Genomic DNA, 72,089 nt, shown 5'->3' on the forward strand with positions numbered 1-72,089 from the left:
AACCTTTGATTCGCAACACAAAGCCCTGCTAATGGCCTTCTCTGATGAAGATCCAGAGAAAGACAATACTCCTTTCCGACTCCTCAAAATTTAAAACAAAAGGAGGAGATGTTGCGATATATGTGCAGGCATATAGAACAGAAGTAATGATTAACCATATGATTGGATCAGTAAGACCAACTGTTTAACCCTTAACACTAAATAGATCAGCAATCACAGACTCTTAATTATAAGCGTTGATTAAATCAGGGGTACAACTAATTAACTCTCAAACATTAATTAAGGATTGGAAGTTTACATGGCGATAAAAGGTTTATTGACTATGAGTATTCTTTAGGTCTACATGGAAGTAAATGAGTTACCATATACTGTAAACTTGCACAATCATGATTGGTCCCCATTGGCTATGTAAATCCACCCCTCCCTTGTGTATGCTCAATAAAAAAGGACCCCCGGACTCTGTTCTGGGTCGGTTCGTCCCGAAGGAAATTCATGTCCGAGTATTTCTTCCACATTGGCTTCATGAACGACCCGCGGAGAAATCGCATTTTTCCCCATTAATTTCAGACAGCTCACTATACAAAAGAAGTTAGGCAGGGAGTGTTCTAAATCTTAAATGTACATACATTTAAATAATATTTGCCATTTGTTTGGCATTTGATGCAATTGTGCGAAGAGGAAACATGCTAAAAGTTTGGGGAGAGGCATCAAGCTGGCCACGCAGATCCAGTCACCCACATCCAGTCCCCCCCCCCCAAGGTCAACCATAGACCTGATGCGACCTTTAATGAAATTGAGTTTGACACCCCTACCCTAACCCAAGATCATTTATTAGTAAAGGTATTGGCTCAAAAGCACCTTTTTCGGTGCACAATTGTCTATTACTACCATTTCCAACATTACTAACACTAAGAATAGCATTAGATACGAATAGGAATGGCATAATGAAAGTTTAATACTTTTATTATATTTAACATGATGCTCATCCAGTTATCAAGAAGGATCATTTTATTATATTGGTATATTGTTTAATAAGGGTGATCAGAAAATATCCACCAAAATGATGTTCCTTTCTTAAATTGTTTTATTACATTATTATAAAATGAAAGTTATATTTTATATTATTTAGGTATAGTGTTGTTTATAGCAGAGATTTTTAACAGAAACTTTAAACCTTGAAAGATAAAAAGTTTGTATGATATTAGGTATCATTCCTACAATTAAATGTTAAAGAAAGTGAATTTGATATGCAAAGCTAATGTAGCATTAATAAAACAATTGCAAAATATTTCAGACTATTTGTTATACAATAAAGGTTTCTGTTTTAAGCTTAATGCTGTACCTATTATTTATAACAAGGAACTTTTTTCATCTAAATGTGACTTAACCATATAAAGCTTTGGGAGACACTAAATACTTCTGCAGATATTTTTTTCTAACCTCATCTAACTTATGTGGATCCAGACCATATCCATGAAAGCCTGTATGATAACACTTGTATTAGATTTTATAACAAATAGTATATCATATTTATCCTAAGGATAGAAGTTAAGACAGGTGGTTATTCCTGCCTTTTGCTATTTATGCATGGGTGAAAACTTTATGAGAAAGATAACTGTGGTCAGATAAAGTACTTAAGGACAGAAAGCTCTGTCCCAAACCAGGTGATAATTACTATAAGGCTAGTCCCAAAATTGCTTTTCCAAAAGGCAAGTGGACTTTCTTTGTTTCTTTCAGTTTTGAATAAGAGAACTGAAGAAGCTTCTTGAAGGAGAAGCGAAAGGTTTTCAAGGGAGAGTGTCAAGAAAGCCCAGTTGTCTTTTGGAAAAGCACCTTTGGGACACTCACGATTGAGAATCTCCATGGATATTTGCCATAATACTATAGTACTATAGTACTTGAGTACAAGAGGCTGGAAGCATTGGAGTTTTCTTTCTGACCCAGGAAAGAAGTCCAAAATTCAAGGAAATATCTAAGTCAGCCATCTTCTGGCGCAGGGCGGTTGGAAGGAAGAAAGAAACCGGCAAGCCTGCTTCTCTGTTCTTTTGACGCTGTTCAACATCCACAGTTCCGCCTCACCACACGGGGTTACACGTGAGAACGGCTTGTTCTTTCTAACCTCCCCTCGGCTTCCCGAGAAAAAAGGAACTGTGTCACTAGGTGAAAGACGCCCAAGCGACAACGCAGAGCGAATGAAGCGCAGGTAGAGGAAGGGACGGAAGGATGGCAGTGCAGAAGCACGTGGGTCAGCGCCGTACTCCCGCTGACTCTTCTTGCCCTGGTGTCAAGGAGAGGAGGGGGGGAGCCGCAGCAGCCCTGACAGGGAGTCAACTCAGCAAGAAACTTCCTCAGGAAGGCTCGGCGGCGGCTTCTGCGGCCACTCTTTCGTCTCCTCCTGCCTAACAGCGCACGAGGCAGCTCCACGCACAGGGCAGGAGGGTGCACCTCCCATGAGCACAGTTGCTACAGTGGTTCTTTTTGCCTCCGCACGCAGGTCGGAGGCATAGAAAAGAGACCCAGAAAGAGGCACCCTCCTGCACCGCGCGCTCCGGCAGCCCATTCGAAGCTGACACCAGAGACGCACCGGGGTGGGCTTCTTAAGCCGGTGGCTCAGGAGGCTTCCTCAAGGGCCAGCCGCAGTCCGTCCCGCTTCCTTTTCCTTAAAAACCACGGCCCTCGGCAACAGGTTCTTGTTAGAGAAGAAAGGCAGGCATGGAATTGAGTGTCGGTAAGTGGATTCTTTATTGGGACGGAACTCCGCAACCCTAAGTGCGGGAAGGCACAGGGTTTGCCCCAGGGGATAATTACAGCAAGAGAATTTGGGCAGATGGAGTTTTGTATTTTGTATTTAAGCAGCTGCTTTTATTAAGGATGGTCGTTTCGGCCAATGTCTTGGTTCTAAATGATTCGAAAGTCGCCTTATTAGTTTATTCTCGCGTTTTTGTTCCAAAAGCAAAGCGATACAGAGTAACCCCTGTGGCTTCTACACCTCTGAAGCAGGGATGATTCGAAACCGGCTCGTGAGATTTGTGCTGACTGAAAGGGCAGATCCCGGCGCAGGAATGAGAGGTTACATACTAGTGGTGTCTAGTTTGGCTATCAGTCCATTCATGAAAAAAACAAGTAATGCGGCATGGGAAAGGTGTTGGCGAGAAAAAAAAACCCTTTCTTGGACCTTGATACGAATCCAACTCTTTCTTTGGGATCGCAAGGCTACTATATTTTAGAGAGATCATTCTTGGACATTTGCTCTTGCGGGCAGGTTTGGGCTTGCTGCCGCTCCTTCTTCCTCATAGTTGCTGCCCCTGTTTCCTACTGATTGCTTCCTTTCCATCGCCTCACATGGACTGGCCAGCTGAGCCATGTGTGCCATTTTGTTTACGTTCTGTGCCAGGCGCGCCCTCATTGGCTCTGGCTTGCTGAGATGCCCAGATTGCATAATTGCGCTGGGCGGTCTTGCTGGGAGACCGTGTGGACTGACACGTGTAAGCAGCTGGAGTCCGTTGTTTTGGTGACCTACATCCAGGCGCGGCGGACAAGGGACACGTGGGGGCGGAGGCAGTGGAGACTATTCATTCAGCCACGCCCGTTGTCTCTTCTCACTCCGCCGCAAATTGGTGATTTGTACTTGGTGAATAGAAGGAGTTGCCCTGCAGACAAAGGATCCGGAGGCGACCGTTTCCGCTTGGAATTGGGAGGCATCGTGCAGCGGAATGCTTGACCGGACATCCTCAACTGCTGGACAGAGTTTAATCACTTTTGGTCTCGAAGTGATGGAGGATAGGTAGTTTTCGCTTGGTTAACTGTACATTCGCTAAGTAAATTTCATCAGTATCGTGATCAGTTGAATTTAGAAAACCATAAGCAAGGATAGGATCAGAGGGAAATATAAGATAAGTGCTGATGATGTTACCTAGTGTGGTAATGAAAGGTCTGCGAGCAAACAAACAAGCTCAGGAAGCAACAATGGAATTTTTCCATTCTTTTCTATTTTCTTTCTTCTAAATGAGCCTGTGTTATACTATATACTTATTTATATGTAGAATTTGGCAATAAGAGCTGGCACAGTGGTTAGAATGCAGTATTGCGGGCTACTTCTGCTGGATGCCAGCTACCTGCAGTTAGTAAAGATCGAATCTCATCAAACTCAAGGTTGACTCATCCTTCCATCCTTCCAAGGTCAGTAAAATGAGGATCCAGATTGTTGGGAGCAATATGCTGATTCTATAAACCACTTAGAAAGGGCTGTAAAGCACTGTGAAGCAGTAAGTGCTATTACTATATAATTAATTAGATAGGTTGTATTGGTCTACAACTCCTGTAATTTGTAGACTACAGTGAAGGAAGTTTAAATCAAGAAGTTTCTGTAACATCTGATTCTATAACTTTTGGATTGTATATTAAATTGCTACAACTTTATATATAGTGATATATAAAGTTGTAGCAATTCTATATATAATCATAAAGTTACAGAATAGCAGAATTAGAAGATACCTTGGAAGTTTTCTTATCCAACACCCCCCCCCCCCCACTTAAGCAGGAGACCATATATCATTCCAGATAAATGGCTGGCCAGTCTCTTCTTAAAACTTCTAGTAATGGAGCACCCACAACTTCTGGAGGCAGGCTGTTCCATTGATTAATTGTTCTTTCAGGAAATTTTTGCTTATTTCTAGGTTGTTCTCTCTTTGTTGATTTTCCATTCCTTGCCTTGCCCTTAGGTCCTATGGATAATAGATTGATTCCTCCGCTCCTTCTCTGTGAGAGAACCTTATATATTAAAAGATTGTTATGTTAAGTTCAGTGGCCTGTTTTCAGAGAAAACAAATGTAGATTAAAAACGGCTAAATATTTTCCTAGTTCTGGAAAAAAAAGATGGGAGATGAAGTGAACTATTTTTATTTGAAAAACAAGAAGAGTTATCAGAAATTTAAAGGAGAAAGAACATATGGGAAGCTTGATATGTCGCTGAATTTTCCTGAAAAAACTAATGCAGTTATTTCCCAACTTACCTTCATTCATTCAGTCATTCATTCACTAATTTACAGTACATATATGGGCCTCCTATGTCATAATGATTCCAGAAATTTCACAACAATCTATAAAACATGGTTAAAAACAAAAGTACCCTCTCCCCCTAGTTGCCAAATCAAACATCCTCCTAGCTCAACCCCTTCTTTAGTCTAATGCTTAGGAAAGAACCAGGTCTGCACAACCCTCGGAAGGCCAAAAGGAAGCAATATGTCATTGAGTTTACTCTTACTATAGATCTGTTTGAGCAGACATGTACAGTTACATTTTATTGAAGTGCAGTTGATGCTAAAGATACTGTCTTGAAACTTACTCAGGCTGTGTTCATGGTTTCTACTCACATTTACTCTCATGTAAATGTGTTTACCAATTTTTTGTATTTACAGTCATCCGCTTGAGAATTAGACTTATTTGAAAGCATTTTCAGTAGTTTTGGAATATCACAATTTTGCTTATATCTCCTTCTAGGACAGAAAGCATTTTCAGTTATTTGCAGTTTTTTCTTATGTGTGTCTGCCCATGTGATAGGAATCCAGTCATCACAGAGACTTCACTCTCACATGGACTATGAACTGTAGCATAACAGTAATGTAACAGTTTGGAGGAAGGTTGCAGAACAATTTTCTCTGATGACTGAGCTTACGCAATAGATAAAGTCAAGTGGTATAACATGTATAGACTCCAGAGGATTGCATAACTGAATTAGGCAGTTTGCTTAAGACTGAGAGAATTGGAATGCTTTTTTTATTTATTTATGAAAGACTGGATAGTGGAGGGAATGGTTCTCTCCCTCCCAATTCAGTAACTGTAGAAAGTACAGGTGAGTAGTGGCTGTATATAATTGCCCCAAATGTCTTGTCCCAAGTGCCTATTGTACAAGTTGATAAAATTGCAAACATAATGGAATTTTAATAGAAAAAATATATATAAGGATAAACAGTATATCTTGGAGAAATAAAATAAAGTTGAACTGAAAGGTGATATTTAGATGAGTAAAAAAGGTTTTTTAATCATATAAAAGGTAAATAGAATGTCAGTAGCAATTGTTTCTTTTGGATCTGTTTAATATGTAGTTACAAAAATGAAATACAAAGGTATAAGAAAAAGAATGTAAAAAGATTGGTGGATCAGATGGTGTCTTGTTTTGCTTCTTGTAAGGTAAATTCTTTTTGGTTAGGAAGGAATATAGTGCTGAGAAGCTCACTCTCATTCTAGTAGACTTAAAGGCAACTTATAACTCATAGAATAATCCAGAATATAGCTTCTTTATTTATTAGTTGGCAGGATTTTTCTTTATGAATTTGACTAACCATCTTGTTATTTATGCATTAAGTCTGAGTAACATATACAATACAATACAATAGCAGAATTGGACTTCCTGTGGGAGGGGCTTGTCGCCGAGGAGCTCAACGGAGCCCCTCTTAAAGTTCTGGTCTGTATATCTAATTAAGATCAATAGATATCATCCCTTTCTGGCAGAAAGGGACAGGCAGAAGCTCAGGTGTTAGGATTTATTCGTAGTTCACAGCCCTCTTCTTTTTTTTTTGGGCTGCAAACAGAGAATGGTTCCAGCGTAACTGAGCTCTTATCTCCAGCCAGTTCTTCGCAGCTGCCTTTTTGCAGCCCTAGACAGCCGACTCCCGCACTCAGGACAATGATAAATTGTTTTTAAGATAATACGAGCGGGTCGCACTTCTGTGATGTGTTTTTTTTTTTAACTATCTAAACACCAGCCTTGTTTTTCCTTTGAACTTCTCTGCGCAATTGGGATACAAAATGGCGTTTTTACTGTGTTGGTGATTGATGATGTAATTAACTGGCTTTATTTCCCCGGAGACCGCTACTTATTAATGAGCAAAATCTACAAATAATTTATTGAGAACTGGCCAGCTGAAGACACTGTTTATCTGTCTATTCTCAGATTTTATCTATAATGTCTCCCAGGTCTAAACAGGCAAAAAAATCCTCCCCCCTCGTGCTTAAAGAACTTGCTACCAAATCGCTGCCTTTGTCTCCTACGCCATCTACTGGAGATTTCTTGACACAGGAGCTTCTCTTTCAAATAATTAATGACTTTAGAAAAGAAATTCAAGAATTTGTGTTGGATTTATGCGATAAAATACATACCAAAATTGCCCAGATAAATGCGAATATGTTTGAAGTCACGTCTACTTTAACAGATTATGTTGAAGAAATGGAGACGAAATTGGAAACTTTGGAGAGGGCTAATTCTAATTTGACTTCTAATATTCAAGCTTTACAACAAGAGATTATTAATAATCAAACACAACTTACAATGATAAATTATAATACAAAGGCGTTTGCAATAAGAGTCAGAGGACTGCCTGAAAAGAAAGGAGAAAATTTGAAACAGACTTTTGTAGAAGCTTTCAGCCAAGTGGTGGGAGGCCCAGGACTTAATTTTGATTGGAATATTCGAAAAATCTATCGCCAAAATTCGCATGTAGCAGAGCAACGACAGCTTCCAAGAGACATAATTATATATTTTTTCACAAGAGAATCCAGAAATGCGATCTCACAAAAGCTTTATAATAGCAGGCTTCGAATCGATGGCCACGATTTGTTCGTCTTTAAAGATATCCCGCTTCAGATGCTGCAAGCAAGGAGAAGTTATACTTTTTTAACCCAAGAACTTAGAAATCGTCAAATAAAGTATAAATGGGAAGCTCCAGTTGGAATCACAGTTACATTTGAAAATCAAAGATTTCGTATTAATTCTGTTTCGGAAGCTCGGGACTTTTATTATAAAACTCTGAAGGCGGGGCTTCTTGACTCACTCGGAAACGCGGAAGGACAAGGTGAAGGAAAGACAAGCAGCAAGTCACTTGGCTACAAGAAGGAGGGAGCTGTTCTCCCCCTACTGGAGAGGCAGAAGAGCGGAAACTGAGGATTCAGTTATATTTTCAAAGCAGCGGGACACGTGGTTATAAGGCAGAGGGTTGCCTTTTCTTTCCGGAAGGACAGAAGAGTAAAGAATATAGACCCAGCGACGTCTTTAAAATACTTTCTAAGCTTTTGGACTGATTAAAACTTTAGGATTTCTGTTTGGTATGAAATGGTAAAGTTGTGTACTGCTACGGGACTTTTACAAGACTTATTTGAATTTCAATCCAAACTGCGCATGAAGTGTTTTCTGTGAGGAAAGCGGGGACTAAGATTTATTTGAATTGCGGTTTGGGATGAATGGAGTGTGGGGCAGAAAGGAAGGTGGAGCGGGATATTGATGAAGGGATCTTGGGATTGAACGAACTGGTATGAATTTTGGGCATATATTTTACGAATTTACATGTTTGAAGTATAATATAAAAAGCTCAGGATTTTAAAGTGAAGAGCGAGATCCTAATCTTATGCAATTTGGGCTTGGGAGGAATGGAGACGTGAAACGAAGGATAGGAAGATGAGTAGCGAAAGTATGAAGATAAATTGATTTTTGTATAAACTAATATTTGAATATAAGGTTAAGAAAGGCTATCTGGAGATTCTACAGGAAGATGGGGGTAAATATCAAAGAAGTAAGGGACGAGGACAAAATATAAATGGAATGATTTACACTGTTTGAATTTTAAGAATGATGGGAGGCTGAGCATAATGCAAAAGAGTTTTCAATTTTTTTTTATTTACTTTTTTGTTTTTGTTTTCTTTTTCGGAGTGTTCTTTTTATTTTATTTTCATTATTATTGTTAATAAGATATTTTGAAGGTGAATGGTACTGAACTGTGCCGGGTGTGTGACCTGGGAAGTCGGAGGGGGTTAGGGAAGGGGGTTCATTGGGGGTGGGTGGGTGGGTGGAGATATAGCTTCAATATATAGAACAAGAAGAATACACTTGTATACTGTTGTTCCTTATCTTTTCTTTTTATTTTTCTCTTTTTTTTTTCTTATTGCTTTTTTCTTTCCTTTTTTTTTTTGGGTGTAAGGAATAGAGAAATGCACCATAGTGAGAAGTAGAGGAAAAGAAGAGGGAGAAGTAAGGAGGGAGGAAGAGGGGAATGTAAGGAGGATGAGAGGGGAAGGAGGGTGAGGAAGGCGAGAAAGGAAGATAGGAGGGGAAAGGGAAGTAGGAGGGGTGATCGTTGGAGGGAGAAAGGAAAGTTGGAGGGGGAGAAGAAGGGGTGTGTGAAAGTGATAGGTTGGGTTTATGAGTTGTGTTTAGGTTGGGGTTTTTTTTTTTCTTACGATTATATTATTATTATTGCAAATATCCAGTATATAAGTGAATGTACAAAATTGAAAATGAAAAAATGAATAAAACATTTAATTAGCAATACAATAGCAGAATTGGAAGAGACCTTGGAGGTCTTTTAGTCCAACCCCCTGCCTAGGCAGGAAACCCTATACCATTCAGACAAATGTCTATCCAACACCTTCTTAAAGACTTACATTGTAGGGGCATTCACAACTTCTGGAGGCAAGCTGTTCCACTGATTAATTGTTCTAACTGTCAGAAAATTTCTCCTCAGTTCTAAGTTGCTTCTCTCCTTGATTAGTTTCCACCCATTGCTTCTTGTTCTACCCTGAGGTGCCTTGGAGAATAGTTTGACTCCCTCTTCTTTGTGGCAACCCTTGAGATATTGGAACACTGCTATCATGTCTCTGCTAGTCCTTTCCCCCCCCCATTAAATTAGACATATCCATTTCCTGCAACCATTCTTCATATGTTTTAGTCTCCAGTCCCCTAATCATCTTTGTTGCTCTTCTCTGCACTCGTTCTAGAGTCTCCACATCTTTTCTACATCGTGGCGACCAAAACTGAATGCAGTATTCCAAGTGTGGCCTTACCAAGGCATTATAAAGTGATATTAACACTTCACATGATCTTGATTCCATCCCTCTGTTTATGTAGCCTAGAACTCTGTTGACTTTTTTGGCCGCTGCTGCACACTGCTGGCTCATATTTAAATGGTTGTCCACTAGGACTCCAAGATCCCTCTCACATTTACTACTATTGAAGAAGGTACTGTACCTGTGCAGAACATGAAACAATTTAGAACATAACAATACAGACTACAGATAATGCTCAACTTATGACCAGAATTGAGACCAGAATTTTCATTGCTAAACAAAGCAAGTGAGCTGCTTCTGATTTTATTACCTTTATTTGCTATGTTTATTAAGCAAATCACTGCAGTTGTTAAAGGAATCATGTGGTTATTAAGAAAATCCAACTTCCAAAGTATTGACTTTGCTTATCAGAAGCTGGTTGGCAATGTTTGCAAGTGGCAATCATTCCAATAGATGCTGCCACCATCATAAATAGCTGTTGCGAAGCACCCAAAATTTGATCACCTAATTGGGATTGTGCTGCAAATGGTCAAAAATATGACCGATTCTAAGTCACTTTTTTCAGTGCCATTATAACTTCAAATGATCACCAAATGAATGCAAGTTGAGGACTACTATATGGAAAACACACATCTGGAGGAAAATCATTAACACCACCAAAACAGATGTCCTACAAGGAGTCCTTTAACTATTTTGCTCAAGGTTGGGGTGGGGGTGGGAATCTAATTTGAAAACACTTTGTCTTGCTTTTTTCTTGAATTAATTATGTTTCTCCTTGTAAGGCTATTTAATCACTTCAGTTTTCTGAACATCACTGTGATAATAATTTAAAAAGAATTGCACCATATGGGGTGCAAAGACTCAGTGGTTAAAGACACTGAACTTGTCATCTGGAAAGCTGATAGCCTGGGTTCCAGACCAGAGTACTGTGCAATGGCATGAGCTCCCAATACTTGCCCCATTCCTTCTCATCTAACAATTCAAAAGCATGCAAATGCAAGTAGATAAATAGGTACCATTTTGGTGGGAAGGTATGTGCTTTGATACATAATCATGCTGGCCACATAACCATAGAGATATCTTTAGATAATGCTGGCTCCCTTGGCTAAGAAACAGAGAGGATCACTTAGCCCTAAAGTAAGACATAACTTCATCTTTACCTTTTACTTTATGTTATCTACAAAATATGTGTGTACTTATTTTTATGTGCCATCCATATAAACTAATACTTTACAATAGAAAAGAATAGCAGAGGATGGATTATTCTGGCCATTTTATTTGTGTTTCTTCTTCTATAATATTTTCTAAAGTGAAATTTGTCATGTTGCTACAAACAGAACTATTAAACCATTATCATTAAACTGAAGAATTTGTAAATACGTAAATAATCTTGGAGTTTTTTCTTTCCATTGTATTTCATAGGTGAATAAGCAAGGTTATTTCTAGTTGCCATTTTTCCTCACTATCTAATTACGATAATTTGATGTCAGCATTATTGCTTATGAATATCAAATAGCAGTTCTTTCACAGTTGATGTGCATTTACTATGAAAATGTTTACTACTTTTCCTCAATGCTCTTTTTTATTTACTTATGTATTAAGCAAAGATTGCTGAGCCTCTTGAGATTCCAAGTTATTTATAGGTTTTAACAAGTTGACATTGGAGTACATTACAATGATTTTCTGTGAAGAGATGGCTTATAGCCATCAGTAAGTAGGCTCTAAATCATAATAATTATATTCCTCTATATTCTTATCTTCTAGTCCAATTTTTAAGGGTACTTTAAGTAGTACTTACATATGATTAATTATGCTAAGTGAACATGGTTTTACATGTCCAAAGTTGGCATATTATTGAAATTCTGAAATATGATTAGATGAGAATTGTGTTAAAGAAATGTGACAGATTTTTTTAAAAGAATACTAGATTGAGAATAAATAAGAGTCAGGTAAATATTAGAATTAAAATGGCAATACAATTTACTCAAAATTAAAGCCATTTTTTCTAAAAAGATCTGATACATTTGTTTTATTTCTCATTTTATATGATAAACCATGTACATAGATTTGCACGTACACATAAGCTACTAGAAAATTGGTAGAAAATTCTGGAAATACATAATGGTATATGCAACTTTATTTTGTATATAAAAACAGCATAAAATGTTAAGTGCATTGGTATCAGAATTCTGTTTCAGGTTAAATGAAAAACTTGTTTTTGTAAAATAGAGTGCATGTTTACTATTTGATAGCGTATCCTTGATTTTTTTTTTTTTTTTCAATGGAATGGAAATAATATTCCTCTTTAAAAATGTATATTGCTTGGCACAAAACACTAATAATAGATGCCTCACCAATGTACCATATTATCATTCCCTGGTTTTGTAATTTCATTCTCAAAACCTGTTATTCAGATGTAATTGTTATTGTAGTCTGATGATGTATGAAATCAGCACACATCTGGTAAGCACAAAGGTTAAGACACTGTTCTGCAAATTTAGAAATCATTCTTTGTGTATGGTTCTTATTAATATTATTTGAAATGATTCTCCCTCTGAGGATCTTTTGTGAAGGGTATTTGAAATAGAGTATCAGTGGGAGACTTATTGAGGCTGGGGTCTTATTCATGGTTCTGTCTTACTAAACCTTTAAAAGTGCTCTGGAATTATTATTATTTTTTATTTTACTTTTATACATAAATAACCGTGTTGTAAGACTAAAACTGCAAAAACATTTATAGTATCACTTATATTTAATTCTTGATTCTTACTTCTAGTTAAACTATATTTAATGTTCTGCAGGGGGCAGGGGAATTTTGGGTTCTTATTGTTTTAAGATGACACTACCTGACACATTGCACTATTCCATTATGCAACTCCATTTCTCTATTTTATTTGTAATGCAATAAAAGTAACCCATTTTTCCCTTCCTAATGCTTTTCATATTAATGCCATTGTTTGGTGCTATTAAAGTCTGAGTTAAGTAATTTCATAAAGAGTATAAAAACATCATAGATCACCAGAGACATCAAGACAAGTTAATCTGTTAAATGAAAACTCAATTGGATCCAATCTGCATGATAAATTGTAGTTTAATGATAGTCACTATGTGATGATTATGGCATTATGGAGTGCTTTAAAAAAAACTACCTACAATTGTGTTTATGGACTTAAATGCATGTCTTCCTTATTTTCCTATTTTATGCTGACTATTAGAGAGCACACAAATCAAATCATTGAAAGTCATTTAATATTGGGTCACATCTAAGAGAGAATGTTAATCTGTATTTTTCCTGCAAAACGCTATTAATGTAAATTCTTAAATTGCACTTTCCAAATTCTTCTCATTATGAACTGTGATAATTTGGCTCATTTCCAGAGCATACTTAAAGTAATTATCCTATAGTTTTTGGACACCCTACTAAATCCTTTTTTTTAAAATACGGAAATAGTAATATCATACATCTGATCAATCATTTATAGATGCAATTCTAATGCCCATGTTAAACAATTGCATTGGTGACTTGCATTTCATGTTTGTCTTGAACACAACAGCATTTGTTTCAATATCACTCTTATACATGTCACTGTCTTTCCCATATAAATATCTAAAATATTTCTTTTAGCATTCCTTAATTCAATTTAATCTCACATCACTTTAATTACTTTTATTTTTAATTTCATTCACTGAAGGATCCTTTGGCCTTTTTCACCTCCTTCCAAAGTAATTTCTTATTTCTACCAAGGCCAGGTGCAATATTTGGACTGTTGTAAATTTGTATCATTCAACATGTATAAATTTTTTTAATACATTCTAGGAATTACTCTTCCAGTCGTCGTATAACTTGGAAAACTTGCAAAATGATTCTCTAGGCTATTTTTTTAATGTTCATTGCTGCTGAAAGCTATTCTGTAAATTTATAAAGTTTATTGACTTTGTGTCTTAATATCTTACTATGCTTGCTATCTAATAGATATGAAAATCAAATTTGCAATATTTTGGATTCACCACTGACTGTATTCTTGTGTCTTTAAAAACAAAAGCAACTTAAACGCCATTTGTTTTTCTCTGAGCACATTCTCTTGGTTAGGGCAATATAATTAAATTTGAATCTTGGGCTTCAGATGATGAAGTAGATACTGTTTTCTGAAAATCAAAAGGAATTTCGAATAATGTTATAAGAAGAGGGGATGCTGACCTCTGACTAGAGATAATGGTTGTACTTCTATGTTCTTTTCCAGGAAGTGTAATTGCTTATATAAGCTCTTCAAGCTCTGCATCTAGCCCAGCTTCCTGTCACAGTGAAGGCTCAGACAACAGTTTTCAGTCCTCTTCTTCCCCTGTGCCACCATCACCAAACAGTTCCTCCTCTGAAGGAAGCTGCAGTAGCAAGAGTAAAGAGCACATTGATGGAAGACCAAACAGTGAACAGTTTGAGAATCACACTAAGGGAAATCAATTGAGTGGTGCCTCAGCAGCAAAAAGTCATAATGGATTTGCAAGTAAGTGCTATTAGTCTTTTTACAAAACACTCATTTTTGACATTATGTTTCTTGGTGCCTTTCATTTTTTTCTATAATTCTCAGAATTTCCTTTTTTCTTCCCATGGTTAGCTGTTACGATTAAAGTGGTATTCACTTGTTGGATAATTGAAGCTTTGTAAATGCTGTCTATATCCTGGCTTCCAGGTGCTGTCTGGATGAACAAAATTGTTAGACACACCCATGTAACATTGTAATAGCAAATGAGATTAACCAAAGGAGGAACTTGTGATATCTGATTTGATCCTTAGATTATTTACTTTTAGGTACAAGATACATTTATCTGAAGCTTGGCAGTAATGGCTTGTAGCCTGAAGTATTAAATCTTCATCACTTAATCTCTGGCTTCCATTATTCTAGTTAAACTGGAGTTCTGATGCTCAAACTGCCATACTGGCATATTACTGTTTCATAGTCAGATTGGGCCCAACAGACTATGTTGTCCCAAGGTCCATAATTGAGAAATTGAGAAATGTTTACTAAGAAATCCCAGTCAGGAAACATCCCTATTTAAAATGCATAAAGCACAGCATTTTAGAATTGAGATTTTGGAATTCTCGGATTTGCTACTGAAAAAATACACATTCAAATTGAGAAGTATGCTTTCTAGCAGACCTGATTATATATTTGTAATATCTTATTTGCTTGTCTGCAGATTCTTAAACTCTCAGTAACTGGTGACTCCTACACTGTACTGTAAGCTAAGTAGTACTGTAATTTCTGTACTACTTAGCTCGGAGATACCTGGCTTTGAATCTGGAACTTCTTAGGATTGCAGCACATTTGTTCTGAAATAGCACATTTGCTTCTGCTGGCTTCCACCCTAATAAAACTTTTATTAGATACAGTTATTTCTTATTTACACATTGCTTTGTATGGTGACCATTTGAAATTAAGAGTTAAAAAATAGCTTTGCAACCAATCCCCACACTTATGCCATCACATCTGTCTGTGGTCTCATGATCACCATTCAGGCACTTTGCATCTGCCACACAATTACAACCATTATAGCTGTTGCAGTCATGTGATTGCCATTTGCAAACTTCACAATCGGTTTCCAATAAGCAGAAGTGCTGATTTTTCACTTTGAGTTGTTGCCAGTCCAGTTGTGATTGGTAAGGCAAGACTACCTGAAAGTACTAAGAACATGCCACAGAACTCAACAATGATACTTCAGTACAATATTTTTATGACTATTTTGTTTCCACTTTTGAAATGTTAAAATATGTGTTATATTTTATTATTTATTTATTTAAAATATTTATTGGCTTAGGACCTGGATACCTACGGGACCGCCTCCTGCCACATACCTCCCAACGACCTATAAGATCACACAGATTGGGCCTCCTCTGGGTACCGTCGACCGGGCAATGCCGGTTGGCGACTACTCGGGGGAGGTCTTTCTCTGTAGCTGCTCCGGCCCTGTGGAATGATCTCCCCGCAGAGATCCGGACCCTTCCCACCCTCTCGGCCTTCCGTAAGGCCATTAAAACCTGGCTGTTCCAGCAGGCCTGGGGCTGTTGACCCCAAAATATGGTCCAGCCCCACTTGGAATGGAGTACATGGTGTGTTTTTAAATCTATCTTTTCTTTCTTCTATTCTTTTTGATTTATTGTATTGTTAGCCGCCCGGAGTCCTTCGGGATTGGGCGGCATACAAATGCTATTAAACTTTGAAACTTTGAAACTTATTTAGCTGCCAATCCTATAACCAATTCATTATTAGTGGTGTCAGGAATATTAGTGAAAGCACTGAATTTTCCTTTCTGAAGAGTACCTGAATACCCATTGTAAAAAAAAATCATTTAAATGAACATCTCTTTTTCTGATTATTCAAGTTTTGCCAACTTTAATAATAACTTATTAATTTATTACTTTTTGCAGGGTTCCTAATAATTCAATCTCAGAAAACAACTTTACCTGGTTTATTACCCAAATAATTAAATTCAATGATCAAAAGTGGAATTGTTGATTCCCTAAACCTTTGTTACTTGGAACCTCTTGCAACATATTAATAAGTGATGATATTTTATCAATTCATAAATCAGCATCAGATAGCCTTTAATTTTTTTTTGTTTCAATCCATCACTTGCTGAAACATTTGTGTTTATTTGATAAACTATTGCCTTGTTTCTGAACAAAGAAATTTTCAGATGGCATTCAAATCTAATACATCTGTGCCAATGGTGAAATTCATTTTTTTTTACTATGGGTTCTGGTGGCATGGCTTAGTGGGCATGGCAGGGGAAGGATAGTGCAAAATCTCCATTCTCACCCCACTTCAGGGGAAGGATACTGCAAAATCCTCATTCTGTCCCCACTCCAGAGGAAGGATATTGCAAAATCTCCATTCCCACCACACTCTGGGGCCAGCCAGAGGTAGTGTTTGCCAGTTCGCTGAATTACTCAAAATTTCCACTACAGAACCTGTCAGAAGCCGCTGAATTTTATCCCTGATCTATGCTATTATTGTACTCACAATTTACCTGATATGGAGTAACATAGAGCAGTTACATAGAGCATATGCATCAGTTTTTATTTGTCCTAAACAAGTTTTTATTCACTGAGTATTAGTTAATAATTTACACAGTAAATTGTGTAAGTTGTGTATTTTAATATTGTTTGTATTGTCTTATTTATCCCCTCCCCTGTTTTATTGTGAGCTGCCCGGAGTCCTTCGGGAGTGGGCGGCATACAAAACCAATGAACGAACGAACGAACGAACAACAGATTTAACAGCAAGATACATTTCACCTTAAAATTTTGGATGCAATTTGGAGGGCATGTTTGGCAATAAGTTCAAACTCATCAGCAGTTTCAATGAAATGGGGCATAGGAGTTTTTCAAAGGGACTCTGCACAGATTTCTTAGGAGTGTTTTTTTCCCTAGAATGACACATTAAATTTAAAAACTATACAGCTTAATTTTTTCCTGACTTCTTTACTAAAATATTTTTATTGTTCTTTGAGATGTGTATAATAATGATCTGAGAAGGCAGGTGCACAGCATTATATTCCTTTACATTACATTACATAACAATAAATCTATCCGTACTTCATTTGCCATGTTACTACTGAGCTTTCATACTGTTGCATTTTTAGAATTTAATGGCATGGTCTTGCTGTGTAAAGTCTGTGGAGATGTTGCTTCAGGATTTCACTATGGGGTCCATGCCTGTGAAGGCTGCAAGGTAATTTTTCTAATATAAATGGCTTAAGGTAGCAATGAATGGATATGAATTTAGGAATGAGTATAATTATTGCTGACTGTCTGAAATATAGTGTATGTTTTATTTGCAAAATTGCCAAATTTAAAATATTTTCATTTTCTACTAAATAAGTACCTTCAGCAAAGCTAGAGGTAATATTCTTTAAAGTTTAAGAAGAATATTCTGTGTGTGTTTTGTTCCATGGTTTTTAATCACAACAAAAATTCATAAATCTTATTTTCAAGATTAAACATCCAAGATTGTATTCATATGATATAATTGGAAGCTTCTTCACACAAAAAAAAACAACAACCCTAAAATAGTTGCTTATTTTTTCAGGGTTTCTTTAGGAGAAGCATTCAGCAAAATATTCAATATAAGAAGTGCCTGAAGAATAACAACTGCTCTATAATGAGAATGAATAGAAACAGGTGTCAGCAGTGCCGATTCAAAAAATGCTTGTCAGTAGGAATGTCAAGAGATGGTATGTTTCTATATTGAGCAGTGACCTTCAAAAGGTGAATTATTGTACGTTTTGTGTTTAATTCAAATGGACATTTTATAAAAATGGTAATGAAGTAGAGGTTAACATTGTGCTCTGCTTCCAATCACACTGTAACCATAAAGTCACAAGTATGGAAATGATGCTAGAACATGAAATATGTTCCTACAAGACTTTGTAATCTCAGTGAGCATTTGTGAATACAGATAGTCCTCTATTTACAGCAGTTTGTTTAATGACTATTCAAAGTTACAGCAACACTGAAAAAAGTAACTTACAACTATTGTGATGTCCATATGGTCACATGATCAAAATTCAGATGCTTGGCAACTGATTCAGATTTATGATGGTTAAACAATGCAGGGATCATATGAGCTTACATTCACAACATAAGCGGTATCCACAATGGAGGGAATAAGTAGCCCTATTCACAAAGTGCTCTAAACCATGTTTGTGAGGAGGATGTTTACATCTTCAACTATACAAGGCAGAATGGGCTGTCAGGACCCCTTATATGTTTACATGTTAAATACACTATATTGCCAAAAGTATTCGCTCACCGATCCAAATAATCAGAATCAGGTGTTCCAATCACTTCCATGGCCACAGGTGTATAAAATCAAGTACCTAGGCATGCAGACTATTTTTACAAGCATTTGTGAAAAAATGGGTCGCTCTCAGGAGCTCAGTGAATTCCAGCATGGAACTGTGATAGGATGCCACCTGTTCAACAAATCCAATCGAAAAATTTCCTCGCTCATAAAATTTCCACAGTCAACTGTCAGCTATATTATAAGAACGTGGAAACTCGTCCAACATCAGTGTGTGACCTCACAAATGCCCTTCTGGAAGAATGGTCAAAAATTCCCATAAACACACTCCTAAACATTGTGTACAAGCCTTCCCAGAAGAGTTGAAGCTGCTATAGCTGCAAAGGGTGGACCGAGGTCATATTGAACCCTATGGATTAGGAGTGGGATGTCACTTACAGTAAGTTCATATGAGAATAAAGGCAGGTGAGTGAATACTTTTGGCAATATAGTGTATGTAGCAATCCATTTGTATGATTTAAAATAATGAAAAAAAATGTATCCAACTCATAAATCTATGACTGTGTTGCATCTCCAGACATAACTCAGCTTTTTTATATATATTGTACCTTAATATGGTGTGGTGTACAATAAAGCCACTTCCAATGCTATGTAAAATGGCTTAAGAAATTTCAATGTGGTATATTGATTAACGAAAAGAGAAAATAAAAGTTACTAATATTTACAGTCTTTACTTAGTTAAGTTATCAGAAAACTTATAAGGGATCTTAATCATTGAGAAAAAACATAAAAGACTCTTTTAGACTATCACAGGATCTTGACTTTGCTATTTGTTAATCACTGGAAACAACGCAAATTTCCAAACAGGATTTTCTAAGAGGATAATTTTCAAGGAAGAAAATTCAAACTGACTAGTAATTTGGCTAATTTATTAGATGCTATTCCTGGAAATATATATATATTTTCTATATTGGAGGTGTGTGTGTGTGTGTGTGTATATATATATATATATATATATATATATATATATATATATATATATATATATATATATATATATATATATATATATATATATATATATATATATATATATATATATATATATATATATATATATACACACATACATACATACATACATACATACATACATACATACATACATATATATATATATACCTATATACATATATACATATATATATACACACCTCCAATATAGAAAATCAGTCTGGGATCCCATAAATTCGTTTGCCTATCCTAGAGCTGCCTTTTTTCTTTTTTCGAGCAATGTTGTTCAAATATGGTTACTTTAAGATATGTGAACTTCAGCTCTCATAATTTCCTAGCTAGCCAATTTTGGCACTTGAATTTTATACATCTTAAAGTTGCCAAGTTTGAGTACTGATTTTGAGGAATGATGTAGTAAATGGGAAGTTTCACACCATTATTAATTAATCATGGCCTGGTAACTTGATTAATTGAATTTGCAAAGGACACACTACTCTAAACAAACCACAAATATCCTGTGCAAGACCAGCAAAGTAAGGAACTAAAAAAATAATTACAGGGCAAGTATATTTACAATCTTATAGTTAGTCTAATAGTGCTTCTAATGTTACTTTGCCCATGTCTGCCTTTTTTGAATATCTACATTGCAGACAAATTGGTTTTCATTTTTCTCAAGCCAAAGTATCTCAATATAGCCAGTCTGCCATCTTTGGATATAACCACAATACAGGGGTGGGTGCCTGCCAGTTGTTCCACAAATCTACTGTGCCATTTAGAACCGGTTCCAGCTCCCTCCACCCACCCATCTGCACCCCGCTTACCCTGCCCGCTGCTCACTGATTGGCTGGCTCACCAATCACCCCGCCCACCTCTAAGAGTCCTATCTAAACCTTAAAGTCTTAAAGCTGTCAAGTTTGAACACCCCTGGGGTTTTTTTCTAAAAGGTTAGGGGTGCAAGGGTCTTGTAACTTGACAGCTTTAAGACTTGCGTGCTTCAAATGCCAGAGTTTTTGAGCCAACATTTTGGTTGGTAAACAAGAGTTAAGTGAGTTTCACCACATTTTACAAGTTGGCCATGCCCACCCAGTCACATGACTACCAAGCCACTCCCACCCAGTCACATGGCAGGCAAGCCACTCCCACAAAGCAGGCCACATCTATAGAAGAGCTTCTAAAAATTTTTGAAACCCAGCACTGCCACAATAACTCCCAAACTCTGAGGTGCCCTGGTTACTAAATTTTTGCTATTTTCATTCCAAGTTGTATATTTCAAGTTTTACTGTTTACTGTTTTACTGTTTAAGTTTATTTATAGGCCGCCCTTTTCCCTGAGGGGACTCAGGGTGGCTTACAACTTATGTAGGAGGGGGATACATACAATGACATATAGGACAATACATAATTAAAAGAATAAAGCAACATTCATCATTCGGGCGGGGATGGATTATAATCTTTAACCCCAGGCCTGACGGGATAGCCAGGTCTTGAGGGCTGTGCGGAAGGTCTGGAGGGTGGTGAGGGTACGAATCTCCATGGGGAGATCGTTCCAAAGGGTCGGAGCTGCTACTGAAAAGGCTCCCCTCCGCGTGGTTGCCAGTCGACACTGACTGGCAGATGGAACTTGGAGGAGGCCCAATCTATGCGATCTGATGGGTCGGGAGGAGGTAATTGGCAGGAGGCGGTCTCTCAAGTACCCAGATCCACTACCATGAAGGGCTTTGTGGGTGGTAAGTAGCACCTTGAAACGCACCCGGAGATCAACAGGTAGCCAGCGCAGCTCGCGGAGGATAGGTGTTATGTGGGCGAACCGAGGTGCACCCACAATCACTCGCGCGGCCGCATTCTGGACTAGCTGAAGTCGCCGGATGCTCTTCAAGGGCAGCCCCATGTAGAGCACATTGCAGTATTCCAGCCTAGAGGTCACAAGGGCACGAGTGACTGTTGTGAGAGCCTCCTGGTTCAGGTAGGGTCGCAACTGGCGCACCAGGCGAACCTGGGCAAACGCCCCCCTGGTCACAGCCGACAGATGGTAGTCAAAGGTCAGCTGTGGATCCAGAAGGACTCCCAAGTTGCGAACCCTGTCTGAGGGGTGTAATATTTGACCCCCCAGCCTGAGTGATGGAACACTGGCCAAATTATTGGGAGGAAAACACAACAGCCACTCGGTCTTTTCCGGGTTGAGTACAAGCTTGTTAGCCCTCATCCAGTCCCTAACGGCTTCGAGACCCCGGTTCATCACGTCCACCGCTTCATTGAGTTGGCATGGGGCGGACAGATACAACTGCGTATCGTCCACGTATTGGTGGTATCTTATCCCATGCCTCCGAATGATCTCGCCCAGCGGTTTCATGTAGATGTTAAATAGTAGGGGGGACAGGACCGACCCCTGCGGCACCCCATAAGTTACGGGCCTAGGGGTCGATCTCTGCCCCCCAACCAACATCGACTGCGACCTGTCCGAGAGGTAGGAGGAGAACCACTGCAGGACAGTGCCTCCCACTCCCACCTCCCGCAGTCGTCGCAGAAGGATACCATGGTATCGAAAGCCGCTGAGAGGTCAAGGAGAACCAAGATGGAGGCATGGCCTCCATCCCTGGCTCTCCAGAGATCATCGGTCAATGCGACCAAAGCGGTTTCTGTGCTGTAACCAGGCCTGAAGCCGGACTGGAATGGGTCTAGGTAACTGGCTTCCCCAAGGACCGCTGAAGCTGGGAGGCCACCACCTTCTCAACAACCTTCCCAACAAAGGGGAGGTTGGAGACTGGACGGTAGTTGTTAAGGACGGCTGGATCCAGAGATGGTTTCTTCAGGAGGGGTCTCACCACCGCCGCTTTAAGTGCGGCGGGGAAGTGCCCCTCCCGAAGGGAGGCGGTAATAACCGCCTGGATCCAGCCCCGTGTCACCTCTCCGCTGTTGGCAACCAGCCAGGAGGGACACGGGTCCAGTACACAAGTGGAGGCACTCACAGCTCTCATGGCCTTGTCCACGTCCCCTGGGGCAACATCCTGAAACTCAACCCAGTGATGGTCTGCCAAATTATCCACCTGTGCCTCGGCTGGATCTGCAAAAGTGGAGTCCAAATCCGACCAAAACCGAGCAACTTTGTCCGCTAACAACTGGACATAGTCTTCAGCCCTACCCTGCAAGGGGTCCCCCGTATCCCTCCTATTTAGGAGGGAACGGGTTATCCTAAACAGGGCGGCCGGACGGGACTCAGCAGACGCAACCAAGGTGGCAATATAAGATCTTTTTGCTGCCCTAAGTGCCCTGATGTATTTCTTGGTGCAGGTTGTTAAGAGTGCTCGGTTCAAATCGGATTTATCGGACCTCCATAGGTGCTCTAGGCGTCTCCTCCGGCGCTTCCTCTCCCGGAGCTCCTCGGTGAACCAAGGGGGCCTCCGGGATCCGCCACCTCGGAGTGGCCATAGTGGCGCAATCCGGTCAAGGGACTCCGATGCTGCCGAGTGCCAGGCAGCAACCAGAGTCTCCACCGGACTGTGGGCGAGAGTATCAGGAATAACCCCAAGCTCCGTCTGGAACCTCACGGGGTCCATCAGTCGCTTGGGGCGGAACCACCTGGTCGGTTCCTCCTCCCTACAGTGGGGGTTTGGTCTCCGGAAGTCAAGCCTCAGTAGGCAGTGGTCTGACCACGACAGGGGTATGATTTCGTTACCCCTCAGACCAAGATCACAAGTCCACTGCTCCGAGAGGAGCAGTTTTGTCTCTCTGTTCTTTTTCCCTTGATCATGAAAATAATGTTTGCATTCCTGCCTGCATTGTTGAGAAGAAAAATGCTTATTTTTATTTTACAGGTTATTTCATTGCTTTATTAATAACACAGTTTTCTGGACAACTCCTAAGTTATATTAAGAAAAGGAAATAAAGTACAATAAAGTACCAAGCAGTACAAGACAATCAAGTCCAAAAAAGAATAGAGGCAAAGGAAAGAGAGAATACTTATAAAAGTCAACTTCCTTTTCAACAGCCGTTTCTGTCCAGAAGCAGCATAAATGTGCAATTGGTTTTTTGAGGGAAAAAGAACTTTAAAAACTTACCTCATTTTTTACAATTGAAAACACTGCTTGGGTTGTGTATGAATTCTCTTCTATTCCATGTGGTATCTCACATTTGAGAAAAATGCATCTTTAGAATTTCAGGTCCAAGAATCAGTAGGGTAGTTTTTTGGTCCTTATTCACAATTTTGCTGTCAAATAAATTCAGTGTTTAATCAATGATGTGAATTCTTAAGGAAGAATGCAATGGGTTCTTATTAAAATTGGATATAATGTAAAACTAAAGTCTCTCTCGTCTTCCTTATAGCTGTTCGATTTGGCCGAATTCCTAAACGAGAAAAGCAGAGGATGATAATTGAAATGCAAAGTGCGATGAAAACCATGATGAATACGCAGTTCAGTGATCACTTGCCCAGTGAAACATTAAAAGATAGCCAGGAAGCACTGCTCTTAGTGCCTCAGGAACAGCTGAACTCCAAACTAAAGCAAGAAGTAACTGCCAAAAGGCCCTCTTCTTCTCCCCTTCCTCCTCCACTATGTCCTGCTTTACCTCTGCCCTCTGACATTGCCAAGGAAGAAGTGATTGGCATGGTGACTAGTGCCCACAAAGATACGTTTATGTACAATCAGGAACAACCAGAAGATCGTACCACTGTTTTGCAGCTTCCAAATGGGGAAAAAAATCTTAAATACCTGGATCAATACAATTCTGGTGGTGAAGCTGATCATGGTAGCATAAGCAGTGTGCTTCAAAATGGGAATGTTAAACATTTCAATGGACAGTATAAAGGGCAAAACAATATGCACCATCCAAGTGGGTATAATCTTTGCTTCCATTCTATGAACTTCACCAATGGCTTTACCACAAAAGGGTATAATAAAATGCTCAAAAATGGCTTTTCTTCCATTGAATCTCTGAATGCGTATTCCTGCAGCACTGGAGGCAGAATGCATCTGGTATTACAACTATTAAATACTTAAGTTGTCATAAGCTTAAATTAATCACATAGTCCTGTTAACAATAATGCAGTAGAGTATACCGGTAATCCTCTAGATATGACAATTCACTTAGCAACCGTTTGAAATTACAACATCTCCCACAATCATTTGCCTTTATGACTGACCACAGGTACACTGCAGTACTGACCCCCTCCACTCTTCCCATCAGGCCTTGGGTCTACTTCCCACCCAATATCTGCCACTGATTGCACCACTCTCCTCCTTTGTGTCCTTAAACCACTTGGCTTTACCATAGAAGCAGACATTATTTTCTCAGCAGCTATAATAAAACAGTCACCTAAGCACCCCTGCCAGTGGCTTCCCTCCCACAGTTGTCTTTCCCTACTGTGGCAGCAGTTGCCATAGATTTTGCCTTGCCTCCTAACTATTTAGCCTCCTGCCTGCACCACTCAGCACCAGGTCCTACCTATCTGCAGTAGCCAAGAATTTCACCCTACTATCCAAAGGACTACCAGTTCAAAAGAAAGATAATAATCTGCCAGAGTTTATATAGAGTGGGAAGAACTTTAAGGAAAGAAACACAGAAGATACATTCGCATAGACAAACTTCAAATATTCCTTCACATGTGTGTGTGTGTGTGTCTGCTGCCCCCTAAAGAAGCTTTGATACTGTCCTTCCATTGTTTAAAGAAGGAGACAAGAGTTCCAAAGAGAAAGGCAAGGAAAGCTCTAAATGCCTGGGAGACTCCAAGGATGAGAAGAAGGTGGCTGCTTCTGAACATCTGGAAAACTTCAACCCAGCCCCATATCAACTGACCTTTGCTATTTTCTTTTTCTCACAAGTTCATCCAGCCTGACCCTTTAAGAAGAGGAAGACAGAGAAAATGGCTAAAACCAGCCCTCAGCTCTAGTGTCTTAAAATTCCCCCCTTCCCCATGCTCCTGGACAGTATTGAGGCATTGCTGCTGGCTTCAGAAAGAATAAAAGAACTACACTCACTTTTCTAAAACTTTTCTGAATGTGGCTCCTAAGCCTGATAGTTATAAGATGTTTCAGATTGACTTTCCTGGAATAAAACCATCAAGCACAATCCACAATTCTTAGAGGACATTGACTTCAATGGAAGAAGCCATTTCCATTGAAATAAAGCAACCATGCCAAAAGAAGAGTGCAGAAAAGAAAAATGATAAACCTTTGTTCTTCGAATCAGGGCTTTGAGAGGCCCTGATTGCAGAGCCTTAAAAAGGGAAGGCAGTGCTCTCTTTCCCTCTCTCCCTCCCTCTCTCTCTGATGCCAGTTCCAGTGGTTATTATGTGAACCCCATAATCGTTAAGCAAATCCATTTTAGCCAATCCATATTTTGCTGGAAACTGGAAGTAAATATCCATTTCCAGCAAAAAGAAAAACTGGTGACTGGGATGCTGCAAACACCCATAAGTGCAGGCCAGTTGCTAGATGTCCAAAACGTGATTATGTAATGGAGGGACTCGTATTGTTGGAATTTCAATCCTTTTTCTGGGTTCATTGTAAATCCAAACAGTTGCTAAGTGATCAATTGTAGTTTGAGGACTCCCTGTAGTTGGAATATTAACATAGTTGAAGAAAATTTCCACCTGGGAAGTCACTTCAAGGTGAACAAATTCCTTCCCTCATATGTTTTTAAAACAAATGCTGGTATGAATTAAATTGGAAGTGGGGGGGTGGCACAAATATTAACTAATTACTAATTGTAGTGTGACTTTCTGTGTAAATGTGCATCAGTTAAACAAACCAAGTGAATAGTGATCATTCCCATAGCATTTTCACTTGAAGCTGAAAGTACATTCTCTGTGATTCTTTCACACTGTGCTATATTTTATAAATAGCATAGAAATTATGAGGAGAAATGTGCATATCAGCAATTCAAACATTTTAGGACTTAACAGTTTTTTAAAACCTTAAAGTGAAGTGAAAAAAAAATTAAGATTACAGTAATGCACTTACAGTCAAGATTATTTTTTTTCTGGATAGTCAATGTAATTGCCTACCAATTGCACTAGATGGGAATAAAATTATCACAGCCATTCCAAAATTGTAATGCAAAGATGCTCTGCGAATGTACTATTAAGTTTGCAAGTATAAAATATTGTGGGAAATAGAGTTTAGATGCTCATACTCAGGTTTCTTTTATGAAAGGTTTCATTATGTTCTTGATAAGAAGTAATCCTTAATTTTAATTAGATTCTAATATTTTTGGAAAATACTCTTTGGCATTTTTAATTATGAACTGTTTTAATTATGAATAATTGTATTATATTTGAAGACTGCCAGTTTCATGGTTTTTGAAAAGAATAAGGGTTTAGAGTAGCATTTTGATTCCATATGTATGTAAATATCCAGGTTTGCCCAATGAACAAGACTCCTTTTGTGGATCCAAATAAGTCTGGTCAGGAAGTCTGGGAAGAATTTTCCATGAGCTTTACCCCCGCAGTAAAGGAAGTAGTGGAATTTGCCAAGCGTGTTCCTGGTTTCCGAGATCTTTCCCAACATGACCAAGTAAACCTTCTGAAGGCTGGAACCTTTGAGGTGAATACTTCCTTTTTATTTATTTTTCTTTCTATCTATTAAAATTGATAAAATGACTGCAGTTATTTTGATACATTTGGCATGTAACTTTTGTAGTTGTTGAAGAAATGTAGCAAAAATTGCCTTTATGTAATTATAGATTGTATAGTTTATTTGGAAATTTCATCCTGTCTTCTCACTTATTTTGAAAAGCAGGGTCCTCAGTTTTGCACTCACCGTTTTTGCTATATCCAAATTGGTATCTCTGCCAAGTCAGTTTCCCTAACTATTGGTATCTATTGTGTAAAGCAGGAATGGCCTTTTTATGACTTATGGACTTCAACTCCCAGAATTTCTGAGCCAGCCATGCTGGGCCGTGCTGGCTCAGGATTTCTGGGAGTTGTAGTCCACAAGTCATGAAGGGGAATAGTTCCCCACCTCTGGCCTAAAGGGACACCATACCTCCGTCCACAATTGAAATCCAATGCTTTCTTACTATATTCAGTCTTGTCTTTTGGAAAGAGCCATAGTGAACATGAGACAACTTGTATTTAAGAAATGCCAATTATCCTCTTGTCTTGCCTCATCTTTCCTTCTCAGTGAGAAGATATTACTTTTGACCTCTGTAGCTTAAAAAAGTTTTAAATATTGGTGCTAAGTAACATTCTCCATCTTCTTAAAGGCTGTATGCAGTGGAGGTCAGTCTGCTTACACCAATGCTTTTGACTGCCCCCTGTGGAATGCCTCTTACTTCAACAGTAATAAAATAATTTTTTAGAAAATCTTGAATTTTAATTTAAAACCATTTTATATCCTCAGAATAAGAGTCACATTTTGTGAGATGGGCAGCCATATAAATTTGATAAATAAATAAAATGCCAATAAAAATATCATAGCCAAGTGAGAATATCTCCATATCTCCAAATGCTAACTATTTTTTTTGCATATAACCTCTCCTGTTTCTAAATTATATAAATAGTTGCTGATTTTTTTAAATCCTGTGATTAATAATATCTTTAGTAAATTGTAAGAAAGCATTTTTAAACAAACAAATGAAAGATATAAATTATATAGGATAGTAATCATTTTGTGTGAGGACTACAGAATTAAATATTCAGGATATACCTCACTATTTCATTGCTTTTAGGCTCAGAGAACACATTTTTGAGCAGGATAATGGTTGGATGGAAGAGATTGAAGATCTGGGAAGTAAAATTCTCTTTAATTTCAAGACAAGTCACCAAGAATTGACCTTGGCTCAGAGAAGACTTATCTTCAATTTTATGAGCTGTCAAACTTTAAAGATTCTATATGAATTGAGTATAGATTTACATGAGAGCTTTTCTCCCTAAATTTTCTTTTGACCAGGTATTAATGGTACGGTTTGCATCTCTATTTGATGCAAAAGATCGTACTGTCACTTTTCTTAGTGGAAAGAAGTACAGTTTGGATGATTTACGTACCATGGGAGCTGGTGATCTGCTGAACTCCATGTTTGAGTTTAGTGAGAAGCTAAATGCACTCAACCTTAGTGATGAAGAAATGAGTTTGTTTACAGCGGTGGTCCTTGTATCTGCTGGTAAGAAACTAAAATGAACCTTTATATATAGCAAAAAAATGAAATATCTTTTGTCTTTTCAGAATATATGAAATCTGGTTTGGGGGTTGGACTCCCGTTCTTCCCTCTCCCCTGGGTTTCTTTATACTGTTTAACAAATAAGATTATATTTGAAATTTATCTTATAGTATTTTATCTCTTCTGGAGGTGCCTCACTAATGGTTCTATTCCTCTTCCTTTTATATAGTTGGTTTGCATAAAAAGGAATGAGGACCAGATTTTTTTTTTTAGCAGTAGCTACATATGAGACTGTTTTGGAGCTTAGCCAAAGACAACCATGCTGCCACTTTTTCAGTATTGATGCAATATTTCCTACTTTATTAGGAATGTATTGTTATTTTTCAGCTGTTTTTACATATGAAAGATTTGGAGGGAGGGATTTTTTACAGTTCACTTTTAGTTCAATATTCTTTCTCTTGTGAACTTCAAAAGAGAATATGCTATTGAATTTTAAAATAAAATATCTGTGTGTGTGTGTGTGTGTGTGTGTACAATGTTGCATGTTCTGATCCATATTGGAATAGGAATATTACACTAGAAAATGTAATTTTGAATTGTCATACAGCCTGATCTATGATAATCAATTTTAATTACTGCAGTGCAACAACAAGTAAAATAAATAATGTCTTGGGTAGATGCAAAAATATTTTTTCTCAGTCCACTTATTGTGAATTCTTTAACATGCAAACGAATATAATTTTTCATTGTGGAATAAATAATAATATAGGAGGGAGGGGACAGTCAAACATGTGCTTTCTTACTCTTCCAGGTGGCAAGGAAGAGTATTCTGAAGTCCCACTCACTCAAATAAACACTCTAGAAAATCCTAATTTGTTAATACTCTGTTCATCTTACATTCCTGATTATGTTAGGATCCTTGCCTCGTATCCTAAACATTCCTCTTAACTGTACACTCTAGCTAGTCAAAATTGTTCTTTTCCTCAATACAATATTATTAGAACCTGTTTGTTACTTTACTGTGACTATGATCTCTGAGATGTTGTAATATGTGTGTACTTGTAACTCTGCTCAAAATGAGAAGTAAAGATTCCTCTATATGCAAGCTATTGGATCGCAAGTTAAGTTCTCATGATATATGCAGAATGCATTTGCCTACCTCAAGGTGCCCCTCCATCCTTCATTATAAATTAAGGACATAGCTTGTCAAATTGATACTTACTTAAAATGAGCATGTTAATTATAATGGCCTTGACCTATAGTGGTTATGATTTACCTCGTTTGAATATCATTTACTAATTTAAACACTTTGATGAATACCTGGGTACTTTGCAGAACTTTATGTAGTGTGTTTAACAATATAAGTTGCAAACCAATAACTGTCTCCATCCCATTGTTTATCTTTCATTTAGAACGATCAGGAATAGAGAATGTTAATTCTGTGGAAGCACTGCAAGAAACATTGATCCGGGCACTCAGGACTTTGATCACAAAAAATCATCCAAATGAAGCCTCTATATTTACAAAACTACTTTTGAAACTGCCCGATCTGCGTTCCTTAAATAACATGCACTCTGAAGAACTTCTAGCCTTTAAAGTTCATCCATAGGCTTTTACCTCCTACTTATATACTTGATTTACCTAAAATTAATTGTTTTTATTTTGTGCTAAAATGTTTGTTTAAATTTGGACATGCTTCTGTGAAGGATTTGTATAATAGTGAAATGATCTCTTACCATGTAGTAAATGCTTCAGGTTGATCCTTATTTCACCACTGATGAAATGGCCACAGATTTCTTCTTCATTATCCAAAACAGTCCCTCTTGCACAAAAGCTGAAGAAATTACACTAAATATTATAGATGCTGACTTCTAAGAATACCCAGTGGCTACAAATGGAAAGCAGCACTTTGAATAAATGAAGCAATATTACATTGGCCCAACTCATCCTTAAGTAGAACCTTGCTATATGAGGAAGTTTTTAAAAACTGTTTTTGATTACACTATGAATAGTTTATAAAAGAATCAGTGTATATTAATTTATTCACTTTAGTATAAAACTATACATTCATCCGTGTACATGTTGATGTGTGCATATGCACACACATAAGCATAAATATGAACAGATGGATGTATTATTACTTTATAAATTTCATGTACGTACATAATTATATAAGTATGTGAATATAAACAAACCATAATATTTTCAACTATGAAGAATTTAAAGAAGGATTATCCATATGAATGCATTTGGTTCTATACAGTTGAAATAAGTATATTAAAAGTGTAGGGACTCCCAAATTAGTATGTTAATATGCTGAATTTGTTAATTTTCAACATTTAAAACAATATAAGTAAAGAGATAAATAGGTCAAATTTAAACATTATTGAGAACATAGAGATTTTTCCTAAAATACATTTGCCTTTAATTGTATGCATCTATAGTAGTACGCATTTAAAATTGGCCTTGCTAGTTTTTTCTGTAAAGTTTCCATGGAGAATCATGAAAAGTGTCAAGAAAACTGTTATACCTTCATTGCATATTGGGTATTCTGTGTATCATTTATGCTACATATTATATGCAAAGTTGAATGCTACATAATCAGTCTTGTAGTTTTTAGTTTCCTTTATTTGTATGCTGCCCTTTTCCCTGGGGGGACTCAGGGCGGCTCACAATTCAAAAAGGGGGGGGGAAGACAAACAGTAGACAATACAACATGTTAAAAAAAAGAGCACAACAGTCACACAGTTCGGGTGGGGCTACAATCTTAACCCCAGGCCAGCCGGGACAGCCAGATCTTTAAAGCGGCGCGGAAGGACTGGAGGGTGGTAAGGGTCTGAATCTCCACGGGGAGTTCGTTCCAAAGGGTCGGAGCAGCCACCGAGAAGGCTCTCCTCCGGGTAGTTGCCAGTCTGCACTGGCTGGAAGATGGAATTCGGAGGAGGCCTAATCGATGCGATCGTATCGGTCTAGTGGAGGTAATTGGCAGTAGGCGGTCTCTCAAGTACCCAGGCCCACTACCATGAAGGGCTTTATAGGTGATAAGTAGCACCTTGAAGCGCACCCGGAGATCAACAGGTAGCCAGTGCAGCTCGTGGAGGATAGGTGTTACGTGGGTGAAGCGAGGTGTACCCACAATCGCTCGCGCGGCCGCATTCTGGACTAGCTGAAGTCGCCAAATGCTCTTCAAGGGCAGCCCCATGAATGGGACTTTGTAACATGAATGGGACTTTTAAAGTCAGTTTTCTTATATTTCCAAAGTTTTTTTCAAAACTGATCTAGGTTGTCTGATGTCTGTGAAGTTCTGTTAATTTCATGATTTTTAAAATCCCAGTGACAAATTCCTAAGGCAAGGATTTGCTGTATTTTCTGTTGCATTTTTCAAATTAATGTATTAATTGCTTCATGCTGTTGACAGCATGAAAATATTTTAGTTGGAGATTTTCCAAAATATGACTTTTGAAAATACATTGATATTTCATATAGTTATTTAGTACTTAACATATTTCAAACTTTCCATAACTTTATGTGAAAAACTATAATATTATAGTTGATACATAATTTTTTAGACTAATGCACCACTAAGTGTAAAAAATATTTGTTTGCAAGCTTATTATATAGCATTATTATTTCATTTAAATTAATTTCTGTGACCTTGTTAGACATCAAACCACTATTTTTAAAAAAATTCAAGCAACTATTGGGATGTAGTTTTACTGTAATAATTGGTTCACATGAAAAAAAAAGCGCAACTGCAAGTTATAGTTTTTTTGGGGGTACTTATTTTTGAAAATAGTTACTAAATATCAAAAATCCAAAGATAAGTTAGTGATTTCCCATCAATTTTTTTAAAAAAAACAGAAGCAAATTACTAGATTTCTCACATGCAATATTTTTCTCTGGAAGGAAAGTGTTGATTGAACTTTTGTGAACAATTGCTTATGTTTCAAAAAATCAATTCGCCAAATACATATGTAGGTTAGAAAAATACCTTATAAAATAAACTTGTACAATTTCAAATTAAGCTTGATCTTATTCACTGAAGAAAAAACCTTTCTGTTTCTCTATAAATAAGATGTAGATTTAAATTCACCTTCTGTCTGAAGTCAGGAACTTTAAGCGCAGTACTTATATTATGCTATAAAATTAAAACTTTGACCTCCACTCTTCCTTTGTCTTGACAGTATAATATGAACAACTCTCTGGAGACTCCCAATCATGGTCATGTGTGTCCCAAAGATGCTTTTTCAAAAAAGGAATTGGATTTTCTTGCCTTTTCTCCCCCTGAAAATATCCAAGAAGCTGAAGAACTAAAGAAGCTTCTTGGACGAGAAGTGGAAATTTACAAGAAAAAAAAGGAAGTCAAGTTGCCTTTTGTAAAAGCACCTTTGGGACAATGGGAACAAATTTGCAGTGGCTTTTATCAATATTCATACAATAATAAAAATGAACATGGTGATAAGCCATTGCATAATTGCCCCTGACTTTTGCCAAATACTATGTGCAGATGGAGGAACAGTCCTTATGTCAAATGTGACCTAAGGTTTAAGCTTTTGAATTTCAGCTAAAGAAGCTGCGGAATGTGAACTCTGCTTTACTGTGGTCATGGGTTATATGCTTCTTAAAATACTAAGAAATACATCCAACTTTTGAATATTGTTGATGGGCATTGCTGAGGGAATACAAAAATGTACTGTATGAGATGATGTGATTTTTTAATGGCTTTACTTGTTTAAAAATGTTAAATATGGGCATTATGATGCAAAGCAGTTTTCTTATGATTGTGTGTCCTCATTTTCAAAATTAAAACTGAAACCTGAAGAAGGGAGATCCCATCACTTGGTCCAATGTCTTGTGAGTTTTTATTATTGAGAACATTTATTTATTTAATATACATCTACAGTATAATGCTTCCCTTATGGTTCCTTCCTAAAGCATTTTACATTAAAGCAATATAAATATTAATTATAGGAGAGACATTAAAAACATATTAAGATAGGAAAGGCCAGAGCAAACAGCACTTCAACAGGTTTTATTCTCCAGTGTTGATATCCCATCTCAAATCTTTAATTTCTTTTGCAAATTAAAAACAGTTTGTGGCTATCTGTACTGCAGGGTTTGAAAAGTATTCCAAAAAGTGGAATCACAACTCAGGTTTAATACTTGAAACATATGACAGAACACTGGAAAAAGCATTCTAAAGTACAATATTGAAATCACCAGAATAAAGTACATGAAAGTTAGCTGCTGCATATGCAGGTTTCCAAAGTACAGTGGAGCATCATGAATTATTTTTTTTTGGGGGGGGGGCGGGGGAGAGAATGCTGGCAAGTTTTGTACCCAATGCTTCCAGTTAAATATTTGAATCAGACATAATGCCTCAAGTACTTCATTGCAGCTTTTGCATGTTGATAACATTGGTTTGTTATGAATTCTACTGCAATAAAGCCAGTGATAGTGTGGTTTTCTAAAATTCCTGGTAATAAGAGGTTTTGTAAACACTTATTGAATAAGGAAAATTATGGTTACTACTTTGTATGTCCTAGAGGCCTTATCACAATTAGAAGTAATTGATTTAAAACTTTCTGTTCAATCATGTCCAATTTTCAGATGATGCTTTGAGTCACTCAGATTTCTTGGAAAGTTTTTTCAGAAATGTTTTATCATTGCCAGATTCATAGGACAGAGAAAAAGCAACTGACCCAAGATCACTCAGCTAGTTTTGTGAACAAGATGAGACTAGAACTCGTGGTCTCCTAGTTTCTAGCTGATGCCTTAACCACTGCACCAAATAAGCTCTTTAAAACAGTTACTTCCATTCATTCCCTTCTATGTTATTTAATTATCCTGTGTTAATTTGGTTGATTAAAAAGATACCACCCAACCCAACCCCATTTTTACTTTCTCTAAATTCAGTGCACAGTTAAAAAAAATTCACAGCCATCCAATACATTTTTAATATTATTCAAAATTACTAATGAATTCCTATTCCATTGCCAGGCATACCACTTCTAATAATTCAATAATTACTAATTTAATCATTAGTAATTTTACATTTTAGTAACTACTCACAAGGGAGAAGACATGTTCTATAGTTATTCTTTATTTTATCAAGGATTATTAAGAGTCATGTGCTGAAATGGTGTCATCTTTTTCCCTTTTATATAAAAATGATCAGTCCAGCTGCAATGATCAGTAGGTTTTTCTTAAATTTAATGACAATTTCAATGCATTCATATGCAAACATATCTTCTGACTCAGTCCTTATTACCTTGATTAAAAATGAATACTAAAAAGATGAACCACAAACACACATCATTGCCCCTGTATCCTCCAAATAAGCCATGAATCATTCAGAAGAATTATATTAACCTCTTTTTGCTCTCACAGCTGCTGGAAACAATCTGTACTAATGGGAGACACAGGAATGAGCAGGAGGCCATTTGAAATATAAATTCTCCCCATACCACATTATCAGTGGCACAGTTGGTGAAGGTTTAAAAGACCTTGGCAGTTGTTGCTGATATCTGTTCTAGGCTTGAAATTGCAGAGAAGAAGATAGAAATAACAATGGCACTTAAACTTAAATACATCTTCGTAATGCTTTAAAGCTCTCTCTAAGTGGTTTACAAAATCAGCATGTTACCCCCAACAATCTGGGTCCTCATTTTACTGACCTTGGAAGGATGGAAGGCTGAATCAATCTTGAGTCCATCAGGATTGAACTCCTGTTGTGGGCAGAGTTAGCCAGCAATGACTGCATTCTAATCACTGCATCACCATGGCTCTATCTGTAAATCAAGTATGTGCCCTCTTACATTCCAATTCCTCTTGTTGTGATTACATGAATAGAAGATGTGAAGAAGAACTGGCCATAACTTTTTAATCTTATAAGAATTTTCCATCAAGGATATTAATAATAAAAGCACTGTATATACACCTCATTTAAAAAAAGGAGCCTTTTCCAATGGGAAACAACATTGTTGTTTCTATTGCCATTTGCCCAAATTTGTTCACTGCAAGATAAAATTATTTTAATTGAAGGTTATGAACCATAATCTACCCAGCAAGTTGATAGATAGCTGTTTTTCAATTTCCTAGTCCAAGGAGAGAGTAACTTTCCCAAAGTCATCCAGTTAGCAGGATTATATAAACTTCACTTCTGGATCCATTTTTGTTCCTGGATGGCAGTTATGGTCTGGAAGATTTAAGCACAATACCTGATCTTCCTCCTCTTCCTCACTAGCTACCTTGCTTCATCAGTGCTCCCACAATCTTTCCATTGCTCTCCTGCATACTGTTGAATTTTTCTTTCCCCGCCCAATCACTTTTCCACCACTACCTCCTCCTTTCCCCATATTCTCTTCATGGCAAATCCTCTTCCTTCATTCCTACAGCCATATTATCACCATCGCAACCTTACAGGTCTACCTTATTTGGGCTGCAGAAATCAGATTATCATTAAATGGAATCAACCTCTATCAGATTGACATGTAATCTGATAGTTTTCTTCAGTTATTTCAGAGTCACTTTAACCTCATTGCATTACAATATAAGAGGCTTGTTTTTAATTAAAGTCATTAAATGAAAAGTTTCAGACAAGATATATCTGAAACTCTGTTGTATATAGTTATGACAAAGTTCTGAAGTTCAGCCTTTCCGATCATTTTATATTTGATATTTCATCTAAATGTCCATATTTCTTTTCAATGACATGGAATTTCTATGCCTTTTATTGTTATATCTTCAACTATTTGCCTCTTATCTATTTGTCCTTTTTCTTTTCTTTTCTTTTTAACCAAAGACTTTCCGTATTTACAAGTATTTACTACTTGTAAATACAGATAGATGAAAGATGTTTTATGCATCAAATACTCAGCTGTAACTATTAATTCTAAACAATGTATTTCCTTTTCTCTTTTTCAATTGGGATATATCTTTCTCTCCTTCTTTCATATTTCGTAAAACTTAATTTTCCACTTCTTAGGCACTGACTACAACATCTTTGTGGAATGTCACCCCTTGCTGATTGATTGTGGTAGCTGTTAAGAAAATTGTTAACAAAGAAAAGTGACTGCTTGCGTTTCATTTAAGATGGTTCACAGAAGGACTTCATAGAATCATAGATCAATTCTATAACTTTTCCCCTCCCCTGAAGCACAAGCAATCTTTTGTTTATTTGCAGATACTGCAATCAATCAGCAGGGGGTGATATAATGCAAAGAATATAATTGTCATAATTCATGCAGAGATTGTTCTGCTGCCCTGTGAGTTCTGTGGTATAGTTGGTGCAAGGACCTATTCCTCTGGCTCAGTACTCAAATGCACAGATGTGTTCTGTAGCTGCAGCAGTATGGAGATTATTGTCAGCAAACTGATGTTGCCCTGTGTCAAAAGCTCATCCTTGGTGAGAATGACCATATCATATTAGAATTCAACATAATACAAACACAAGCAATACAACATAATGATACCAGAGTCCTAGATTTTAAAAGAGCTGATTTTTAACAAACTCAGAGAGAATTTGGAAAAGATTTCTCAGATGAAAATCCTAAAGGGGAAAACAACTGAAGAAGCTTGGGAAACTAAAAATATTATCATAAAAGTCCAATCCAGCACAATACCACTGGGGAAAAAAACAAGAAATCTAAGACGAAACCAGCATGGCTGAACTAAGATCTCTCTGATAAACTAAAAGACAAAAAGGACAAGTACAAAAAATGAAAAGAGGGATACATAACTAAGACAGAATATCAGCAGATGGCTAGAATCTGCAAAGACAAAGTCAGGAAAGCAAATGCTCAGAATGAACAAAGACTTGCAACAAAAGTCAAGATAATAAAAAAAAAGTTTCTTTCAAAACATAAATAAAAAGAAAAAAAATCAAAGAAACAGTTGGTCCACTGAAAAGAGAAGATGATAAGGAAGTAATAGGCAGCAGAGAGGAAGAAGAGCTGCTTAACTTATTCTTTTCATCTGTCTTCATGCAAAAAGAAACTATAGCCCAACCTACCAAAAATATAACTGTAAAAGACAGACTAGAAATAAAAGTTAAAATAAGCAGAAAAAATAGTAAGAGAACACTGTCTGATCTTGATGAATATAAATCACCGGGACCTGGCGGATTACATCCTAGAGTTCTAAAGGAGCTGGCAAATGTTATCTCAGAACCACTGTACCACATCTTTCAAAAATCCTGGAGCACCGGGGAACTACCAGAAGACTGGAAAAGAACTTTTTTTTTAAAGTTTTAGATCTTCAAAAAGGGAAAAAAACCTAGACTCAAGAAACTACAGACCAATCATCTATACCAGGGACGTGCAGTCAGGGAAGGCAGGGGGGGGCAGAGCCTCACCATTGTCATCATGAAAAGAAAAAAAAATGTAAAAGGAAAAAGGCTGAGGTAGTTGCTGCCAGAGTCACAGTAGATGACTCTGCTTAGTACTTAACTGTTTAAAAAAGCCTCTAAAAAAGGGCCCTCTACAGGAGGAGGCGAGAGAACCACATGCCTCATTTAGTCTATTTTTATGATCACTCGAGCAGAGTTAAGCAAGGGTTAAAATCCGAAAAATTCCTTATGTAGATGAGGCACGTGGTTCTCTCATCTCCTCCTATAGACGGCACTTTTTTAGAGGCTTTTTTAAACAGTTAAGCAGAGTCATCCATTGGAGACTCTGGCAGCAGCTAACCCAGCCTGACCTCAGCAGCTCTTGCCTTTTTCCTTTTACATTTTTACATTTTCATCATGGCAGACAAGAGCAGAGTTGAAATCCTCCGAGAAACAGCTGGAAAAGGTATGTGGGTCGGAGGGAGGGGGAGGAATTCAAAATTAATGTAATTTGTAAGTAATTGTATTATTGTAAGTAATTTGTGTGTGTGTGAGTGGGTGGGTGGGTGGGTGGGTGTGGGTGTTTTACCCACCTCTGCTGGCGCGCAGGCTGGCACTTTTTTTTATCTTTCGGCAACCCAAAACTGTTAAAGTGAGGAGGCTGACCATTCAGCAGGCATGTTTATAATTATTTTCAATTTCCTGTCTAAGGGGAACCATTTTAAGTGTGGGATGTCTTCATTAATATAATCTGCCCCTTTCTCCTTCTGATGCTGTTTTGTAGGAGAGGGGAGAAAGATGGGTTCTCCCTTGGTGTAGTAAAGCCCTTCGGAAAGCCCTGCCGTTGTGTCTGCCATAGAGGCGTCCCACGGGATGCCTCTATGGTGGATACAGTGGCAGGGCTTTGGTGGGGCTTTCGGAAAGCTGAAAGCCCCGCCGAAACCCCGGCGCTGTGTCTGCCATAGGGCGGCTTTTTCCCGCTTGCCTCACCAGCCATAAACCTCACTGCACATCACTGATCTATACCCAGGAAGATACTGGAAAAGTTAATAAAAAACCAGATCTAGAAACGAGAAAAGTAATACAAGCAGTCCTCAAGTTACGAATGTAATGGCACCTGCCCATTCCATTCGTAAAACAAGGATTCATGGTAGTGAATCTCTTACCTTGAACGAGATCACTCTCTCCTTTTGCCCAAGCACTCACTAATTGAATGTGAGGCTCATTAAGTGTACATGAGGTATTTCAGTGTGGGGAAGACCATGGGCAGGCTTAAGAATAGAACAGACCACTTGCTTAAAACACCCAAGGTCTCCCTGACCCACTGAAATACTACATGCACTCCAAATTGCTCCCCCCAGCTGCTGTGCTTGGTCACTTACCTTATGAAGATCTAGCAAGCAGTCTCCTCTCCAGCCTTATGCACCTTTCTGCAGTTCCATTTGGCCCTCTGCAGGCCTCCTCCAGCATGTTGCAGGCTGACATTGAGCCTTGTAAGGCTGGATCCAGCCCCCAGAGGCTCCATTTTGGCCTACAATATGCCAGGAAGGCCCATGGAGGGCTGAACAGAACCTCTGAGGGGAAGATTCAGCCCCCGCTGGCTCCATTTTGGCCTGCAATGGGCCAGTCAATGTCTCTGGATGGCCAAACGAGGCTTTTGAGGGGCAGATCTGCCCATCAGAAGCTCCATTTCAGCTGGCAAGGCCCAGGACCTGGGCCTTGTGCAGAGCCTCTGTGATTGTCCGTAAGAATGAACAAATGCCCTGGTGCTGCAAGATTCAGCACCAAGATTCGTAGTTTTGGGCTTTGTTCAGAAATGGTAGAGTATGCTGATTGCATAACTTCAAATGTTCGCTAAGGGAATGCTTGTAACCAGGGGATTACCTGTAACTAGAAGTCAGCATTGGTTTAAAAATAGATCATGCCAAACCAATCTTATTTCATTCTTTGACATAGTGACTAAATTAGTAGACCAGTGAAATGCTGTAGACATAGTGTACTTAGACTTCAGCAAGGCATTTGACAAGGTAGACCAAAATTACTTCTTGGAAAGCTAGAAAAAAGTGGGATATACAGCATCACCATCAGATAGATTTGTAACAACTGACAAACTGTACTCAATGAGTAGTTCTTAATGGTGCTACATCTTCATAGAGGGAAGTAAGCAGTAGGATATTGCGTACAAGGTTCTAGCTTAGGTCCAGTACTCTTCAATATCTTCATAACAACTTAGATGAGGGAATAGAAGGAGAACTTATCAAATTTGCAGATGATACCAAACTGGTAGGAATAGCCAACAGTGTAGATGATAGGCTCAAGATCCAGATGGATCTTGATAGACTTGAACACTGGGTCGTAACTAAGAAAATAACATTCAATATAGAGAAAAGAAAAGCCTTACATTTAGGGGGGGGGGAAACAAAATCAGACTTAATGGCAGTAATTGTGAGAGAGGTCTTGGAGTCTTAGTGGACAACCAGTTAAACATGAGCCAACAGTCTGCAACAGCAGCCAAAAGGGCCAATGCAATCCTAAATTGCATTAACAAAGGGATTCAATCACAATCATGTGAGATACTAATACCAATCTATAAAGCCTTAGTAAATATGTTGAGAAAGTGTATAGAGAAGAGCAATACAGATTATTAGGGGACTGGAGACTAAAACGTGATGAACGGTTGCAAGTACTTGGCATAGCTAGTCTACTAAAATTAAGAACCAAGGGTGACATGATAGCAGTGTTATAATATTTGAGTGGCTGTCACAGAGAGGAGGGGATCGACCTATTTTCCAAAGCACCTGAAGACCAGACAACAGTAAATAGCAGTATCCCTACTTTATGCCATCAGCCTGTATCAGTCTAATATCACCAAGGTCTCTGGCTTTCTAGTCCGCAGTATATAAAAGATTACAATCAATGGCTGCAGCATTCAGGCAGGCTCACTTGTGTCATTTCATTTAACTTAAGAACACAAGAAGCTGTCTTTCATCATCTTATCTTACCCAATATTGCCAGCTTTGACAACTAATTCATTATTTACTCAAATAGAGCTCCCCCTTGCATTTACACAACAACCTGAGCTAAAATGTGGTTGGATACTAAGCAGGTAAGAGTGTTTCTCAAATCATTATAGGTAATTCTTAAGTTATGGCCATTTGCTCAATGATTGTTCAATGTTGCAATGGCACTGAACAAATAGTGCTTTTCACAAGTTCTCATAGCTCTGGTTAATGCAATGTCACACAGCCACAATTTCTGGTTTTCCCTGCCAGCTTCTCAAAAGCTAAATCAATGAGTGTCAGCCTTATTGGGTAGACCAGATTGGAAACACAACCGGATAAACTAATTCTACTTTATTTTAAAGCTAAACTAACGAAATGTTTCAAGTATGAAAATAAAGTTATTTTGCCAAAGTTAGCCCACAAACTAGGAAGGATCCCTTGTAAGCATCTTGCCCCACTCACTATCCAGTTGCAAGCTACACTTTAACTTAGATGGCCATTCCCTAGGCAGCATCTTTTAACCCACCTCTCAAGGTCTTTCCCACATACCATTATAATTGGGCATGAAATCCTCTTACCTTCTCCACCAGTTCAGAACTGGGAGCATGCGTGCCTGCACACTCGCTTCACTCACACACAGCACTTATGGGCATGCGCAGAAGCTTCTGAGCATGCACAGAGTGTCCGTGATGACATCTGGGCAGGTGGACGGAGATACCTGCTGCCTCCACTTCCAGTTTGCCCAAACTGGAGTGAACCAGCAGAATACCACCTCTGATTATAATGGGGAATCTGGCAAGAAGTCAGAAACTATGATCATGTGAAATTGCCTTTAATGGCCTGCATGGTCCTTACTTAATGATGGCAAAGAGGGCTGCTGGAATTGCTGTTGCTTAGCAAAGCAGTAGAAAAGTGTAGTAGTTCACATGATTAGGACAATGGATTGACAATCAGCAAACTTGCGTTGGAGACCTGAGCATTGCTGCATGGTGGGGTGAACTCCCATCATTCACTCCAGCTCCTGCCAATCTAGCAGTTAAAAATGTGTAATCACAAGTAAATATATAGGTACTACTTCAGTGGGCACATTTACAGAAACAGCCACTATGTGTCAACAATAATATTGCTTGTTAAAAAAAAAAAAAAAAAAACTTGAATAGCTGGTATCTCTCTTTCCATGTAGGACTCCTAATCATTACTTTGTTAGCATGTGAAATTAAGATTACTGTAACTTTATTTGTATAAAAGTGTACAAATTATATTTTGTTAGCTCTAGTATTTGATATCGCTCTCCAGATTTACTGTTGCTCTCAATTCTTGGACACCTCCAAACTGGTAATAGCAAGATGCTAATCTAAATTCATCTTGTCTTGTTCTTCCGTACCTATTTCCATTTTTCATGTCTTTGAAGTTATCATTGCAATGGTCCTTATCTCTCCTAACAACTCTCTGCATTGTTTTGATTATTTGAACTAGCAGTGAAGAAATAATTGGATTAGAGAAAGTAATGTTGTTTCCTGTCTCATTTCTACTTCTTAGTCAATATAGTTGTTTTCCTCTCTACTGTTTCTAACTTTAACTTCCCAGTCCCACAAAATCTTTCTTGAATATTCTTTTGAGGGCCATAAATCAAACTTTCTGAATTCTTCTGTAATAGTAATTGGAGCTACTTGGATTCTTCTTCTGTAATAGTAATTGGAGCTACTTGGATAGCCATCATATTAAAGGACTGATCACGATGTCTAATTTGTAATGTTTGATCATTGACTGCATTGTTCCCAAGTACTGTCTGTTCCTTCTTTGCTTTTTATGTTCTTAATAATAAATAGTATGATCTCCTGACAGTATTTAATTATAATTAATTTCAGGTCATTTTATACTTATGATGTCAATGTTGATGCATTTCATCTTTCATTATGTTGAGCTCTTCTATTTTCATGCTTTTATGTTCCAAATGACCAGTATAATTCTGTCTTTGCAACTTTGAATGTTTTTTTCCTACATGGCAACAATAGCAACTAAATGTCCCAAACCTTTTAATCTACTAAACACCATTAGTACTCTAAAAATATCTCAGCTTTTTCTCAGTAGCATATTAAGTACTATGAAAGCATCTTCTTCTGCAAACATCACATGCTGTTGGGGCAGGAGTACCTCAATTTACACATCTAACATACTTCACAGCAAAGTCCATTAGTTCATAATTAAAGGCCATTGCTATAAGTACTGCATGTTATGCTGATGAAATAAATTAGCTTGCCAATGTGTTCTATAGGGAACCTGGATAGATTCAAACCCGGGATTTTCTCCCAACACTTGTATTAATCAGAAAAATGCCCCATCCTAAACTTAGGCAATGTTATATTTTTTTAAAGGCAATGACAATGCCTGATCACAAAAACAGACTGTAATATTGCATCTTTTGGAAAGAAGGAACCTATCACACATACCCATTAAGTCATGTAATTTAATTTAATCTGATTGTCTGTGATCATTTATTTATTTATTAAAACCACATGCTGCCCATGTCACTTAGAAGCAACTCTGGGTGGCTTGCAATTAATAAAACTAAGATAAAACTTTAAAACAATAAATATTAACATTAAAATTGATTTAAAATGGACAAAGATGGGGAGGAAATGAGCAAAATATCTTACAACCATATCTGATTATCACTACCACCTGGATCAGATGGTTCACAGAATTTTGCAAAGAACGTTTATCAAAAGATGCAAATAACATTTATCAAAAGATCAAACAGATGGCCTATATCTTTTGCAAGTAGCTTTAAGAATAGTTTTGACATCTATTTCATTCTTTCTTCATTTGACAATTTTGAAATAGTGTACTTGAATGAAAAAGGGGTTTGAACTGGTGTCAAGCAAAGAAAAACTGTTAAATTTAAATTAAATTAAATTTAAATAAAAACAAAACTATCCAACTCTTCCCAGTTGCTACTGTTAAATTCTTATTATGGTTCTTTACATAATCAGATTTTTTTAGACCATATCTGGTATTTTTATGTACTATTGAGTCCTTTCCAAGGGCCTGGAATAGGCAGATGTTGTTTGATGGTGTAAGAATGCAAGCTGTTCAAAGTAAAGTTTTTTATTATTATTACTTTGGTGCCTTTAAGTACCAATCTGGTGTCTCCTGGTGATGATGACCACCTGGACTCTTGGTGATTGCATAGACAAGTCCTTGAAGTTTTCTTTATGGTTTCCTTGTTTCTAGCCTGATGGTATCACCACTTAATCAAACCAGTTCTCTGAAACTGAATTATTTTTAATAGAATTACATTTGTATTCCTTAGATTAAAAAAGAAGACATTGTACTGAATAGCCGACTCTTCTAAAAAATATTCATTATGGATCTAATTATAAAACAATTTTAGATATTTCAAACTTTTTACTTACTTGACTTTTCTAGAAAATTATTTAAGATGTTAGTCTGACACAGAAGTCAACATGTTTTCTAGTTATGCTTTATTAAGAAAGCATTTTGGTGCTTTCAGAAATATTTAGAAATGAATTTGCTCAGATGTGAGTGCAAGAGCTATAATTTAGGAATCCTTAGGCTTGTTTTAATCAAATTGTATTTCATGCTTTATGCTAAGTTGTTTGGTAGCCACTTACAATGATCTAGCACCCATTAACAAAACAGCTAAGGTCAAGTTGCAACCAGAGATATTTTCTTTCCCAGTACAGTTGATGCACCATTTTTAAAATTCAATTACTATAATTAGTGCTCTGCAGGAAGCTTTTAATAAAGTACAATTAACAAAAAATCAATATCCAAACTATTACAATAGTGAAGTCAGGCATTTTATATAATGAAAAGTATGACCTTTAAAAACCAACAAAGTTGGTTTTTAGAGCAACAAAGATGATTAGAGGACTGGAGAATAAAACATATGAAGAACAGTTGCAGGAACTGGGTATGTCTAGTTTAAGAGAAAGAAGGACTAGGGGAGACATGATAGCAGTGTTCCAATATCTCAGGGGTTGCCACAAAGAAGAGGGAGTCAAGCTATTCTCCAAAGCATCTGAGGGTAGAACAAAAAGCAATGGGTGGAAACTAGTCAAGGAGAGAAGCAACTTAGAACTCAGGAGAAATTTCCTGACAGTTAGAACAATTAATCAGTGGAACAGCTTGCTTCCAGAAGTTGTGAATGCTCCAACACTGAAAGTCTTTAAGAAGATGTTGGATAGCCATTCGTCTGAAACGGTATAGGGTTTCCTGTCTAGGCAGGGGGTTGGATTAGAAGACCTCCAAGGTCCCTTCCAACTCTGCTGTTATATTGTATTGGAGAATAAAACCAAACTGTTCCCCAAATTACAAGTTAATATCATTGATATTTTCAATCTTACAATACCTTCCAGCAATTAATTTCTTCATTATTTCATATTAGGAACACTCAGATCTTGCTACTGTGCATCATAGAAATTGGATGATTATGCTGTGGTTTTTTTAAAATTCCTGCCAGAACAATTAGGGAAGAGAATTGACATTTTGCATAATGCCATTTGAGTCAGGATAAGAAATTTTCTGAAAACGTGTTGCATTTACCAAGGTACACATAAGTTGGAAGGTTTGGAATGAACCATCATAGATAATGGTGTTTACAGTGGGGGTCAAGGGAAAGTCAGAATGGCAATACTAATATCACAACATTGTAACTCAAGGCCCATGCCTTGATCATGCTAGTATATGAACCCAGTGGCATTTGCACAGCAACATTGCATTCATTTTATTTCTATGGATACCTGTAGTAATATATTTCAACAATTAAAGAATTAATTCAGAGTCTTTGGCCTGTTTAAACAATGTAGTTTCATATTCATCATTGTTCAGACCCACTCCCACTAGCTATGTTTTCACAATTACAAAATGAGAGATGTAATCTTCTGCCATCTCATAATATCTATCCAAATTTGAGGCAAGCCACTCAACATCACCATACTACAAATCTGCGCCCAAACTGAGGACTCAAATGATGATGAAACTGAATTTTTTAACAGTGAGCTTCAATGTGTTCTCAAGCAAAAGCAAAAAAAGGACCTTTTATATAATATGGGCGATATCAGTACCAAGGTAATTAATCCAAGGAGAAGTTGCAAGAATAATAGGCAAGTTTGGGCTAGGTTAATGGAATGAAGCTGGTGATTGCTTAGTGCAATTTTTCCAGGAAAATCATCTCAGCATAATGAACACATGCAAGCAACACTTATACAAATAGACAGGACCAAATGGGCAACATCAAAATCAGACTTTATTTTACACCAACAACATTGGAAAGATTCAGTTGCATCTATTAAAATATTCTTCGCCCTGATTGTAGGCCAGACCATCAGTTATAGTCGTAAACTGAAGCTCAAACTGTGAAAAGTGAAAAAAGCTAATATCCCTGAAATTCAATTTGAATATCTCACTCATGTATGCCATAAAAGTGAACAATATGTTTCAGCCACCGAATTTGGAAGGGAAAAAATGAAATGAACAGCGGCGAGAAATCCAAAGTAACTTCAAGTGGCTATCTGATCAATAAAGGGTGGCCAAAGCCAAGGTAATAAGGACAAAGTTATAAACATGTATGTATTTTTCTATGTGAAGCCAGGAAAGAGAAAAATAAGCAGTGAAAAGAGGAGTGTCAATATCTGGAAGAAGATAACAGGAAGGGACATACTAAGGTCATGTTTAATGTGGTAAAAATGATGGAATCCAGCTTTTCAGTACAGCAAGGAACTGTTAAAGACCAAAATGGGAAAGACTAAATGACCAACATAAGATCAAGAACAGAAAAAAATATATGGAAGAATATAGTAGTTTGACTTACCATCAAGATTACAATGATAACAGCTCAAATTAGTAAACAACCAAACATCTTGAAAGAAGAAGTAGAATGGGCTGTGGGGAAATTGTCAAGCAGGTATTGATAGAATGCCTACAGAATTATTAAGACCAATGCCAGTTAACATTATCATTGCTCTGCGTTAAGAGATATGGACTACATATCAATGGCCTCAGGACTGGAAAAGATCTGTTTTTATCCCATTAGTAAAGAAAAGCTTGAACTGTTGCACAATTGCATTGAATCCTCATGCAAGCAAGATTCTATTAAAAAATATTAGAGGCTACCGAATGTTATTGATCAAGATCTACAGGCTGGTTTAAAAAGGGGTGTGGCACTTAAGATCACATTGCTAATACTAGATGAATAATGGAAAAGGCACAGGATATCAAAAAAGATGTTTCTATGTGCTTTATCGATTATAAAAAAAGCTTTTGATTGTGAAGAAGAAATAAGCTTTGCACGAGCTTGGTATCCCACCCGATCAAACTCATCAGATTACTGTACACTGTACGTAGATCAGGAGGCAACAGTGAGAACACTTTATGGCGACACAACTTAGTTTTTGTTCAAGTTATATGCTGAAATGATCATGCAGAAATTGGATCTTGAACTTTCTGATGTTGCAATGAAAATTAGGAGAAGAACCAGAAATAATTTATGTACGCAGATGATACAACACTATTGGCTGAAAATAAGAAAGACCTAGAAAAAATGATCTAGAAAATCAAGGATGAGAATGAAAAATTAGGCTGGAGTCTTAACATCAGGAAAACAAAGATAATGATGACAAATTGTAGATGGACATGAGATGTTTAATATCAACAAGATGAAAATTGAATTAGTTGAAGAATTTATTTTCCTTGGATCCATTCCTTGTTTGCAATGGCAGTTCTGCTCCTGAAATCAAACACAGGATAATCTTAGGCCGTACTGCAATGGTTAATATGAATAAGATCTGGAAAAACAGAGTTATTGATATACCATGTTTCCCTGAAAATAGGACCAGGCTTATTTTCGGGAAAACACAATTTCAGGATGATCAGACCGGCTAGGTGGCCCACTTTCTGGCATGTGCACAAAAGGTGGTGAGCATGCGGGGATGAACAATTTCAGACAGCCCACTAACCCCTTGGTTTGCAAACTCTGGGGCTGTGCAGCCTGCACAGCACAGGTGAGTTGATTACCTGTTCAAGCAGCAGATGGTGGCAGAGGTGCGGGGACATGCAATCCAGACGTGCTGCATGGGCTGCAGGAAAGCTGAGAGACAGTGGGCTAGAGCAACCAGCTGGCCATGGGGGGCTCGTCTTCACATGGCAGCATCAGCAGTAGAGAGAGGCAGACATGCTGTGCAGGCCGCAGACAAGCAAAGAGACAGTGGGATGGAGTGGGTGGGTAGCCATGGGAGGCTCATCTTCACATCTCTCAGCTTGTCTGCAGTCTGCATGGAGCATTGGGATCACCTGCCTTTCCCTCCCCCCCCCCCATGCCTCTGCTGCCATGTGCTGCTGGGGCCACCACATCATATGTGTAGGTGTAGTCACCTGCCCCCTCTGGCCCACTGTCTCTTAGCTTTCTCACAGCCTATAGCCGTGGTTGCCTATAGGTTGCATGCATCCCCCCTGCTTCCATCTGCTGCTTAGACAGCTAATCAACTCACCTGTGCTATGCAGGCTGCAGCTGCTGCCAAACGCCATTGGTGTCTGTGTGCTCATTGCTTTCTGTGCTTGCCACCCCCACCCCTTCACTAGGGCTTATTTTTGGGATATGGTTTACATTAGGTGCACATATAAAATTCAGGCTAGGGCTTATTTTGGGGGTAGGTAAATACAAAAAGCAGATTAGTTAGCTTTCTCTATAAGGATGTATAGATGTGAGAGTTGGATGATAAGAATGCTGATCAAAGAAGAATAGATGTCTTTAAACTATAGTTCTGGCATAAATGTTTGTGTTTCCATGAACAGCAAGGGTAACTAACAGAGGGGTGTTATATCGCAAAAAACTAGACACATCACTAGAAGCCAAAACCATAGACTACATATGATTTACTTTAACCATGTCATGTGTGCAAATTTATTGGAGAAGTCAATGATGCTAGGAATGGTTAGTGGGACAACAAGAAGGGATAAGCAACTGGTTTGATAACATCAAATCTGATACAAAGTTGAACATCCACCAATTGAAAGGAGCTGTTCTGACATGATAGCATAGGGAGCACTTGCCTATAAAGTCACCAAGAGTCAGACACAATTGAATGGTTAAAACAAACAAACCTTCTGGCCAACTACTTAGCATCTTCAATATCAATATCTGCATATTGAGGCCAGCATTCTAGCATTTCCTGTTGTATCTTTCAAATCACCCTTCTCCAATCTGGATCCCCCCATGTATTTTTTTCCCCTTCCACTGCATGCATTAATTTCTGTCATATAAAATTATAGGGAAAAAAATAATCTGTCCATGTTTATGTATTTTATTCTTGAACTCAGAATATGCCCTGTAGAAATCATGATTTAAACTTTTTGTTTTGATGTGTCAGCAAAGTTTCAATAGCAAACTTCAGCTCTAATTTCTGGGATGTAATGTTTCCATCAGAAATCGGCAGGCAAAATATGATATTGAAAATGATTCCACTGAGAATTCTGCTGATTCAGCATTGATCCAGCTACCTCTCATTTATTTCATTCAGAAGTTTCCCCAATGAAATGCAGCATGGCTTACATACAAACTAGACTGTAATTCTTTCCTCCTAGGACTGCATCAGAGGTGAGTTCCTACTGGTTTGGACCAGTTTGGCTGAGTAAGTAGTAACTCGGCCGCCCACACATCCGAACCGGTTCTATTGTCGAGGGCGCTATCTTGATTTTTGGTTCTGCTCATGTGCAGAACAATCTCCATTGCAGAAATGTAATTTCCCCCTTTTCTAACATTCTGCATATGCACAAGCTTTTTAGGTGCAAATGGGCATGCGCGTGGAGCAAAAAAAAATTTGCACACCGAACTGGCAGTAATGCTGGTAGCAACCCATCCTTGGACCACATGTTTTAATCAAGTCCTAATCACAGAATTGGATAGAATCTGCCTAGAAAACTTAGCACTCTTGATAAATCATAACAGTAGACTGACTATAAGGAATTGGGCAGTTGAAATTTTGTTGAAGTTAAAGAGATCATCAGATTAGGTATTTTTGTGAGTGGACAACAGTTTTTTGCGGTTGACTTGCAATTGGCTGTGAGTCATGGGACTTATAGATGTGGATATTGCCTATGTGGAGTCTGAATTTGACTCAGCCTTCTTTTAATCATGTTGGATTTTTTTCATTTTCTTTAGTTTTCTTTAAAGATTAAGAACCTTTGAATTGACAAGTTTTATTGAAATCACTGGGTAAGGCACCTTCAATCCTTTAAAAATCTCCCAAGGAGACTTATCTTTGTAGATTCCAATTTGTTTAATGGAGCATCTTCTCTTCTGTCAAATACATCATTCTCTTCAGCAATTTTTTAAAAGGATTCAGATGAGAGAAGGGATCACCTGGAGTTCTACTTTCTGTTGCTATTCTGCTATTATTAAATATATAAAAGACTGGGCCTGATTAAAAGAGTGCTTCTCATTCCATATATATCTAATTTATATCATACACACACACACACCACACACACACACACACACACACACAAATATTCTTTGATACAAAGATATACAGAGATAAATTACTGATATTCCATTCCAAAAGACTTATCTTTTGCTCATGGAAGGCCTATCTATCTCACTGTTTCTGGTTGCCTTTTGTTTCCTGCTTTAATATTTGCTGATGTTTAATAAATCAATATTTAGGTACACTTTGGGCTACTAGTCAGGTTGAATAGCATTTGTGTTTGCTCTGATCCATGAGGATTGACTGGGAATGTGTGAAAATAAGCCACAGTAATTTTCCAACATCTTCTTGCTCATTGGAGGACAGCATAGATAAAGAGACCTTTTATATTCTAAAAATCTTTATTTAGCTTGCATTCATTCTAGCACAGACATGGGTTTCTCCTGATACGGGCGTACGAGTAGCGGAAATCGGCTGTATTTTTTTGTACCCATAGCAGCAGCAGCCTGACCATGCCCCTGTACTGGTACAGTCCCCTGACCTGCCCCTGCTTGCTCCCTCACCCACGCGGTAACTGCTCTCTCACTCTCACTCTTGCCCCGCCCTTGCCCCACCTGCCTACCCTCCAACCTCTCACTGACTTGCTGGCTCGCTGATTGCCCCACCTCTATATATATATACCACAGTCACCACGCAGCCCACTACCTTTACTGGCCTGGCTCGTGACTTGTTGACTTCCTGATCTTTGCTGAGTTCTCGATCCTCACCTGCCTGCCCTGATGTGTTACTGCTGCCTCCTTGCAGGACTGTCTAAATATAAGTAAGATTAGGGTGGCGACTTCGCATGGCATGGACGGTAGGGGGCGGCAAGAACCACCGAGAGCGTCGGCGGCCTTTGTGGTCTATGAGAGCCTGGGGAATGGTTGAAGACTTCCTTGCCACCAGTCCCCAGGCTTGCATAGACCGCTTGCTGCGGCCTGTCCTCTTGCCACTTTCCCGGGAAGGGCCTCAGGAGGCTTCCCCACTGAGAAACCCAATCTGCCGCTCCTAAAGGCTCAACCCAGGTCTGCTGGGGCTTTTAGCTGCAGACTTTGTCCACTGGGCAGCCTTTTTGGGAGCATCGCAGCTCAGCCTCACCTTGCCAGCTCTCTTCTGAAGTTAGGAAGCAGTGCTCTGCCCCCAGGATGTTGCAGAAGCCTAGGCTGGGGTGCTTTGTGAAGGCTTGGCAGCAGCAAGATATCCAGCACCCATCCCTTCATGTGGTGGTCCCTTCAAGCAGGGCCCAAACTGGTCAAGGAGCAGGTGGGGCCTCTAACTACCTTCCACCCCAGGGGCCTGCTGTGTCCCATTGCAGGCCCATGCAACCTCCTTGCTATCCTGCCAACCTGGGGATGCTCCTGGCTCTGCTGGGTGGCCACTCCTTCGTGCCCCATTGCTGGCTGCAGTTCGCTTTCTCCTAGTGATCCTTCCTCTCTGGGGCACCCCACTGCTTTGGCCGTGTCTGGGCAGGCCCTGGGTCAGTCATCAGTCTGTGTGCCACCACCATGCTCTGGGGTGCAATCTCCACCTGGATGTGGCCAGAGCGGCGGGGCTGCTCCAAAGGGTCTCTCCTGACCAGGAAGGATTGCCAGGAGAATGCCAACTGCAGCCAGCAATGGGACATGAAGGACCAGCTATCTAGCAGAGCCGGGAGTGTCCCCAGGTTGGAGGGGTGGCGGGGAGGTTGCGTGGAGAAGTTTTCACCAACTGGAAGAGATGTGTGTGTGAGAGAGAGGGGGGGGGGAGAGAAAAAGAAAGAGAAAAAAGGAGGGAAAGGAGGGAGAAAGAATAAAGGGAGAGAGAGACAAAGATAGAAAGAGAAAGAAAGAAAAAAGAAAAAGGAAGGGAGAGAGAGAGAAAAGAGAGAGACAAAGATAGAAAGCAAAAGAGAGAAAGAGGAAAGAAGAAAGGGAGAGAGAAGGAGAGAGAGAAAAACAAAGATAAAAAGTGGAAGAGAAAGAGAAGGAAGGAAGGGAGAAAAGAGAGAGAGAGAGAGAGAGAGAGTTACTTGACTGCCAAGCAACACCCAAAAAATAGGCCACACCCACAGAATAGGTAGTAAAAAATTTTGAAACCCACCCCTCTTCTAGCAGCATGATTTCTAATCTATAATAGACATTGTAGCTGTAGTTTAGCCTCTCAATCATTTCAGTACCTGTTATTTACTCATCAGCTTAATAATCAACATACTGGGGTTCAATTTTTGTTCAGGGCTGCTTCTGTTATGTTTATATTAGAATTTTTTTGCCCAGATTCCCAACAGTACTTATTTGCATACAAAGGTCATGTAAATTTGTATTTATGATCCTGAAATTCAAAAGCATTTGGCCTGTGTATAATTTATTAACACACACTTCTTTCAAGGTCAATTTGGACATGGTAAAGTATGAGTTCAATAACATATTTGAAAATAAATGTTGTAACATACCAGCCAACCAAGTCCAGAATCAGTAATGATAATAGTTGTAGATTAAAATGAATAAGAAGATTCCAGATCATTATTATCCATATGCTGTAATATTCAAATGTTGTATAATTTCCTACAATGATGCATTTGGATCAGCTGACAACCCATGATAAATTTACTTTTTGAACCATGAGTTGGAAATAAATCAATTTCAATATTTTCACCTAATACATCATTAAAATCATCCTCATGTAATGCTACCAATTCAGGATGTATTATGAGCCATGGTGGCATAGTGGTTAGAGTGCAGTATGCAGGCTACTTCTGCTGACTGCAACTTGGCAGTTTGAATCTCACCAGGCTCAAGGTTGACTTCCGAGGTGGGTAAAATGAGGACCCAGACTGTTGGGGGTGGGTGGGAAATATGCTGATTCTGTAAAACCACTTAGAGAGGGCTGTAAAGCACTGTAAAGTGATATATAAGCCTAAGTACTATTGCTATCACTATCTATTCCAATAGATAAACCCAAACCCTGATTTGCTTCCATAAATGCTTGTGATAGCAGAAACGCTTCTACTGTTTCTGCTTACATTCAAAAGTGTATGGAAGATGTCAGTGTTCTTGGGACTATTGTCATGAGAGCAAATGAAAAACCTTGGAAAAGGCCATGCAACATTGAAGGTGAGAAACATCACTTTTAAATCAGGCAATGTGGCAGCACTTAGAATAGCAAGAGCTGATTTGAGAAGTGCTATAAAAACATCTAAGCAGGTATATAGTCAGAAAGAACAGAATTTCTTTCAAAATCCTATGAATCCAAGACACGTGATAAGGTATTTGGGTAGTTACTGACTATGAGGCAGCTTCCCTGACATGTAGGGGTGACACGGACTCTCTAAACAAGCTAAATATGTTCTTTGACAATTTAAGGACACAAACAACATTCCAGCAAGGAAGGCTATTCCCCTCCCTGATGAGCAGGTGAAGCATGCAAACTAGCATTTGCATTTCAGATGAGGAGAGCACATCTTTCTCCTTCTGCCCTGGCCACTTTTTACAGAGGCATAATTGAGAGTGTTTTAACAAACTGCATTACTGTTTGGTTTCGTGGCAGCAGTGCCTCAGATAGAAAGTCCATTCAGAGAGTGGTAACGACAGCCGAGAAGATTATAGGAAGCTTGTTTCCTGTTATTCAGGATACTGCTTATAAGTGCTATGTGCTTAGAGCTCAAAGCATCATTAGAGAGCCCCCCCCCCCCCCTACACACTTTATGGTCTGTTTCTGTTGCTACCCTCTGGGAGGAGATTTTGAAGTATTTCTAGCAGGACTACCAGATTCTGTAACAGCTTTGTTACCTATGCCATTCATCTGGTAAACTCACAAGATTTGTTTTTCTTGCCATGTATATGCATACATCCAAATGACTATATTGTTTCTCTGTGTCTTATATCAGTATATACATAATTTTATATTTATTTATTTTGTCCTGTTTATGTGACGTATATTGCAGGTGGTGACCCTTTGAGAACTGTATGCAACAAAATTTCATTTTAATGTATGCCGATTAGTGTACATTCAAAGTGACAATAAAGTTATTCTACTCTATTCTGGAGTGCGGGATGCAACCATTAATTAACTGTAGCTACAGTTGCCCTCTGCAGATTACAAATCACACTCAATAGGTCATAACCATTGGATTTGTCTGAAGTCAGTCTAAAATTAAATGTAGCTTCTTGAAGTAGAGTGGGACTGCAATAAATACACCATAAACTAATCCAGTTTACCATACCATGTCATTTGGTCATGTTCCAAAAAGATAGTCTGCTGTCTCACAACAATGTAATTGAATTGATATTATCTCAGAAATAACTTCAGCCACTAGGAGTCAAAATATTTAGGACTGTTCCATTTTACCACTAGAAGTGTATGTTGTAGCATTAATTTTAAATAAGTTCAACTTGTTCAATTTTGGGAAGCAATAATTATTTAGAACATCTTCCTTGGGTGGCTTTTATTGTTTATAAAACTTTTAATTTCATTACAATGCAGAGTCTAAGTCTCTAAACCACCATCAGCTGGAGTAAGAGAATCGGTTCAACTCTAAAACATGTCCTAATACTACAGGAATGAGCCTGAATGTGTGAACAGTGTATGTTGTATTTCCTTTTCTACATGACTTTATTTTGGGAAGTAAAACATATAGGGCCACTATTGGACAGTAAGACTATTGGGTCTGGGCTGCACAATCTGGACAACCTGTAAATGGCAGCAAAGATAAACTTTGAGTGTATTGGACTCCCAAAGAAAAGGGAAATTTGCAGTCCTATCTTCAAGGGGATATATTCCTAACCATTGGTCTATCATAATATTAAAACACAAAATATTGAAAAGGAATTCAGTGACAAGAAATAAGAGACACCAACGCATATCAGTTGTAAGATGTTTGTTTTTAGAATTCAAGCTTACATAATAATCTATGCTCACTATAGTCATAATTGCATATTAATATCTGCATACAAAAGCTATGTAAAAATTATATTCTTTTCCCAAATATACAAATTTCTCTTCAGGTAGTTTAAAACATTTTATGATCACATATTTAATATAGTTTTTAGGCTGAAAAAATATTACTCATCTAGCATATATTTAACACTGTTTGAAAGGGGGAGGGGAAAGAACAAAACAAACAAAAAACTTAAATTTTATCCCAGAATCTTCAGCCTTTCTAATAAATCTGTACTCAACTTAGTCTGAAGAAATCCAAACCATAACAAGGCTAATCCAAAGCTCAGCAGCATCCATCTTAATAAAATGAAAAGAAACAAAACATCATTTTGTGGAATTCCAAAATAATTGACTTAAGGAAAAAATAATTTAAAACATTAAACTTTTTTTCCCCAATCCATGGCATGATCTTATTTCTCACTTTTATAATTTCAGTTACAAAATAAAAATGTCTTAATGTTTTACATTGTGCTCAATAATTTACATCAATTCCATCTACATGGATGTAGATTTACATTTGATTGTCTTGTGCATAAATAACAATAGCATTATCAAGTTAAACTGTGCAAAACAGATAGTCACAAACAGCTTTTTACCTGCACAATACTGCTTCTGAAGGCAACATAATTGATTGAGGATTAGTACACAGAAGCAAGGCAGACTCTGCATTTGATAGCACTTATACAACACAGTAAAAACTTAGTGAAAGGCCAAATCTTTTTTTAAATTGTAGCAATCTATATTTATGCTTGTATGTTTTAAAAAGAAAGTCTATTTTATTTTTAATTAGTTCTTGTTTTTGTTTGAGGAAAATAAATCTCTCCTATCTAGGATATGATGTTTCTATAAACTTTTATATAAGGGTCATATCAACCTAATATCATGAGGAAATTTATGATAAATTAAACTATTAGCAGAAATTACAAGAGAATGTAGCAAAATGTCTCCTGTATGTCTTGCTATTTCAAAGCTGCAAAAAGACAAGCAAAGACATATTTCTTAGTAGATCATGAATGAGTGCATAACTTTATCAACATTTTTCTTAACTATCAAAATGAGGCAGAAACTTGTTCTGGCACAAATGGTTGATAGTGACTTGCCCATTTTATTCATTTTTTTAAAAAAAGTCCTATGGACTGCACTTGTTTTCTAATAAAGCAAGAACTGAATGAGTCTCACAGGTTTTAATTCTAATTTCCAGCAGAGAATAAAGGTTATAAAAGCCTAATCCTACAAAAAATATTGACTCCATCTGAAAAGCATTAAGATTTAAAACCTTAAGAATGATGTTACTGACAATTTGTGTCATATCAATATGATATCTACATTTTAAGATTACTGTATAACTAACAACAATGTCTCCTCTTGTGGTCTATAGAGCTGCATGGGTGGTGGATTTCCTTCCACGAATCAACTATTTTCCTTTTGCATTGCCTTTTTAAATCCACTGCAGCACATTAAAGATAAATTACAAATGTTAAGTGTCTGATTCTGACACCTATATTTTGGCACAGTGCTGTTGATTTTAAAATGGCTAAGTCACTGTAGAGTCCATCACTATCCTTTCTCCCAATTTAAAAACACTACGGAACTCAATTGCAACATCAAACCCACATCAGCTTAAATACCTATCACTTAGAGCAGGACACATTAAGCTAACAACTATTTTTAAAAAGGGAAATAATATTTTGTAGAATGCTTCACTTGATACTATACCTACAGCAGAAAACAAACTTGAACAGCATGGGCCAGCATAAACAATCAGAATTAAAGCTGCATAGTCAAAAATTCAGATGTTTTGTAGTCAGTCAAAACATCTCCCAACAGAGAATAAATGGATGTACAATTTACCACTCCTACTAATCATTATGAAAGCTAAATATGCTGCCAGATGTTTCTTAAAATCTTATACCAGTGGTTGCAGGACTGGGACCACTTTATTTGTCAAAAAGAACCTGAGGTATCATTCTAATAACTTAAAATATTATGTTTCTCTGGTGTGCCTAAAAATAGAAACCATTATAACATGAGCACACTTACACATGAAAAAAGAAAAACAACTGAAATCCTGCGGTTTGGGATATCCATTGATGTTGAGAAATTAAGCTTCTAGAAATCAAAATGCAGCTCTTGAATTTTGACGAATGGTCACTGGGATTGTCATCCAAATGGATTGTTACACTCTGAATAGCACAAAGCACATTAAAAACCAAATATGAGCCAATTTCATGTATTTATGTTTAAATGTAGGCTAAGCTTTAGAATACCACATCATAAAGAGCTAATGCAAATCGAAACATAGCATTCATTAGATTGTGATCTTAGCTTGTTATATGTTTTATACATAGCATATTATAGTTTTCTGAAAATAACCCTAGATTCCATTTATTACTTTACTTTGAAGACAATCTCAACATTTCCACCGGGGACTTAAGGCCAAAGGTTAAGTGGGGTCCTATAATCATTACTGGATGCCCCTTTTTCTTTTAGGTTATGATCTTTGACATGTTTATGTGGAAGTAAACATTAATATTAATTTTTGGGGTAGGGAAGATGAATAGCAATACTTAAAAGATTTTCAAAATAGTATTTGTTTTCAGATAGAATATAATCTTACCTATAAAGTTAATAACAGATATGCACATCATGCCCTTTTCTATAGCAAAGTAAAAAAGAGATGGAGATTTAAAAATAAAAATGGCATAGGAAACTGACAAAAATCCCCTCTCTAGGGCATATCTATACTTTTGCAACTTTGTGATCTTCTGGCATGTTCACTAGCAACTTTGGGAGTTCAACTCACAATGCACCTAAAAGGAACTAGGTTGCAACGAAAGCTTCTGTGAAGGAGGTCATGTGATAAAATCAGCATTCCACCATAAGCTCCACCTCTTATTTCACATGTCATGACATAGCACACATGTGTGAAAAGAACTAAAGTTTGAAACGCAATAGTGCAATGCTATCATTATTTTGATTAAAACATCCAGTCTTGTGGACACCTCCAAATTCGGAGAAATTTGTACAAGGTAAGAAACTGCATAGTCTATAAAAATATCTCCTATGACAACATCCTTATATGCCTATTCTGTAGGCATACCTCTCATATGAACATGATTAATTCCTTGCCCATGAAGCCCAAGAGAACGGCATCCCCCAATCTTTTCAGCATAGGAGAATGAGGGAAGAGGGGATGGTGCGAGGGGCAGGTGCATGCGTGCATGCACACACAGCTTCATTTGTGTGGAGCTCGTGCATGTGGAGCTGCAAGCCCTGGTGCCCGGCACTTGCCCAAGTGAGGATGTGAGCAGAAGTGTCCACCACTCATGTGAGTGGGGCTGTGAGTGCTTGCACCTGCCCTTCGCATGAGTTGGATTACATACATGCACTGGCCCACCACTCACACAGCCCAGTTGTGAATAGGCCACGGCTTAGTAGTGGGCTGTGGCTCACAGATTGGGGACCCCTTCCATAGAAGATATAATCCAGGGGGGAAAACAATTCTTGGTAAGGCAAACTCACTGACGTATTGATTTAGGTTGCTTTAGAATAAAAAATGTTTTACAGAAACCAATCTGGAATATCAACATTTGTTTAGTAAAAACTAAAACACTGAAGTCAACCTGCCATTAAGAAGCATTTCTTCTCTCCAATTCATATGAACTGAAAGGACTACGATTTGTAAATTGTAAATCAAGTGTATTTAAGCCATTGAAAATAACTTAAATACAATACATCGAAAAGACTTCTGCTGTCAATAGAATTAACCATGGTTGAAAACAATATTATAATTCAAATGTTGTCCACAGTGATAGTCTACCTGAGTGCAAACATTACTAAAGAGGACAAAATGATTTGAAATCTAGAATTTCAGCTATTCGTTTGGAATAAGATTTAAAAGCTTGAGTGTACGTAACAATTTACATTCTGTCAAATCTTTTTTCTTGAAACGGATTTCTATGTCATAGCACGTGACACTTTGTTCACAAAAAGTTAAAGGCCTATATCCCTTGGCTGTATAAAATTCACAAATCCTGGGATTCAAGTTACTGATTTACAGTCACTGGAAGAGTGACAGTATACAGGTAGAAAAAAGATTATATGACTATATAGAACAGATTGGAAAGGTTTATTACAGACAATTTGAATTAATTGTTGTTGAGTTATGAGGGAAAGACATAGAAAACCTTTCTTATGTATCATATTAAATTGGAAAGAATTCATTGCACATATTTTTATGGTTTAGGAATTACATGCACTCGAAGAGACAAAATCATGGAATCCCTTAAAGTCATTATGTGAATATTTAAAAACATAAATGGCAGGGTAGCGAATAACTTGTCTTGCTATTGACTCAAAATAATTTTGGGCAAGAGGGAGAAATAGAGTCAACAATGACTCTAATTTTTCCAAATTACCATTAAGGAAAAAAGACAGCAAGGGCCTTGGTTCTGGGGAAATTTTAAATGTACTTATTTTTTCCTGTATTTTTGCTTATGGACTGAATAAGAGGAAATGAGAAGCTATGTTTACCTAGCAGGGAATAGGATTCTCTACATTCTGGAGCTTTTTATAAAGATAGTCCCCACTAAACAACCACAATTCGGATTGGCAGGGTGGTTAAGCAAAACATCATATGATTGGGCTGGATTTAAGATGTCACTCATGCTCCTAAGCAAATTACCCATTAAAGTGAGATATTCAGGGACTGCAACTTGTGATTTTAATGCTGGCTTTTTCATTAGCTCTGCTTGATGGAAGCTGGCTTGAAATGCACAAATAGCAATCATGTGACTAGAGAATTCTATGTTCATTGTAAAGCACTCAAAGGTCAATTACATAACCGTGGGGATGCTGCAATGGTCATAAGTGCAAGGATCAATCATAAAGTTACTTTTTCAGTGTCACTATAATTGCACACTTGCTAAACAGGGTAGCCATTAAGTGAGGATTACCTGCAATTGAATTTCTAAAATACTCATAACAATCTGAAAATGATGATGAAATTATGATTATTGTGGGAAGTTTTACTTGGATAAAACTATTAAGCATGGCAAGGTGAAATTAGATGTAGCTAAAGTTGCAATCTGGGAGCCCACTGCAGTGAACTCAATATATCTGAATAATATATTCAGATATATATTTGTACATAACTGCAACTGATTGCATTTGATCTTCAGCAAGATTAACACTTGCTAGATTGTTCTGAATTCCTCATCAGAAGTCTCATGTGCAGAAAGTGAGTTAATACTGTATAAAATATGGCAGGATTTATTTATCCATTTTCTTGCTTCCTCAATTTATTTATATTTATATATTTATACCCATATCTCTCCAAACAATTATAAACATGGGTTGCCTGAGTGCTGGTGAATAAACTTAAAATTCTTGAGGTTAAACTCTCAAAGGATTCACATCGAAAGGAGTAATGGACACACAAAAAATGCAATTGTGACAAGTACCCGCATTGAAGGGATATCTTCATTCGTTCATGCCTATTAAAAATAATCCTCCAAAGGAGGTGGTACAAAATGGGAATGGACCAAAAGTAAGAAGAAAAAACTAGGCAATGGAATGAAATGACACCCAGTAGTGCTATAGAATCTCTGAGAATCTTTCCAGTCTTTTTAATCCTCAAACACTTCCAAGAACAAAGGAGGAAAGAGTTCTGTAGGGCATTCCACCTTCATGTGCAGGAAGCGGCTAGCATGGCAGGCTCCAATCATCCGTAGGTCTGTCACTTTCATCAGCAGTTTTGGCCAAAAGTGTGCAATATGGTGCTTTCTGTAATTAATATAGTGTTCAAACGCCAAGAGGAAGCTTTCTTGACACTTTTCTATTCTTTCAATGCTGACAAGACCTGGGCGATCTGTAAAAGTAAGATTTAGATTAAAAAAAAAAAACTTTCATTCACCTTAAAAAGTATATTTTGCAAAGTGCAAATAGAACAAAAAATGACTTCCACTACATTACCCTAGGCTTTGCATGTGCTAGCTATTTTCACAAAATTAAATTGTACCCTGTGAATAATTGAACTCTGGACATTGTTAAACTGGACAGAAGTTGGAACCTATTGCATTCACTGGAAAATTCAATGATCTGTCAAACTTGGATGACATAATGCAACAGTTCACTCTGTTGAAGCGGAAATTGCAAACTCTGTTATAATATTTCAGTTGCATAAAACCAATTTGTGAGCTTTATTGTGTCTAGAAGTCTTTTTCATGGCCTTCGAATTATTCTGTCCTGCACACTCATACTCAAACTGTGCTGCTGAAATTTGGTAGCAAATATAAATGCCAAAATTTATCCTGATTTTCAAACAAAAAAGAAAACAAACAAAAACTATTTGTGTGTGTGTGTGTGTGTGTGTGTGTGAGAGAGAGAGAGAGAGAGAGATGTAAAAAGGCTGAAACTTGTCTCTTTAAAGACTTGATTACCGGTACATCATTACTTCCAATTTTTTGAGAGCTGCCAGATCTCAGAACATTCCTTTTTCCTTATGTATTCTTTCTTTTGTTTAGTATTCATTGCAAAAGCAACCAGCTATAACAGTTGGATGACAACCAAATAAAGTCTCTTGCGAGACTAATTATTTTCTTCTTTACTCACTGGTAACTACATTTTTGGAATAGCAATTTTGCTTATGATTAAGGAGTTAACTTTTTTCCCCAGCCTCTCAAGTCATGGTCAAGATTTAATTTTTCTGATTACAATTGACTTGTGAACTACATCCCTTTTTTCACTTTTCTGCTTTTATTCTCAGAGCTCAGAGCAATGTGAATTATTCATCTCAGAGCTCCGTGAAAAGAATAAAATGGTAAAATGAAGCTGAGAGATAGCAACAGACTCCAGACCACATGAAAGTTTCAGAGTTGAAAAGATTCTGAATATAATCTAACCACCAAACTACACTGATCTCTGGACTAACAAACAAGATATCAAGACCTAAATAACATTTAAGGCCCTTGAAATTCTACCAATAAAACCTTAAAAAAAAAAAAAGAAGGGGGCAGAGCAAAAGCCAATATTTTATTTTTAATTCCTTGGTGACTACATTGTAAAATTCACAACATCATTTTGAAATAAATTCTTAATACCTATTTGATCTGCTATAGATAGACAACAACCATGTTAAGCTTTGCCCAGGATTCTTTTAAGCGCTATAATATTTGTCTATGGTCCATATTTATACATAATCACAAGCAGACAAGAACTTGGATTCTGCTAAGGAGCAAGGATAGGATACAGAAAACATAGCAAAATGATGGATAATTTACCTTACTACAAGTAATCTCACATATCTTCATAAACGGTTAATCCTATGTGCTCACTCACAATTTAATGTCACTAAAGAACTTAAGCATCTCAAAATACATTCAGCAAAAGACAAAAAATAATTCTAAAAGTTTGGTCATGATAAGAATGGTATAGATCATTGATGGTGAACCTTTTTGGCACTGAGTGTCCAAACCAGAATGTCTGTGCACGGCTGTGCATGTGCTTGTGAAGGAGTGCCAGAAACCCAAAGACAAGCTGGCTGGCACATGTATGTCTGTTTTTGGGCTGGTTTTAGCCATTTTAGGCCATTTTCTGTGCTGTTTTCAGGCTATTTTCTGGTCATTTTCAGGGCTATTTTTGGCCTGAAAATGGCCCCAAAACTGCCTGTTTTTTTTGACCATTTTTCAGGAGGTTTTCTGGTGCTCCAACACCCATGAAGACCAACTGGTCGGCGTGCATGTGTGTGCCGGAAACCAGAAGAGCAGCTGGCGATAGCGTGCATGCCCATAGAGAGGGCTCTGTGTGCCACCTTTGGCATGCATGCCATAGGTTCACCATCACGGGGTATAGACTGTCAATTATATCTACATTATTATAAAATCACGTATAATAGATTTTATTTTAAAAAATGTTGTGGATTTAACAAATTGTTTTTTATGTTCTAAAAATGAAGAGCAGTTGTTGAATGATTGTCTCCCTGTGATTGCATTCCTTTCTTTTTTCATCATTACCAATGGAAGGGAAATCAAATAAACCAGAGATCACAGAGTTTGAGCCCACAAAGAGAAAAATTGGACCCTTACTTTCTAATGGAACACTTGAAATAGCAATGATTTCTGTGAAGACATCTATTACAAAATGCATCAAGGAAAATCTGCTGTTCCTGAGTGCTATGAAATCAGCATGGTATAATGAATGATTTTTAACAGTCACCTAATTTTTTTATGACGTATGTTTGAAAGAGTGTGAATCTTTCTAGAAGGTTTACAGAATCCTTAACAGGTAAAGATGTTGATTCATAATATTTTAAAAATGTTCACCCTCACCTGAAGACATCAGCAGTACAGCCTGAAGAAGAGCAACTTCCGTGTCATCAAGGTTGAATGATGATAGTGACATACCCAAGTCAAAAATGGCATCTGATACTACACCAAGACCCCCATTTTTCAACTGGCCTCTTGTTACTGCCATTTCTCCGTTTAGTGTTAAGGTCTCACTTTCTGGGTCGTAGCGCACTGCTGCTCTGAGGGACATGATCTCCATGCAACAACCTTTCAGAAGTATAATTTGATCTTCACATGGCAGCTGCAAATAATTGCAAGTGGAATAAATTTCCCCACAGGAAAAATACTTTTCTGTATAATAAAAACAAACATAGAAACAAATCTTCCCCATTATGATCCCTTAGATAAGTCTTTTACTAGAAGCTATCCCTGCCATATTCACAGAAGATTAGGGCTCTTTAAACTATTGTTAATAATATTTTCTCTTTTCACCTTAGTTTATATAGAAAATTTAAAAAAAGAGATAAATAGCTATACAATATCTTTTTCCTGAAACCATCCATTTAGAAGCCCAGTTAATTTCAGACTTTTAAAATGCTTAAGATCTTCTTAGAGAAATATCATATGTGTACACAGTACACCTGGAATTTCTCCTATATGATAGATTGCTGACCAAAAGCCAATCTGCAAGTTATTTCTAAGTTTGATCTTGGTTTGGATTCATGATAGTGATGACTGGAGAATGAATAAAGTTGGCAACTTTCAAAATATTTTTTCATTGAACATTATTATTAAACCAGTTTATAAACTGCCAATTCTATAGATTTGAAATAGAAATCAACAGGATATTCAGAGAATACCATCCTGATTTTGTGAGTCATATTACTTATGCTAATAATAGTCTCATTTTATGTGGCTACATTTGACAACATTTATTTTTTAACTATGAATGCTTTCTTCCTCTGTCTGTACAGTGAAGAAGGATATATATATATATATATATATATATATATATATATATATATATATATATATATATATATATATATATACATACATACATACATACATACATACATACATACATACATACATACATACATACATATATATATATATATATATATATATATATATATATATATAATATTATATATTTTACAGATGTAGTGATTACATTTAGCATTGCCAAAACCATTCTGAGAATCAACAAAAGTTTGCCTTCATAAGTTGAAAGCCATACCTTAATGACAGAAGAATTGTTGGCAAGTAGGTGAGCTTAGAAAATGACAAAATAAGTAAAATAAAAAATAATTTTAAACAAGACTTCATATGGAAAAACAAATATTATATTTTCCCCATCTTCTCCTCCTCTTCTTCTTCCTCATCCTCCTCCTTTTCTTTTCTTCATTTGTCAGCTTGAGAAATACATTGATTGGTTTACTGATAGCCTAATTGAGCTATACATTGATTTTCCTGAACAGCAGGCAAAATAATCTATACTGAAAAGGGAGTCGTAGTGAAAGATACTACAACCATATTCATTCTCAAAGAAAGTAATGTTGTTTCTTAATATAGAAGAGGCAAAATAGAAATAAAGAATAAAATAGGAAAATAGAGAGATAAATTATCAATATTTAATTTGAGATCATTTTAAAATTAATACAATTCCTTCAATGCCTATTGCTATCAGCCTTGTGCCATATGTTTCTAAAAAGGAGTAGAATTTTACAAATAGGTGAAAAATACGGAATAAATGAATAATGTTAAATAACCAGACAGTGGCCAATCTCAGCTTGCTAGCTCTTTCATTAGTATAGTAGAAAGTAAGTATAATAGAAAGTAGGCAAAATGGCTATAAAATAATTGAATACTGCCCTGAAATATAAAAGAGCCAGTTTGAGGGAAAATATTCTAAAATCAATCCTTAATTTTGCTAAGATACCAAATGTTACATTTTTTTAACCGTTGTTATTTAAAGCTGAAATGGCAGTATTTTATATTTATTTGAGATATACCCACTGCTTTTGGCACCAACTTATGTATTCTGTGGCAGTATTTTATATGTACTTAAAAATGTACTTTAGTGCTTTTTAGTGCAAACTTACAGACGAACCATGCATTTTCCCATGCAAGTATTGCAGAACATTTTAAAGCAATAAGAGGGAAAGAAAGAAAAAAAGAAAGAAAGAAAGAAAGAAAGAAAGAAAGAAAGAAAGAAAGAAAGGAGGGAGGAGGGAGGGACGGAGGAGGAAAGAAGGGAGAAACAAACAAAGAAGGAAGGAAGGAAAGAAAGAAAGAATGAATGAATGAATGAATGAATGAAAGCAATAAAGGACTAACTGTGAGGTTCAGAAGCATCTTGAGATGTGTATATCTAGTGTAAGAAACCAGAGCTAAAGCTATTATATTGAAAACTGTCATTTTTACTCTCTAACAATACAAATGCTATATGTTCCTCTTGCTCTTGTTTGCTGATTGGAGTGAACATTTCTTATTGGCTACCTTATATCCAGCAAACTCCTGCAATTCCCTAAGTGAGATCATCCTGGAGATTAAAAGTTGAATTTCAGTGGGGTTCAGTGACATAGGGCTCCTAATGGGGAGCATAACAAAAGTAGATAGCATCTGTGCTGTTTCTTTGCAATCTAGTACTAGATGCTATGCTTTCAAATGAGTGTTTTTAAAAATATAGCTGTACCACTATATTTCCAGTTATCTTTAATCACAGAGCTTTATACATTTCCCTATTGAAATGTTCTAGATCATGTTTCCATTTTTCAGAAACGCACTCAAATAATATTGCCACCCAATGTGGAATAAATCTGTTAAAGGATAGATCTAATAATGCAGTGATGTTGTAAAATAAATGAATATATATCTTCCATATTGCTAAATTATGATTCTCAGTATCCAGGTAACTTGCAGACTATGCTAATGGCAGCTCAGGGTCTGGAGGGTCATAATTTTACTCCCCACACCCTGTTTAACAATATAATCTGAAGAGTAGATTGTCAGGGTTCCTGACATTTAAATTAACATTTTTGTTTTGTTTCATACAACCTCAATTGCGAAGATCATCAGTCATGGAATCTATGAAACTTTAACATGCTTAAATTAGGATTATATCAGAAAATGTTTCTGTTAGGTTGAGTAGGCTGTTTTATTTCACACATATCCCACTAACAGGCAAATTATATGATATGCTAAGTATGTACTATCAAGTTTCCCTTTTTGAAAAGTTGAAGAATGCATGTAGGCTGTCCATAATTGTTTGGCTAGTGAGATGGGCAACAAGTAGGGATAGAATCAAGATCACGTGAAGTGTTAATACCCCTTTATAATGCCTTGGTAAGGCCACACTTGTATTCAGTTTTGGTCGCCATGATGTAGAAAAGATGTGGAGATTCTAGAAAGAGTGCAAAGAAGAGCAACAAAGATGATTAGGGGACTGGAGATTAAAACATATGAAGAATGGTGGCAGGAACTGGGTATGTCAAGTTTAATGAAAAGAAGGACTAGGGGAGGCATGATAGCAGTGTTCCAATATCTCAAGGGTTGCCACAAAGAAGAGGGAGTCAAACTATTCTCCAAGACATCTGAGTGTAAAACAAGAAGCAATGGGTGGAAACTAATCAATGAGAGAAGCAACTTAGAACTGAGGAGAAATTTCCTGACAGTTAGAACAATTAATCAGTGGAACAGCTTGCCTTCAGAAGTTGTGAATGCCCCAACACTGTAAGTCTTTAAGAAGATGTGGGATAGCCATTTGTCTGAAATGGTATAGGGTTTCCTGCCTAGGCAGGGGGTTGGACTAGAAGACCTCCAAGGCCCCTTCCAACTCTGCTATTGTATTGTAAGTAAATTAAATAAATAAGCAAACAAAGTGGACATATCCAAACTGACATTACCCCACAATGTAAAACTTAAGCATTTAATCTTAGGTACCATGAAAGCTATCCAAAAAGTGTACGGGAATGGGCAAATAGCCTCAATTTGTATTGAACACACTTTGCTTATTATAATATGAAAAGAGAAGCCCAAAGACACACTCTATGCTCAATGAATTTCATATTGTTCATTTATGGGTCTGTCCTCATCCCTTTAGCCTTCTACAGAGAAAACAGCATCAATCTGAATGGAGTCTTTTCCAGCACCTCTAAGTTCAAAAAAAATAGTCAATTTTCCAAAGGGCTTGCAAAACAAGATGAGGGGGGAAATTGGATTGCAGTGATGATGGTTCTTTTCGCTTGTTTTTAGGCAACAGAAATAAAGTTACATAGTTTTACTAAAATAAAAAAGTAGCCATACTAAGCTATTAAACTGGAAGCAACAAAATGTTAAGCATGACAAAAATACATTATTTTTATCCCTAAAATGATCCCTCTTTAGGGCAACAGCTCTGATATACACAAAAAATAAGCTGAAAAAGAAATGCTTTCTTACGTATGCTCTACAGCTTGTTACAAAATAGGCTGTTCAATTATATAGGACTTACATTTGAAAAATGGTTTATTCCATATTAGATTCTATTTTGATTTGAATCATTATCATTCACTTAGATAAGGAAGAGTTGCAAATGCATTTTTGTATTTTTATAACTTCCTTTTAATTCTAAGGAGATATAGCGGCACAGGGATTTCGGATCCTATCTTGATAAACAGTAAGTCAAGATTCTGAAATCCTAGCGTACATTATAAATGCAATTTTTAGCTTTTTGAATGAATTCATGTTGTTACTTTAAACCAGATATAGACAATATTTCATGATTTAGTCCTGCAAAATTGATGTCTGCCTTTGGAAGGGCCACAGAAAGCCATCTGGAAATGCTGTGATGATACAAAACAAAAAGAACAAATGACATTTTTCAGAGTGTTGGTGGAATTTGTTTTGTCCATTTACAGGTACTTCAATATTGGATATTTTAAACTATCCAAATTGCCTCCAAAAGGGGAAAAGTTGAATTACATATAATGACAGGGAAATATCCAGAGGGAAAATACTCCTATTACTGCCTGAAAAATAACTCTAAGAAAAAGTCTAGCTTGTTCTGTCAAAGGATGCTTTATTTTAGCCCACTTGTATTCGGGGCCTGTTATGCAAAACATGGATCATAATCCTTCTTTCTTTTTGTTCTGAACTGTTATAAGATAATACAAACATCTATCAACAAGAACAATAATAATATCAACAATAAAAATACTATCAGAAACCAAAACAAATTAAATAGAAAAGGAATTCATACCTCACAGAACATAGGCAACTTTTTGGCAAAATCCACCACTCTTGTGATTGCTGGTGTGATAATTTTTGTAAACTGGCTGAAAGCTTCTAAATCTACTTTCCCACCTTCTGGGGCATTTACTATTGGTGCTTGTCCAATATCCTCTGGCTAACAACAGAAAACAAAAACATTGTAAGAATGTAATTTATTTACCATAGATATGGATTCTTTTTAAAACTTTGTGCAATGTTGGCAACTTAATTTTATTTATTTATTTATTTAAATTTTGCTTGATTTTAAGTCTTGGCTATTATGTAAGATAAATTTATATCCACATACATATGTTTGAGATACCTGTGCTTATTTGTGTCATAATCTATGTATATTGCAAGTGTAATTACTACTTGCTAATAAAATAAATAAATAAAGGAAATAGTGTGGCAACTTATATATGAAAACCTAAATTTAAGGACCTAAGTCTATCATAGTGCTTCTAAAAATATTCTTCCCTTGAAACCTAAAAAGATAGCCATATTAACTCTTATATAAATTGTATTTCTCATGTTTGTTATGTATATACAGTATATAGATATGTATATATGCGTTTATATATTTATGAATTGTTATTCCTTTTTTAAAAAAAAAAATCAGAGGCACTCCTATTCTTCACTGAAAGCAAAGAGTGTTTTTTCAGCTGGAATAGACTGACAGAAAAGATAAATAGATAGGAAAGGAATCAGTAAGGACTTTCAACTTTTTGTTAAGTGCTTTTGGACATGGAATTTAAGTTTTGAGATTCAGGTCAAAGTTATATAAGATTCTATTTCCTGTCACTTAACCTATAGCTGTATAACTTGTACATTCCATATCCTGATATTTAACTTAAGATACACTGGTGGAATACCTGAAATACCGGATTGGGGACAGATCATAATGGAGAAAATCTTTGTAGTTGCTAAGAATTGACACTGGCTTAATGACACATAATAAATCCATCAATCAATCAACTCTAATTACTTGGAAAAGAAAAGTGGCTTGCAATTCTACGGCTATGTCTAAATTAAAATGAGAAGAAACAAGAAAAGTTGACAACATCTGTTGACAAGTCAATTCTAATTTCTTCAGATGTCTTCCCAAAAGACTGCAGCACCAAATCACAAAGGCACAAAAGGCCTTTGTATTTTGCTGCAACACAGGAAGCATATCTATTCTAGAATTTTTAGCTTATATTTAAAATAAATATAATTATAGTGTTGATGCTTCCAACATATTCATAGCCAGTATTATGTCCTTAAACAGGATGTTCTGATTGGATGCCCTGGATCCAATTTCCTATTCCATATGAGATTTCAGGATTGATCAGCAATGCAACTTTACTTTCTCCTTTTAGGATCCTTCTAAAATTTCAAATATTTATTAACAAACAATTTCATTGCTCGATTAAGGTTTGATTGTAGAGTTCAATTCAAAAATAATTTCTGCACCCAAATAGCACTAGATGTGTTTTTGCTTAGAATTCATTTACTCAGAATCCAAATTCAAATAATTGTGTAGTTCAAATCAATAAAGCTGATACATAACCATATGAGATGGTTCAATCAAAAGAAAATAAAAATAGTGTACACTATGGATGAATCTGATAGTTATCTAACACAGAATTTTCTTTTTAGCAGTTATATATTGCCTGATGTAGATCCTACTGTTTAATTTATTTTATGTCCAAAAAAAAAATCTGCATTCTACATGGATATACATATGTTTCGGCACATAAAAAAGTTCCCATAAAGGTTTCTGCTGTTAACATTTAGTATTTATGAGTTAAAATTGTAATATGGATTATATGTAGTTAATTTACAATAATTTGGATTAGAATTTCTGTCACTAAGCAATGGAGTCATTAAGTAAGCGGTGCCCAATTTTACCACCTTTTTTGCTGTGGTTTTTAAGTAAATCACATGGTCGTTAATAAATCCAGATTCCCCATTGATTTTGCTTGATGGAAGTCTCATAGGAAGCTCACAAATGGTGATCATGTGACCCAAGCTGCCTCAATTGTCATAAATTTATTTCAGCTGCCAAGTGTCCAAATTACCCACATTTTGAAAACATGACTGTAGAAACACTGTTGTTGGTAGTAAGTGTAAGGACCAATCATAAATCACTTTTTTTCAGAGCTGTCAAAACTTTGGAAAGTCATTAAATGAAAGTCTGAAAGACAAGGGCTAACTGTTATGATCATTGAAATTATGTCACCTTGGGAAAAAAGATTTATCCAGTTTTTTTCTCATCTTACTATTGACAGCTATAAACACTAATTTTAAATTAGTATACTTAGTGTATTTCTTTATTTGTGTGACATATCTATGTTATATGATTTTACAATTAGATGAAAATAAGAAACTCTTATAGATTATTTAAACAAATACTCTAAATTAGCTCCTCCAACTGACATGAGCTGGTTATTCCATACACTACTATTTTTTCCTACTTCCTTTTAATTCCATTTATGGAATGATGTATTCCTTATTAATATGAGTTGATGGATAAACCACTAGGGGGCAGCAAACAGATTTGTGTGTGTGTGAGGGGGGGGTTGACAGCCATCTAAGTGCTGAAAAATGTAGTTTGAGCAAAGATTTTGCTCTGGGGATTAGTTTAGGAACTGTAAACTATTCCAAGAATATTATGTGAAGAGATAAAATAAACGACCAGGGCTTTGTTAGGAACATGAGCCACTGGAAAGGGAATGCCTCATTTCACAGGCCAAAGAAGTGCAAGAGACACATATTTTCAATTATAGTTCCAATTAACTTTATTTAGCCAAAGATGGGATAATTTTAGGGCTGTCCATTTTCTAGGTCTGCCTGATTAATCTAGTTATAACAGGGAAAATAGAGTGACAGTGAAAGTTGGAGTTCTGATGTCCCTCACAACCAAACCAGTCCAGTCAATGACACAGAATTTGATAGTTCCACAGCAGACCTGCTGGACCAACTGAAGCCGAGCAGATTTCTGCTTCATGCTATATCATCTCTTAGCATTCTCCTTAATGCACCATGATTGTCCAGATGGAAGATCTTGAATTGAGATCACAGGAAACACATTTGAAG

The 72,089-nt window shown here is 37.2% G+C and overlaps 2 protein-coding genes across 16 annotated transcripts in view; one reads left to right on the top strand and one right to left on the bottom strand.

The window, feature by feature from the left end:
* Positions 1 to 2,155: 2,155 nt before the first annotated feature.
* Positions 2,156 to 31,331, top strand: NR1D2 (nuclear receptor subfamily 1 group D member 2). Its single transcript, XM_014075898.2, has 8 exons — positions 2,156 to 2,728; positions 14,076 to 14,336; positions 17,476 to 17,564; positions 17,922 to 18,066; positions 23,969 to 24,618; positions 27,001 to 27,186; positions 28,534 to 28,744; positions 30,154 to 31,331. Exons 1-8 carry the CDS (start codon positions 2,713 to 2,715, stop codon positions 30,348 to 30,350), a joined length of 1,755 nt encoding a protein of 584 aa, XP_013931373.2. The 5' UTR covers positions 2,156 to 2,712; the 3' UTR covers positions 30,351 to 31,331.
* Positions 31,332 to 60,933: 29,602 nt separating this feature from the next.
* Positions 60,934 to 72,089, bottom strand: part of THRB (thyroid hormone receptor beta) — a 173,144-nt gene continuing 161,988 nt past the window's right edge. For all 15 annotated transcript variants that reach the window (XM_087712862.1, XM_087712863.1, XM_087712865.1 and 12 more), the window contains 3 exons: positions 69,001 to 69,147; positions 63,798 to 64,056; positions 60,934 to 61,339 (listed from right to left, as the gene is read on the bottom strand). In XM_087712862.1, coding sequence (XP_087568988.1) covers positions 61,098 to 61,339; positions 63,798 to 64,056; positions 69,001 to 69,147 — 648 coding nt within the window. In that variant the 3' untranslated portion in view covers positions 60,934 to 61,097. The remainder of the gene's footprint in view (positions 61,340 to 63,797; positions 64,057 to 69,000; positions 69,148 to 72,089) is intronic.

The sequence above is a fragment of the Thamnophis sirtalis genome, unplaced genomic scaffold (assembly GCF_051295495.1).
Source record: "Thamnophis sirtalis isolate CommonGarterSnake01/CBP01778 unplaced genomic scaffold, rThaSir2_p1.2 scaffold_4, whole genome shotgun sequence".
NCBI classification, from domain to species: Eukaryota; Metazoa; Chordata; class Lepidosauria; order Squamata; family Natricidae; genus Thamnophis; species Thamnophis sirtalis.

Coding starts and splice junctions, on each gene's coding strand:
- NR1D2 (XM_014075898.2), top strand. Junction 18,067..23,968: donor AGTAGGAATGTCAAGAGATG/GTATGTTTCTAT, acceptor TCTTCCTTATAG/CTGTTCGATTTGGCCGAATT. Junction 27,187..28,533: donor TGAAGGCTGGAACCTTTGAG/GTGAATACTTCC, acceptor TCTTTTGACCAG/GTATTAATGGTACGGTTTGC.